This window comes from Perna viridis, chromosome 3, assembly GCF_037379345.1.
Source record: "Perna viridis isolate PV_CMFRI_1.1 ecotype Kerala chromosome 3, ASM3737934v1, whole genome shotgun sequence".
Taxonomy (NCBI): domain Eukaryota; kingdom Metazoa; phylum Mollusca; class Bivalvia; order Mytilida; family Mytilidae; genus Perna; species Perna viridis.
Genome location: NC_142447.1, coordinates 46,939,307 through 47,011,395, shown reverse-complemented (window position 1 = coordinate 47,011,395; position 72,089 = coordinate 46,939,307). Strand labels below are relative to the sequence as shown.

Sequence of the window (72,089 nt, the reverse complement as noted above, 5' to 3'; positions counted from 1 at the left end):
GCGATTCAACATTTTTTTCCATCAGCGTTACACTTTTATTTGTGTTGTTTAATTATTAAAACTTTTGCTTTTTACGAAAAAGCTAATGTCAATCGCTTGGTATTCTTTCCTAAAGATATCTGCGATTTAAACAAAAATTGTGTATAAGATGGGCAAATGAATTGAAAAGTGCCAAAGCACATTCTGCTGCTTATGATATGAACGTTTTCTGAATTATGAAGAAAGAAGGGTTTAATACCACAGAAAGTCGGTAGTCTCAATAAACTATGTAATATCCAATATCTGTACAACAACAACCAATGTTTAATTCGAATGTAAGTGGCTAGAATTATGTATTTGTATATGAGGACTACTACCACTTTCGTCACAAAAGTTGGCGTTACTGTATCAAATATAAAATGTAAGCCATTCGATTGGTCGTTCATGACAAATTAAGTTTAAAAGGGGTAGATCCAATCTAAATCTGAGAAAAAAATATCTAAGCATTATTACATTTCTTGCCTATCATTTTAATCTTCTGCTCGAATGTCGAGGCTGTAGTTTTGGATTTAACCTTTTTTATAGTTAAGAATAAGAGACGTGAAGAGGATGTATCTAAACAAACTAGAATTTACTCTAAATATTGTTTTTATTTGGATGTACCCTCTCTCCTATTACTTTGAGGAATAAGAATTTATTTTCAAGAAACGTTTTACAGGAAATACCATATCTATACTAGTTTGAATGCGTTTTTTTTCCTCTCATTTTGTAAGCGCATTTTCTAAAAACCGTATAAACTTGTTTAACTGTAGAAATGGTTGATTACACAAAGACACAGTACGAAAAGTGGCGTAAGTACAAACGAAAGAAAAATGAAGTCACCTTTGTTAGTATGCTGATATCGATCTACTGTCACATTAAATAAGAATGTTTATCCTACCATAAATAACTTAAATTGAAGAATTTTTTCTGCATGTATATTTCAAGTATCTATTTAGAAGTTGTATAACAACAGAATTATTATCAATGCAATTGATGAATTTATCATCTTGCATTTATTATCTTGCATTTATCATTAGACCCTCAGTTATTCAAGTTTTATCAATATGTCAATATGTTCTAAAACATATTTTTTAAAACCAAATTCCATAGATTGAAAGAATATGTTCCTCATCAATCAGGGTTTGTTTGTCTATTATTATGTACTGTTTTCTTGAAAATGTAGTGTCAAAATGTAAGCTTCTGTAAACAATTTTTAAAAACTTACATTCTTCAAGAAATAAAAAAAAATAAGCACAGAGGTTAGATATTGTCTGATTTAAAATTATTTACGTCTTATTCCGTTTCTTAGGAACAAGTTGTGCATTGTAATAGAATGTGCCATGATACTTTCGCTTCTCATTTATACAAAAGAACAATAACTTTAGGATGGGCCATGATGTAAAGTGAATAAAGAAATTTAGTTATCGAATATGTTACTGTCAAATGTTCATGGTTAATAAAAAAAAACAATACTACAAATTTAAAATGAAAAGTGTTTGAAAATTATTGCTTTGTAAAATTGAAATATCAATTTTTTAAAAGAACGCAGAAATCGAATAGGAGTTGATGTAGCCCAAGGACTAGCATGGTCACATTATATTGGATATCTCCAGTATGTACTGAAAGGTAATGTGAAACATTCTTTTCATAAATGATGAAAATCGCCGTATTGCCCTATTTCGTTTATAACTCCATATCAAATAGTAATTGTATGTTTGTGTAAATCATATCCATTAGTTGACACTGGCTTATGTTCTCTGTGGTTCATATGACATTACTTTCTACGGTAAAAGAAAAACTTCGAAAGAAGTAAATGAAAAAAAAAGTTCTATTGTTTTGAGGTTTTCCCTTTTACTGCATTTGTTTACTTTGTGAACGTCTATCTACATAAACTAAATTAACTACCTCGAGGAAACCCTTAGTTTATATCCAATATTAGATAAATGCACATCTAAACCTACACTTTGAGATTCACATACCTTGTAAATAGATTCTATAGTGTAGCACAACAAAAACTTGGTACTTCCTTTAAGAGATTTGGATGTTTAAACTACCAATCTTCCATAAAATAAATGAAAGGAATTTTTAAACTGTGATCGCTAACCTACAATTCAATGTACTGATTCCCTGTTGTCAATAGATTGATTGATTGATTGTTGGGGTTTAATGCTGAGCAGCAATATTGCAGCTACATTCAGGCGATGAACATGAAATGAATAATAAAATGAACATGAAATGATGAAATGAAAAATGGGATGGTACACAAGGATAATGGGGTCGACAAATTTTGATTGCCACAGGAAATAGGGAGAGGTGGGTAAGGTAGGACAAATTAGCCTACTGTGGCGGAGTCCTGTGATTCCTACTCCGGTAGAATTCCACAGAAGGGTTCTTTAAAGTGCGAGGAACGTGGCATCTTTCCCAACAAGTTGCACCACTATGATTTGCGATCAGGTTTTCTGTATTATGGCCTGACGACCCCAGCATGGAACATGTCAGGGTTACCCCATCCACCACATGGGGCACAGAACCCAGTTGCTCTGTGGGCAGAGCGCCCTAGCGCCTTTAACGACAAGCTTAGTGCTGCTGCGGGCCTATTCTTTTAACACCGGGACCCACACGGGGTGGTGAAACGTAACAAGAACACCAGCGAATACCGGTAACTTAAATACAAAATGGGATCCGTGCAGGTCCGGGTATTAAAAGAATAGGCCTGCAGCAGCGCTAAGCTTGTCGTAAAAGGCGACTAAATAGTGCTCAGAAACCTAGCCGTGGGCTAGGCGCTCTGCCCACAGAGCAACTGGGATGTGTGCCCCAGGCGGTGGAATGGAGTACCCTGGCTTGTTACGTGCTGGGGTTGTCAGGCTATAATACGGAAAATCTGACCGTTAACCACAGTGGTGCACCGTGTTTGGAAAGATGTCACGTTCCTCGCACGTTAAAGAACCTTGCTGTGGTATTCGAAAGGAGTAGGAACCTTTGCGCTCCGCCACAGGAGTCTATATTGCCCGACCTTGCCCATCCCTCCTTTTTTCTAGTGGCAATCCAGTTTTTTAACCCTATTGTCCTTGTGTCCCATCCTTTTTTATCATCATTTCATGTTCATTTTATCATCAATTTCATGTTCATTGTCGGAATATAGCTGAAGTATTGCAGCTCGGACGTTAAAACCCAACAATCAATCAATCAATCATAAATACAAAATGGTACATACTTCCAGACATCACCAAAAGGGCTTCAATAAATGTAAACACACTTTTGAGTAAGCTCTGAAAAGCCCAGGAAACAAAAGTAATAAAATGATGAACATTCTTCAATATCGGTTTTACAAGCCATATAACGATTCAAAGATACATTAATGACCAACATCTTCTAACTGTAGACAGGCGCAAGCAATATTTAGTGTGGTTAAACAAGTTTTATAAAGCCTTAACCACCCCATTTAATGTAAGGTCAAAACTGAACCCAAACAAACAAACAAAAAACACACCATAAATTTCATTCAATGAACATCCATTTCTTCCAATGCAATACATGAACATATTACGTTTAGACAAAATTAGATATCCACTCAAAGAACTCTCACAGTAACTGAAAGCTAGTTCAGAACATATTTAAAAAATGACAATACCACCACAACTACCTGCATTAGAAACAGATATAACACAAATCAAAGTTTTGCAAGCATTTGTTAACTTCTGATTTTTCGTAGATTTAGATGAAGCGATAACAGGCAGTGAATGGTACAGGAAACTATCGAAAGACGAAAAGAAACGTGTACCATTTAAACTGTACCAATTACTGCCACGGAGTGGATTTGTTGATATTCCAATGAAGCCCGTTGATTATATATATTGTAAAAGTGAAATGAGAAACGGAAATATACGTCAAATGAAGATACCTGTGTATGAAATAACTGATGGGGAAAAGGTTTGTGTTACACTATTACCAAACTATTATGCTTTATGTTTGTTTGAACCCTTTAAAACATTTTAAGCTAGCAAATGAAAATCAAGGAAACTAGGATTCGAATTGGAATCAAACAAATTAAAAAGGGGTGAATAAATAAAAACATAACATTTGTTTAAAGAATAATGTTGCATGGAGCAAAAAAAGGCTTTTTAGTGCTCGGAAGTTGGATAAGATATTTTTCATACATAGTTAGTATTTGATTTACCTCTGTAATGGCTCGATGCATTTTTGTCATCAAAGTGAATTTCGTGATTTTTTAAACAGTAGACATTCTTGTTCTATTGTTGTTAGACAAGCTTGAATAATAAATTGCAAATAAACACTTTCTGCTCTTCATTTTATAACAAAGACTCTCATTGATTTTCTATGCTAAATATGCTAATATTTTATTATCGCAATAATTTTACATAAACACAAATATCATCTTGGAAAGTAGGAAATGATTGATTAAAAAGCATAATGGTAGTGGTTGAAACAAAACAAATTATAGTTTGATTCCGGAATACTTTTTTATGTTTTTTGTCAGTTTTCAATCTGGCATTAACTTGGTCATCTTCAAGGTTCAAATTGTTTATATTTTTGTTGAAAAATGAAAAATATTTTGAACGTAGACATTATTCAGGATGTATTAACAAATTTAATCAAAAGTAAGTGTTTACACTATATGTTTCTTTCACTAATTTGCTTATTTGCTCTGAAAAATGGTAGGCTTAGCAAAAAATCTGTCCAACTTGAAGAACACTGCATTGCACCAACAACATATACAAGAAAAAGAAACTTTATGCAAACCATAAAAAGGAGTTGAAAGTTATAACGTGAATACGGAAGCCACGGAAATGAAAACAGACAATACGCAAATCAGTAAACAAGTTCTGCACATCTTGTAGGTATTTGAAGAGTCATGATGATTAGTGTGAACATGCAAGCATTTGTCTTTTAAGTTTTTCATTTCCTTTTAAATAAAAAACAAAGAAGAAACACACTCCTGATGACTTTTGATTCTTTGTATTCAACCTTATATCACACATCAACCAACCTACTTTATATTGATATTTGTTTTCCTTTATTGTAGAAGTATTTTTGTCTATGTGAATGTCCGGCGACTCTCGAAACAATCAAACACATGAAAGACCTTGATGAATCGGGTTTATGTAAGAAGCTAAAAGATGGTTTCACAAGTGATGCAGTACTGGTACAGCTTATGAGATATTACCACGCAATGTATGCAATTCTTAGCAAATTTGGTTTTTCAGAAAAGGCCAAACTATTGCCTTTCAGTGGTAAGTGTATATATTTGAAATTTTAAATAGCTTGTCATGATTTATTTTAGAAATCTTTGAAACCTGAAAAGTAATTCATATAATAAAACACTAAGCTGCTTTATAACAAAAGCACAGCAATATCTAATGTATACACATCTTATATTTGAAGGGAATAAAGAAGATTTACGATCGACATTATTGGAAACAATCAGGGAAGACTTGCATGAGGTAATTAAAAAAAAGTAATAGACATACCGGCTTTAACCGTCCAGGTTACAACTTAAGTAGCTGTATTTGTAAGAATCATGCAAAATCTAAAAAAGTAAATGTGATACAACCCAAAAAAGGCTACATGTTTTATTTTTGTAATTAAGTTGTTTTATGGGTCTACACTATAAAATGTGTAATTATTCATTCAAATCTGCCTGCTCTTAGAGATAATCAATATTGAAAATCTATTAGATTCTGTTGTATTTGAGTGTCATTTACAGAGTTATCTCCCTTAATTTTGAAATCTACAGTGTATTCTATATAATTTTTATTTCCTAAGAACATGGGTTATATGAAAAACTGAATTTTAATTTCTGTTTACTATGGCAATTCAAACAAAATATTGAAAATAAAAATGTGTAGGCTTTTTACCATGAATTACATTTTGCATTTTGGTTTAGATTTTCGTTAAAAAGGCCCCATTTTTTAATTTCAAAAACTGAATATAAGCGTTTGTTGTATCTGAAAATTTGGGTAAATGAAATGTAGATATATATGTGATTATATAACCACTTAATCAAATATTGCTTAATCAATAGGGAATCATCTGCAATTCGAATGTTTGCTCTGAACTCCTTTTGTCTGAGAAATAAAGATATGGAACGTATACTTTTGAATGTCTAATTTCGCATTCACTGTAAGTTTCCATATTCTTATGTGCAATTTACAAAATGGTTCGATCTCCAAAATTTTTTCACAAAAAATGATTCGTTTCATTCAATATTTGTCCTGCTAAATTGCAAAAAGCATTTTCTGATAGAATAACTGTAAGCAAAGCTTACTTACGGATAACTCCACTCTATTCTCTAAAACATATTAGGTCAAAATATGAACATAGTCGGCCACTTTCTCACAAAAAGATGAGGATAAAAATAGAAAGAGATTCTGTTTAGTTACAATAAATTCCATTAAGTGATGGAAAATTGCGGATAAAGTATGGGGTAAATATATTCAGAAAAAACAAACTCCATGTTTTCTCGTAAAAAAAACACCATTTCGCTCTCAAAGCAGTGAGACCAAAATCTAAAATAGGGACACATTGGTAATATGTAATGAAGGATAAGTGGAAGTTTTATTGAATTATATTCGGTGATGTTGGAAGTGGGATGGATACCTAATTTTCAAATAGCTTTGCTATGGTCTCCCTATCACATTAAAATCAAAATATGAAATGGGAGATTCTTACCTGCAATAATATGAATAATCGTTTAAAAGATTATGTGATGTTATTTCATATAGTACTATTCAGTCTTGTTAGAAGAATTGCTGATAAGAGACCGTTCCTTTTTTTCTAAAAAGGCATATCCAATGTTTTCTTTTTGCATCAGCTGGGTACCAAATTGAGTTTTGCAGTTTTCAGATCGATAATTGTGTTATTCTCCATTATTCTATTTACACAGGTAAATATTGTCACAGCAAAGTTCATCTAAATTGAGCTTCGCGTGAACTTTATGTGAAATAAACGTGATTGCACTTAAAATTCACGAATTTAATTCACGACGAGGTTCCGTTCATGTGAATTTTACGTTAACTCTGCCACAAATCAAATTTGCTCAATTCAGGTGAAAACCATGTCAAGTTCATATGTTAAATCATTTTAATTTAGTTTGCATGTGTATTATACACACATATTACCTGCCGTAATACACCGAAGTAACACACGAGGATGACATGTCACCCTAGACATAGTCGAGGGTGATATATTTTCTGAGCTTGTCACACTTTTATCCACATGTGCTTAACTTTTAAGAAACTAAAGTGTAATTCAGATATGGTGAATGTTTAACTGATATGAAATTTACAAGTTTTGCAACATTTAAATAAATCAACAATAGTAAAATAACAAAAATAACCACTTCCACTATTTATTTTTCTAATTAAAGTAATCATAAATGAAAACAATTATACGCACAAGGAAAGGCTTTTCTGTTAAAGAAGAAAATCGCTATAAGGGTTAAATGTCAGGCGGAGTAAGAAAGGAATAGACCAACATAACACATAATGCTTATCCAATAGAAATTTGTAATTTTTGTGTGAAGTACAATATCAAAAATATAAAAAAAGGGTGATAGAGCAGTTTGTAACCCCGAGAAAATTGTTGTCACTCCGAGAAGTAGCCGATGGTGACAACGTATTTTCAAGGGTAACCAACATTCTTTCACCATCTAAGCAATGTGTTGTTAATTTTTTATTACACTGAATGTTCCTTTGTCTTTCTTTTTCAAATAAAATTCTATTTGGCATGTTTCTCTTTTCTTCATATGTATTTGTTTGTATTTACATGTATTTAAGACTTTAAACTCCACTGTAGATATTAACATCCCCTTTTGTGACTTAAATCTAATGAACAACTTAAAAACCAAAAATAAAATATGGATATTTAATAACAATGACATATTTCTCATTTGAACACTTTTTTTTTATTTGACAATATAGTTATAAATATTTGGATATAGATTTATAGTAGCTTTGGCATTATGACTACAAAAAATACACGCCTGCTGCATTTCATTTATTGAACGATGTAATATCAGTTATGTCACCCTCTAAGACATGTGATAGAGCAAAATATTAACCTCATCAAAATTCAGCAAATTAACACGAATTATGATAAGCTATTCTGTAAGATGTCCTGAATCGGAATCATTCAGGACGTTAAGGTTAATGTATCTTGACAAAGGAGTTTTGATTAGATGTCATTTTTTATAATGAGGTTACATGGCATTTTTCTGGCAAGTCTTTGTTTAATTTTGATTAACCAGGCTTTTGGTGCATCAGCCCTTTAAGATAGATATTTGCAAATGTAGAGACAGGTGTTATACATGTAACTCCCTCCGCCCCGTGTGGGTCCGGGTGTCAAAAGAATAGGCCCGCAACAGCGCTAAGTTTGTCGTAAAAGGCGACTAAATAGTGCTCAGAACCCTGGCCGGGGGGGGGGTGGGGGGCTAGGGCACTCTGCCCACAGAGCAATTGGGTTGTGTGCCCCAGGTGTTTGAATGGGGTAACCCTGGCATGTTGAATGCTGGGGTCATCAGGCTAAAATACGGAACACCTGACCGCAAACCATAGTGGTGCTACGTGTTTGGAAATTTCCTCGCACGTTAAAAACCCTTCTGTGGTATTCTCGCGGAGTAGGAACGAAAGGGCTCCGCAACAAAGGCTAAATTGCCCTACCTTACCCACCTCTCCTTATTTCCAGTGGCAATCAAAATTTGTCGATCCCATTATTCTTGTGTCCCATCCTATATTTGATTTCATCATCATTTCATGTTCATTTTCTCATCCATTTCATGTTCATCGCCTGAATGTTGCTGAAATATTGCTGCTCGGGCGTTAAACTCCAACAATCAATCAGTCAGTGTAACTCCCACCATTGATGGGAGTACTGCAACTCTCGTCTAACGTCTGTGTTATGTTCACAAACACGGATATGACGCCATGTGTGACCTTTTGGTGGATTAGTAGTAATATATCTATGTGATTATGGTGAGAAGTGGAATGCATAAAAGAAACATATTTGCTTTATATCTATAGGGTATCTGGCAATCTCGTTCAAACTTGCAAGAGAAATTACTTTATCCCGCCGAAAAAAGAGGTAGTGAATACAGTTACAGTGTGTATGTTACTTTTTCTGATGGGAAACAGAGAAATAAGGATGACATCCAAAAGTGCGAACAAGCCCTCCAAAAGGCAGATATAAGCTGTCTTTCAGAAGAAACATGTCTGGGCTCATCGTGGGAAGAAAGACTTCAGTATGCTGCAACTCAGTGCCGCTTTATCGTTTTTATTCAGCCTGAAAAGGCAAACAAGGATAGACTTATTTCAACAAATGTTGAACCAACTTTGAGCCCAATAATTGCAAACCGGAAAGTCCAATCTATTGTTGTAGTTCGTGACAAGTCTAATGCAAAAGTACATATCCCCGAATCTCTGCGTTGGGTTTCTTGTCTTGCATTTGATGACAAAGAGGAATATGCTAATACCCTAGCAGACCTCATCAATGGTATGTCTATATGATTATTTTTTTAAGTTTAGCCTACCTTATTAATGTGTGCATTTGTTACCAACTTGCGTTCTTCGTTGTCGTTTGTCGTAAAAAAACAAACTATAAACATAAAATTATACATGTAAACTTAATATTTTTCAGCAACTTGGCGGGATTTCTAGAAAAAGCAGCAGACACAGTCCGGGTTGCTCATTTTCTTTTGTTTCTTTTACGTGCTATTATGGTTACTTTATGTATTTGTTGTGTATGTCTATTTTCCCTGTCTAAATTTTATACTTGGAATACATTCTTAGGAGTACTGCTCGATTTTGATTCCCTTGATTTTTCTTTTTAAAAAGTTGAATAAAAAGTATTTGTATTGAGCCAATCTACATTCCTGAATAGTTTCAGCCGGTCGATACCACTTATATGGCATAGCATTTGTGTGTTAATTCCCACTGTCATCAGTATTCAGTTATTTTAAAACTTATCATTCTATTTCACATGAACATTATTTTTATTACGATTGTAGGAAAAGTCAACGATGACAATATATTCAAGACTTACTTCAATATTGATCACTTGTTGTATGGATGGGCTTGGGGTTATACTGCTAATTATTTGAACAAGATATTACCAGGTTTGCCATCGTGTGTGTGTTTTCCTTTATTGACAAAAACATCATAGTGATGTTACTTGAGTTAGACATTGTCCCAAATTAACTAACATTGTGTTTTATTAATTTATTTTACATATCACTTACTTACCAATTTAAGTTTTAGTTTATGGTTCGTGTCTTAGGACTTCAAACATTATTTTCATTTAAAGCTGCATCAGCTGACAAATTTGTTCAGTTTTGATTCTACTGATTGTTGCTGATTCTATGAAATAAGTTTGTAGTAATGCAATTGAAGCAATAAATGTCGATAATACCTACAGAATATTGTGAAAACAACGGTTTTTTTTAATCAGAGAAGATCGATAGCGCTGATCTTATTATTTTTCGCCATTACTTCCGAAGATTGCCGACAGGACATTCACTTGGGTTTAAAATATTTTAACCTTGGTAAAACAACAACAACAATAACAAATACACGTAAGCACGTGTCTTGTTTTCATTTCATTTCATCTATTATGATTAGTTTTCAAATAAATAATGACCATATTTGAGCCACATTATATCACAATATGTAAATTTCAAAAGGATCCTTGCGTTATATTCGAACTTTTTTCTTTTACGGCTTAAGTCCGTCGGTCTTCCTTGCCGTTGAATAACCACTTTCACTTTGCAATCAGAGTTGTTATTAAAGAAGCGACCCTTACAGCACATGCGCGGATTTAGGTCACCAGAAGTCACATGAATACGAATTTATTTGGTCGATTTTTTTGTCTTGCAGGACAATAAATACATAGACACCTATTTCATTTATTTAATGCATTTTATTTGTGAATATCAAATGAAATTATACATGAAAAGTACATTTTAGTAGAAATAATTCAAAGTTAAGGTATATTTCAACAGAAATAAAATTTTGCGAAAATGACAGCTAATGCAGCTTTATCACAATATGATATTTATAATAATTATATCAGTTTGCAACTTAGAACTGTCTGATGCTTTCACAATTTGTAGTAAAACAATACATGATGAATATTGTTCTTGAACTTGTATCATCACATTGACTGATACTTGTTTTTTTTTATTTTAGGTGCTCTAAATGAACTGTCGGTCAATTATCAGCATGCAACTCAGAGTAAACTTGAAGTACTCTACCTTGTTTTTCCATTGAGTGGAAGAACGTTTCCTCGACTAGAGGATGAAAATAAAATTACAGTCAACAAAGAAAAAAGCTCAAATTTCGACCTAAAAGGTCGAAAATACAATTTGACTACCTACCAATTGGAGGTACGGTCTTCATATGACCCTCTTTTCTCAATTCGAGGAAAGGATGTTGTAATAAAAAATGCATACAATCAAAGTCATAGAGTAAAACTTACCAATGGTTACAGAACACGTGCTATAGATATGTTTGCTTTGACACGTGTTTACAATTGTTTGAAGCTTCGTCACATGACTTTCATGCTCACTGACATTTTATATTCCTTTTAATTATCTATGTACTAAGTCCTCATTTTTAAAATTGTATTTTTTTGTATGTTAGCATGCACCTTTTTTATGTGTTTAATGCAAAGCCATAACATGCTGTTTATCAGTAATAAAATTGTGAAACTTTTTCCCTTTTTGTAGAAACCAGTTAAATACTTTGCTGGGCAATATGTTAGTCCCGTATCATATTTGTCGGACTTGAAAGAAGTACTCAATTTAACAGATGAACAAATTCCGTCGAAAGTCCAAGCCCTAAAGATTACTATAGAGCTCATAATGAAAAGTTGTCTTAGAAGTAAAGAAAAGTATTGTCGCTTCATCGAATTTGATGGTAAAATGAATTTGACTGATACATTTTTACATATTTATTTCCTTTAATTTTCAAAGGCAACACTATTTGTCAAATATTCTGATTAACTCGGAAAGAATCAGTAACTAACATTATCATTGTTGTCTTTTTACTGTTTTGTTTTAATATGATAATTCGAAAGCTTGCTCAAATTGTATAAAGATCCTTTGCTTATAATATGAAATATACCTGAAGGCAACAGTTACATTATTTATCATTGTTAGTTTACACGTATTCTATGTATATATTCGTACAACATTTCAATAAGCTGTAAATCATTTCAATTCAATGTATTCATTGACAATATTTATTCTTCAGATTTAAAGACGAATGGAAAGCTGAAGAAATCATTATCGGAGGTCCTACATGAAAAAGTGGAAATTTAAATAGCAGATTCCTGTTCTAAATTTTCAAGTAAACAAAATCAACAAGCTCGAGGAGAACTAGACATTCCACTTTAAGTAACTTACAATGAAGTCAAGCTAATAAAAATGTTTCAGGTGAAAAATGTCAAGTGTAAGAATCGTTAGGAATAGTAGTTACCTTTCTTTGTGTACCATATCTACTGGCCATTAGTAAATAAATATTAATCCATGTGCTTTTGGTCTTTTTAAGCGTGCTATGTGATAATATAACGAGAATGGAAATGGTGAATATGTCGAATATGTCAAAGAGCCAACAATCCCACCAGGATGAACAATGTTAGCCCAAGGCCACCCATACACATTTTCAGACCTTTCTATATATATATATATATATATATATATATAATGTGGTCAATACTACAATATGTATGCACACATAAAAACATTTTGCATAAGGGTCAATAAAAAAATTCTTATGATATTAAGATAATGTCAGCTGAACATAAGGCTGAACTAGTGTTTTCTCCTCGTTATACCACAGAACGATTTCTATATATAAATTTTCAGTCAACAAATGACCTTCATCAGTGCCTTAAATAAACTGACTGACGTGTATGAAAGTAAATGGTCTGTGAACACAACTCACTACTTAAGCAGGTGAATATCTGTGACCTAAACAATTTTATTGACAGTTACCGAAGATCTTGAACATAGTGTTATAGACACATGTCGTGTGTTGATCCTGATCACTGAACTATAAAACTAAAAATATTTACAAACACTGTAATAAGAAACTATAAAATAGAAAGAACTCAATGTTTTTTGTTAATTCCGTGTGGGTGTAAAACACGGAGTTCTTTTATCCAAAATCCCTCCCGCTTCACTCTATGTAGATCGCTCCAGACCGTGTTTTGTTCCACGATGAAGATTTTCATTTTGTTGAAATCATCGAGGCAGTGGTTTGGTAATCTGAAGTGTTGACTCACTGGGAGTAAAGGCTTTTTTGTTAGATTGCTGCTGTATACAATCCTTTAGACATATATTTTTTTTGTTTGTGCTGCATCGTCATGACTCGACGATCCGATACCCATTCAGTTTGCTGGTTGGCAGATTCCTTTAGACTTTATGTGTGTGTGTGTGTGTGTGTGTGTGTGTGTGCATATTGAATATGATCTTCAATTTAAAAAAAAAATATTCAAGAGGTGGCATAGTACATTGGTAACAGAGACTATCTATTGTTGGTAATTCACCAGTTTAATTTCCGAGATGTCTTTGTAAAATTACACAAAAAGCATACGGAAGTTGTAAGCACGGTGTAGCTACATTTTTATGTGACACTAACTACAAAGTTATACACGTGTATTACAAAAATATAATAAAAACAGACATTTTTCTAAAAAGTTATTTGCATACATTTACATAAACAATGAGTTCCTAAGTTGTTATTTATGAATGTAGCTCTGTCTATAAAGGTACCATGCTCATTGCTTCTATTTTCTGATTAGTGCACATATAAAGAAGTTGGATGTATTAATATACTGTTCTCAAACACAAGCTATCAATTCTATGAACCATTTATGACTTGTCATCCAGCAGTGCTAAATTACTTTTGTAAATATCATGACAGTATTTGATATCAGAACAATAAATCCCTAATTGAAGCCATCTTTAGGAGAATGAAATCGAACAATTGACGTCAAGCCTTTGTAATTAGATTCTTACACTCGTATTGTCAGTCCATTGAATCTTTATTGGTTTATAATACTGCTAAATCTTCCAAAGTGTTATAAATGCAGCCATTTGAACAGCATCTTATATCAACATTTGTTTTTATTGATTACAAGTAAAAAATATATTGATTGTATTTAGTTATCTTTGTAAAAAGATAGTGATTTTTGTAAGATACCAAATAATAACTTTTAAATCTTAATAGTGTTAGCTTCTTGGAAAATATACATCATGCCGTTCGTCCACAAGCGTTCTTTACATTACAAAAATATACATCATGCCGTTCGTCCACAAGCGTTCTTTACATTACAAAAATGTCATTATCTTTCAATTCATCAATTTTTGTCTTGCAAAATTGTTACAAGAAATAATCAGAATGTTTTATGACTACGTTTACACCAGCAAAATAGAATTACAATATAGTGTCATTGACCATAGGCTTCATTTGTTCCTTGAACTAAATCGAAAATCTTAATTACAACATAGTATAAGATATTATATCAAATCAAACAGAAAAGTGACCATTTTCTGTTAATATCATTGCAACAACAACCGGTTCCATTTGGAATGGTTCCAACCTACTAGGTTTATAGCTAATTTTGAACTGTTTTTCTTATTAAAACAATATTTATACCTGTTATCAAGGATTCTCGCGTTTCACATTTGACTATTTTTTCAAATTTGACTGATCACCTTTGAAGGTACTATACCAATAAAATGGGTTCATCTGTAACTTAAAGACATACTCTTTGGAAAATACGATTTACAACAAACTGTCGTAAAATCTTATCTCACTTTATTGCAATTTTTGGCAATAAAGTTTTTTTCCTAACGTGCTACAAACGTACTGAAAGTTGGCATGTGGGTGTAATTCATTTATGTTCATAAAATCTTGTAACAGTATCCATGTATCACAATTATTTGTAACAGTTACCCAAAAAGGTTCATGAAATATACAATAAAAACAATCAGAAAATCTAACTCACATTTTTTTAGAATCATTAGTAGGCAATATAACGATTTCACAAAAAGACAAAAAAAAAACATTTATTATGATTAATGAGAGGCCTGTATCACATCCGCCTTATAACGTTAATTCATGCAAAGTAAATAATTGTACATTTATGTAAGAATATTGAAGAGGAAAAGCCAGCGCTCCTGTTCACAATAAATCTGACTTCCAATGAATAACAACTACAGTGCACCATCATTCGAGGTACGAGTGTAGTCATGTTTTTAAAATAAGAAATACATTGTAAAGAAAACACCAGCATTGTGTACAACTTAAACAGCTCAAGAGTTAATCTATGCCCAGAAAGTGCACCTAGACTTCAATTAATACGTTCCATCCCTTTTCCATTTAACTTAAAATCTGGTAACACAGTAAACAAGCTGAGAGATATGCAAAATAAAAGAAGGACCTTACAAATGACATTGAAAGGAGAAGGTACAATTAAGCCTATATTTGTCCCCTGCATTACTGAAAATTGGGCCAAACGCAGGTCCGGGTGTTACAATAATAGGCCTGCAGCAGCGCTAAGCTTGTCGTAAAAGGCGACTAAATAGTGCTCAGAACCCTAGCCAGGGGCTAGGGCGCTCTGCCCACAGAGCAACTGTGTTGTGTGCCCCGATGGTAGAATGGGATACCCCTGGCGTGTTACATGCTGGGGTTATAATACCGAAAACCTGACCGCAAACCACAGTGGTGCACCGTGTTGGGAAAGATGCCACGTTCCTCGCACGTTAAAGAACCCTTCTGTGGTATTCTCCCGGAGTAGGAACCATAGGGCTCCGCCACAGGAGGCTAAATTGCCCGACCCTACCCACCTCTCCCTATTTCCAGTGGCAATCAAAATTTGTCGACCCCATTGTCCTTGTGTCCCATCCCTTTTTCATTTCATCATCATTTCATGTTCATTTTATCATCAATTTCATGTTCATCGTCTGAATATAGCTGCAATATTGCTGCTCGGACGTTAAACCCCAACAATCAATCAATCAATCTGAAAATTGTTTTTTGATATGGAAAACATTTTCCTGTTATTTAGAATGTAAAATGTATTGTTAAGTATATTCATTTATAGACCTATCACCTTTTAATGATTGAAAATATGATATCCCAAATTTGAAAATTTGCGTGTTTCTATCAACTTTGATTACGAATTCAAATCTGTCGAATTTTTCTTGGATCACATTGGTGGATACCTTTGCAAATAACAAAAGTATCATTAAAAATTGGCATTTTTTCTCCATTTGTTTCTTTTTGACAGATTTAGGCTTCCATAAAGCTTACACTTAATGTAGTGCTTAAAACCATTTTAAAATAATTTAATCATCCAGTAAACAGTGCATATTGCATTTTTGTCATTTACTTTAAACTTTTTATCCTTCATTACAATGGAAAAATAACTGAATTATTTTAGTTTTCTACAAATTATTTTTAGACTTACAACGTGCAATACGGTTTTTTATAAAAGAGACGTCTTTCCACTGCCACTGTAAAACAACATGGTTGATTGCAAAATGACACGTTTAAAGGCTATTTTCTCTTAACTTCAGATTTTTAAATAAGTATTCAGTCTTTCAATTACAACGGACAAAAATAGAAATTTCTAAATTGATATTAGGTTAATGTTTCTAGAAGCGAAACTATAATTATGCAAGCAAATGGACCTTATAATTTGAAACATTGATTTTCTCCTAATCTACAATAATGTCTTACTTTTTCTCTTAATCTATTATGATGTTATATCTAAATCAACTTCTGAACAGTTCCACTTGCAGATTCTAAAAGGGCGCATTATGTTTTACACAGTAAATTAAATCTTCTTGTCTTTCTCATTATGAAATTGAAGTAAACGGAGAACATTTCTAAGACATCCGCCACCTTAAATAACAATATTTTATGCCTTTAGCCTCCATTCGATGTCAGGTCGCCCACGGTTTACGGTAATTCTCCGTATAAAAACCCTTGCCGTTACAAGAAATTAAAAGGATATATATTAAAACGGATTCCATCGGATTCTTTACGATTACTTTTCGTGATTTAGCCGTGATCAATACAGGAATAGAGATAGAATTAACAGCTATAAGGATGTCACCATATCGATATCAAATACTTCTCACGCCTTACCATTAGTTAAGGCTACGTCATACATCAGTGAAGAGTCATTATGGAAATCTTGAATGAGAGCAACCGTTCTATGGAAACTGAACGGTTTGATTTGGATAATGACAATCGCAATATGACATCTGAAGTTTCACAAGTGTTGAATACTTTTATCATAGGTTTTGGAATTATCGTCATAGTGACGACTGTCTTCGGTAACAGTCTTGTTATTTTATCAATTATATGCGACAAAAGTTTAAGACGTGTTGGAAATATTTTCATAATAAGTCTTGCTATTAGCGATATTTTAGTAGGATCCTTAGTGACACCTTTTGCATTGTACAACCAAGTTAACGATAATTGGAATCTCGGAAGTATTTTATGTGACTTCTGGATATCAATAGATGTTATATGTTGTACGGCAAGCATACTTAATTTATGTATTATAAGCTACGACCGTTTTAATGCAATAACTAAACCTTTAAAATATGCTAGATACAGAACGGTCAGGAGGGCTTTTGTAGTAATTACATGTGTATGGCTTTATTCCGTATTTATTGCAGTTCCTCCCCTGTTTGGTTGGAGAGTGCCCCATAAAAGACAGGGAAATTGGAAATGTGAAATCACACAGGAACTCGGCTATACGTTTTACTCTACAGTGGGTGCATTTTATTTGCCTCTATGTGTAATGGTATTCTTCTATGTCCGGATATTCTGTATAACATCAAAACAAGGACGCAAATGGAAACGTGGACCTGGATCTAGTCGATTAGCAAATCACGGACAAGGTCCATTCCCAATTGTCGGTCGGGACAGAAAAACATTTTGTAACTTAACGTGTTCCCTTTGCTGCAGTAAACGACAAGAGACAATTGAAATGAATCAACCAATTGAACAACGTGACAACAAATTCCCGTCGAATATTTCGACTTTTCAACACAGTAACGTAGATATATCTTCGTTTTCACCACAGTTACCACGAGGATCAGTTTTTATTTCGCCCCGAGATAGTACGGTTAGTCAAAAAGAGGTTGTTTTGGAAATAACACAAGGTAGGCGAAAACAAACAATACAGAAAAAGTTAATTCGACAAATATCGAATGTCGCAAGCGATACTAGTTACTCCACATCAACAACAACTACTGGAAGCACAACCGATTCAGAGCAACAAGACTGGCGTTCTCAACAACGGATGACAAGTGTTTTGAACAATTTAGTTGCAGCCAACATTGTACAAATCGCCGGGCTCCATGACAGTTTGCGTGGAATAAGGTATATGGCACAAACACGACTACCCAGTCTCCCGAGTGGTGATGGTACCGAAAGCTCGTCAGAACATGCGCGAGATGGGCTTCAAGAAATACCCCTACCACCATCTCCACCGCCGATTAAAAAAACCAAGCAAAGACGACGACAAAAGAATGTAGCTTTACCACAGGAGAGACGTGCTGTAAAAACTTTAGGTATTGTTGTAGGGTGTTTCATTGTTTGTTGGCTTCCTTTCTTCATTGTTGCTATTGCCAAACCCCTGTGCCAATCATGTTACTTTGATTCTGTTATAACCGGTGTTGTGACTTGGCTCGGATATTTCAACTCAGCCTGTAACCCGGTCATTTATACGTTTTTTAATAAGGATTTTCGTAGTGCCTTTAGAAAGATTTTTACGTGTAGATATCCCAATTTACCATCTTATGTATAAAATTACTAACTATATATTTATATATTGTTATTTATCTAAACAAATTGAAATACAAATTTCTATCAACACCGTGTGTGTTGTCAATTTATTCTTCATATTGATTTTAGACTTTGCAAATACAACTTTGCGATTGATAAGAAAAGCAACAATCCAACGCGATCTCTTCAAAACGACAGCTTTCTATTGGTGTTAGAAACAATAAATGAATAGCATAGCACTTGTTTAACACTATAAAATAGAACATTTTTATGATCTGATTATGTTAGTTTAGATCTTATGCAACCGACTAGAATTAATTATACGTCTATAAATGCACAAAGATGTTGATTAGACTTAAGACGTGGAGTGAGTTACCAGCTTAACAACGTTATAACCTTTGAAAAAAGAGTCGATTAAGTGATGCGGTCTGAATAAAACAAAAAAAAAAAAAACGAAACAAAAACACACGTGTGTCCCCTAAACAAAACACAAAACAAAATGAAAACAGGTGTGTGTCCACACAAAAACAAACTAAAAAGACTAATCAACTGATTTTTTTTTCAGAGACTAATCAAATTCTAACTACAAGCCTTGTTTTTGTACATTAAAGAATAAGGCAGTATATTTCGTCTTTACGTTTCTTCTAATTTGAAAATCAGTACTAAGTTTATGAGTGTCCTAGTTCTTTATTTCAAATACTGAACTACTATTCTCAATCAATTACATTTTCACGAGTTTACACTAGCATTTAACTGCTACATTTTTAATGCGACCAATCATATCCTAAGCATCTTTCACTTAATAAAGGAAAATCCACGACTTCAAGAGGTAAAAGAGGAAAAACCCTGAAATACAAAATCTTAGATAGAATATTTTCATATAATCTTTGGACTTTTGAACAGTTTAAGGACGTAAACATGCAACAAGACATTTTCTTTTACAAAAACCTTTTTTTAAATAAGTCTTAATTAAAACTTTCTAAACATGAATTCGAAATAAAATTATGATGCAATCCAGATATTTAGTTCTGATATATAAAGTGAAATATCAGATATATTTCTAGGCTATTTTATAGTGCTATATAAAGCATTTTGAATATCCATTGCATCAAATAGTGCTGTTAGTCAGCCAACTTGACAATATAGACATACACAACAAAGAACATAAAGTAACTAAAATCATACACACAAAGTAACAAAAGCAAATAAGCAACTCGGACTCCACTAAAAACTAGGTGCATGGACCAGGTGCACCGGTAGGGTAAGCGTCCTCTGCTTTTTTTAGAAACACCCGCCGAGTTGCTCATAAAAAGTCAAGTCTTGAGTTGACGATAGCGGAAAGGAAAACACTGACACATTTAACAAATCAGTTTTCATGGTGCAGATGGATACACCGTAACGACCCATGAGTTCATGATGTCTAGGGTAGAATAAAGAGGATAAAATTAATGGGAAAAATCACATATTGTCAATTACCCCCGGACTTACAGCTTTCAAAATGGATGGAAACATTTCACATACCGTCAACTGACCCCGTACTTTTAGCTTTCAAAATGGATGGAAACATTTCACATACCGTCGATTACCCTCGAACTTGCAGCTTTCAAAACTCAGATTCAACGACTGAAATGCAGATATTCCTGATCCTAAATGTATCATGTAAAGCAAGCGGGCATTGAATTGCATAAAATAATAGTCATTTATTCCAAATTTTCATAAATTCAAAACTCTTGCCGCTTCCCCGGCACTAGATGTTTAAGCAACAGAATATCTGCATTTCCAAACAGAAACATGTCCTGGTAAAGCTAAAGTTTTATTTAAAAAATATGTTGACGCTTAGATTGTTTGCAAAATACATATTTTATTAATTTGATTTATTTTACGATGGACTATTCTTATTTGTAGTTTACTGCATTATGAAGCATTTAGCAACATTTTAGGGATTTCTTAAATACATTCCTGAAGTTGCAAAAACAAAAATTAAATTGACAAGTTATGTCTTAAATTTTGACTTTAACGGAATCTTAATTTTATCCAGGGATTGATTTAATTTCATTTTATTAAAACCAGCTATTGCAATCAAGGATAAATCCAGTATACTTATTTGGAAATCGGCGCCAAATAATGCAAGAGTAATCACGCGAACCAATATTCTAGCGGAAATCAAAGTAATGTAATCCAGGGACAAACACCAGACATTGAAAACAGACAAACACCACAAAGGAAATAAAAAACCGAAATACCATATACAAAGTAACAAAAGTAAATGAACAACTTGGACTCCACTACAAACAGGGAGCATGGACCAGGTGCAAAGGTAGGATAAGTGTCCTCTGCTTTTCTAGAAACACCCGCCGAGTTGCTCATAAAAAGTCAAGTCCAGGGTAGATACGTTGAACAAATCAGTTTTTATGGTGCAGTTGGATATACCGTAACGATCCACGAGTTCATGATAACGACCATAAAACTTCTGTCGTGATGACTTCAATCTTGTAGTAACATAAACCTGTTCAAGAAGCCTACTTGTTAGATGTCTAGCCTGGTACAAAAAGTCTGCGTAGTTTCGGCAAGCTCTGGCATAACGTATGAGTTTTTATATGAAAACTCCATATGCAGGTGCTGAAGGAATGTTGCTACAGGTGAAAGTTGACAATACGGAATGAAAAGTCATCGCGTTTGTCGTACAGTTTGGACAATAGTTTTCCTTTACCATCAATCTGTAAGTGTAAAGACATAAAGCTGTATATAAAATCATTGATCTATTCATGAAACCAAAACATAAATCAAATAAATTTCTCGTTTGAAATAACAGAGTTTGGAAATTCACTGAAGATTTCACGGACTCATTCAAACTTTCACAAATTGCAAATATAACATTTTTTCAGAGGGTGTGTACCGGTTGAGCTCCTTTTGTTTGAGCGTTTGCTATGTTATTTCGACAAATGTGGTATTAACAAGTATTTCGTATTGTATACTTTTCATTCATCTACAGTAAAATCATATTCATCGTTTTGTTTTGGCATGTTTGTCACTAACCTATAACCGCCATCATGAAATTGTTGTGTATGAATATATTGTCCTGTCTAAACTAAATGGTGTGTGTGTGTGTGTGTGATACAAAATGACATGGCAAGCAATGTTAAGGACAAGTTAAGAAATTCAGCTAGTCCAAGTTCCTAGGTTGGTTTAGCGTATGGTTTCTAGTGTGTACCATTACGTACAATATATATATATATACATTGTATTTGTAACTGTCTCTGTTTGCTTCCGACATGACCTTTGATTATTGTGTATTTCATTAAATTCTAACTGTTATATCTCTTGTTTTTCATTCTTTCAGCTATTAAACATATTATTTTGTTTTACACAATATTTACTTGCTTATGAATATACAGTGTAGAGAATGATTTTGATTTTTTTCTACAGTATTCTGTATTTAGTAAGTTCCGATCATCCACATCTTATCTTTAAATTTCGGATTCAGACAATAATCCTATCAACCTCCAAACAAAGATTACCTGAGAAGTTAGTATACTTGAAATAATCATTGATACATCAAGTAATGTAATTAACCATGTCTTATACAGACATTGTTTATCTCGTCTTTCCCTAGAAGATTAATCAACACCAAACCTCCCACACATCAAACATCATAACCCGGCAGCAGAAAGTGGTAAGCTACAGTATATATATATTACTTTGAAATGTCATACCCCAGAAATATCGACAAAAGAACCCCGTGGCTCAATTCTGTGAGTAAAATATTTGTTCAAGGCTTCATATATAATAATGTACATGACATTTATAATATTTATTTATTGGTACCTCGTATCAGAAAACAGTCAAATCCGGCAATATCAGGTACAAATGACAGCAACATAATTGATGGAAATAAGCCGGTATTGAAAAACTTAACGTATTTCAGTCGTATTCAAGGAAGAAATTGTAAAGTCAAATACGACTGACGACACATCCTAAACTTTTTAAACTACAGTAACCTTTTTTTAATGTCGTCGAACTTATTTTGATATACGGAGTGCCTACGGGAATTAACTGTGTCAGTCGTACGCTCTAAGTAGATATTTGTTCGCCATTAAAACGCGGCACATCTAATGTCGGACTTTTAATGATATAAAACATCAATATAAGTTTGACAAGTCTTTTTAAGCGCTAAAAATTTCGTGGTTTTCTTTTATTTGACTTCAAAATAAATGTCTTTGGTAAGAAAACTCGATTTCATGAGAATGCTCTTGATTATATCTTACTATAATAAATACAACTTATTTAATAAATAGTGTACGCATTATATATAAATCTCATCCAGTCTCAAGGGGATTACAAGATTTCTCCGCTCGAGACAATTAAATCTAAAATTTAACTATCGAGAGTGAAGAAATCTAGTAATCCTCGAGAGCTTTGGAGGAGAAGTATAATCTTCCGGAATTGCAGTTCGCAGAACTAAATAGAAAAATTATTGCGTTTCTCAGTCGTATTAAAATTCTTTTGTTTAAATGATCAGTATATTCCTCGGGTCGTATTTACTTTCCGTATTCAAAGTGCATTTGCGCAAGCGTGAAAGACGTATCCCGGAGTTATGAAGTTATGACGTTTTATGGCGTTTGAATCATCATGTGCTGAACCTGATTATTTTTCACTTTGTAAGATAGCACATTGTTTACGGTTATCTTTAACAGTAGCAAAGATATTGACGCCAAACAATTCAAATCCTTAATTGATTCACGGCGAACTCTGCGACCGTCGGCAACATAACATTCCGGACTTTCATCTTTTTTGGGTTTTTTTTTTTTTAAAGATTTGGTCTTAATTACAAATATATATATGTAATGTACATTAAAAGAATATATATATATTATAGACAAATTTACCTTTGTATCGTTTCGTTTGTTGACTAGTATACGTATATCATACGTATGTTCCTAATTAATCAGTGCTAAAAAGGGCTAGGATCTGGTTTGTTTGTGAACGACGTTGGTCCTTAAACATAACAGTAACAAGTTGGACAAAACGACCAAGAAATTGTATATACTTCGCTCATTCGGCTCAAAATCGGAAGATTATATTTGTAATTGTTTGAATTTTTATCTTGCAAAGTACCTAAAAATCGTTTTTGGCAATTAAATCTATATTAAGTGAACTTATGCAAACTTGTCATTTGACTTTCTTATTCGAAAACATGCATGTGTCAATATAGACAAACGAAGTATTCTTGGTTTTGGTGTTTTTATGTTGTTTGACTTAATCCGACGGACTCTGTGACATAAAAATTGGCAAACAGAACATTTTAATTGTTATACCCCGACCTTGAAGGAGAGGGGTATGCTGTTTTACCCTTGTCCATGTGTCCGTATTTTTTCCGTCACAGTTTTCCCAGCAACTACTCATCATAGCCGCTTGAAATTTAAACACATTTTCCGTGTAGGTATGTCATATAGTTGGATCCATTTCCGGAAAAATTCGACAACGATTCTTGTTTACCGGGGATTTTTGGTTTTTTTTTTTACTTTGTATTTTTGAAAATTGAAATTTTTGTCACACTTTTTACAGCAATTACATATTATATGTACATGAGATTTTGAAACATTCTTCCTGTATTAATGCCATATCGTAGGATTCATTTTTGAAAAAAAAAATAATAATAACTTCCTGTTTACCGAGGACTTTGTTTATTTTCCATAACAGGGTTTCGTTTTAGTTTCAGTTTCCCTTCCGGAAATTCCGACGTAGAACGTATTGAAATCTGGAGACCGATCTGTATTTTATTGTTTACTTCTGGGAAATCGAAACGCTGCATCACAATGCAAAATCTTGTATTTTATGCTTTTCTTAACATTTTTATCCCGTAGAACTAAGTATTTGTCATTTTTGATCAGTATTTTTACACAATAAGATATTTTGCTTTTAAATATTGAACCCAGTGGTACATGTTAATGACGAATCTCCATGCATTTGAATGGTGAAGGAACACCCATTCTCATGAAACTACGGAGTCACGTGACGAGACTTACATACCCTATATCGTGATTGAAAGCGGGTGTATCTGTAGTGGGTCATCGCTCACAGATTTCTTCTTTGTCAAGAAATTACATAAATATAAATTGATAAAATCTAGAGTAATACAAATTTTGACCTTACCCCTTCACATTGTAATGAAACAGTTGTAATATTGGGATTAAAAAGCAATACCACATATAACTTAAACTCAATGCCGTAGAAATATGTTAAATTTGGGAGCAAATTTATCCCGTTTTAATATACGTGGATATTCGAGTATGATATTTCTACAGCGCTTTATTCCACGATCTCTGCAAAATAACAAATAGATAAAATTGACATTAATTAGTGCAAAAGTACAAACCGAAACCGTTTTAGTACTTATGCAATATTTGCACCTTAAATTAAAGTCTTTTACATTTAATGGTCGTCAACTACACAATTAACCCGAAGATTATATTTTTCTACAGCCTACGCGTTTTGCGAGATGCTTTTATCTGAAGTTGTCTAATTTCCGAGAACCACGATGTTAAGTGGTCTCATAAGTGATTGAATTATCTGACACACTATTGTGGAATCGATGTCAGAACTATTTATTGTGGTCAACGTTTGTTCAACATCTTCTTGTACAAAATATCATTGTTTATACACGGTATATAGACATGATTCAGTATCATTAAAATTGAATTTGTATTTATGTTACAAAGTTGCGAATCATTTAATGTGCGAATGCTTGTTTGGTATTCTTAAGAATCTTTGTTTATAGCATTTAGGAATATGGTGCCGTGTTAACATGTAAACGAACGCATTTTTTGTACATGGAAAAAATGTTGAAACTTGTAGAATGTAAAGATGGCTGGAAGTAAATGTAATTGAAATAAGATTGGTTTGTTTGTTTGTTGGGGTTTAACGTCCGAGCAGCAATATTTCAGCTATATTCAGACTATGAACATGAAACTGATGATAAAATGAACATGAAATGATGAACTGAAAAAAGGGTGGGACACAAGGACAATGGGGTCGACAAATTTTGATTGCCACTGGAAATAGGGAGAGGTAGGTAGGGTCGGCAATTTAGCCGCCTGTGGCGGAGCCCCATGGTTCCTACTCCGGGAGAATACCACAGTAGGGTCCTTTAACGTGCGAGGAACGTGACATCTTTCCCAACACGGTGCACCACTATGGTTTGCGGTCAGGTTTTCCGTATTATAACCTGACAACCCCAGCATGTAACACGCCAGGGGTACCCCATTCCAGTTGTTCTGTGGGCAGAGCGCCCTAGCCCCCGGCTAGGGTTCTGAGCACTATTTAGTCGCCTTTTGCGCTGCTGCAGGCCTATTCTTTTAACACCCGGACCTGCACGGGAGGAAATAAGATTGGAATGGTTAACCTAAACAACATAACACAGAGATAACAACAAGGAAATTGACAAGTACAACAAAGAATATAACCCATAAATAACGAACGGACAAGGAAAATTGACAAACACAACAAAGAATATAACCCAGAGATAACGAACGGACAAGGAAAATAGAAAAACACAACAAAAGAACATAACCCAGAGATAACGAACAGACAAGGAAAATTGACAAACACAACAAAGAACATAAAATAAAACGCATGTAGAACCAAAATTAAGGAAGTCCATGATTAAAAAAATAGTTGTATATAACAAGAAGTCAAACCAAAAATATCGAAATAGGAAGGCAAATCCATCACCGATAAGTTCTACCAATGTATGACAAAGGAGCTACATTACTGTAGGATTGTTGAAGCGTATGGTGCCATAGAATGAAAAGAAGTTGACGATACAAAACGAGAAGTCATTGTATTGTCGAATAAATTATTCAAAAGTTTTCTCTTTCCTTCTTTCCACCGATCTTTAGAGAATAAGAAGCTGCTTTCATAGTGTCTTTAAGGTAGATGCAATCTATAAATTTTTAGCAATTGTTTGCAGTACCGAAACTGTTACTGTTAAAGAGGTCCATGTCAGTGAACAAAAAAAGGACAAAAGGTCGATTGTTTGATTTGTGTTTAACGTCCAAGTGGCTATATTTAAGCTATATCCTGGTGATGAACATGAAATGGATGATAAAACTAATATAAAATGATGATGAAATGAAAAATGGGTTGGAACACAATGATATTAGGGTTGACAAGTTTCTCTTGACATTGGATATTGGTGGGTAGGGTCGGACAATTTATCCTCCTGTAGCGAAGCCGAGCCTCCTTCTCCTGTCGAATTCCACAGCAGGATTCTTTAAAATGCGAGGAACGTGGCAGTTTTCCCAACACGGTGCACCACTATGGTTAGCGGTCAGATTTTCCGTATTACGGCCTACCCCAGCATGTAGGATGACAGGGATATTTCATTCAACTACCTGGGGCATACAACTTAGTTTTTCTGTGAGCAAGGCGCCCTAGCCTCTGGACAGTCTTTTGAGCGCCATTTAGTCGCCTTTTACGACAAGCTTAGAGCTGCTGGAGGCTTATTTTTTTACACATTGACTGCACAGGGCGACAAAAGGTCGAAGCGAAGGTCATAAAATTAAAAAGTACGAAAAGAAACTCGTCAATATAAATTTCAGCATACATGTCACCATACAATAACAATAATACAGTTCAGTAACACGACCTTAGATTTCAAATTTGTATATATTATAGAAATTGAAAGAACAATTTTGCATGGATTTTCAATTAGTATTAACAGATATTCTTTATTGAATAACTGACAGAAGAGCTTAAAACCGCGTGTGCTTTAAACGTGTAGTTAGGCTACATTGCTTTCTATTTCTTTATTTCTTTTAATAACCATTTCAATACAAGCACACACTGTAGTAACAAACGAACGCAAATAACGTTGAAAAAAATCGGTAAAATCGTCTTGTAACCAACTAATTAAGTAAAGAGCTTCACAGCTGCTAATAAGACAAGTTCAATGTTCTGTTGAAGGACACTTAGAAATTCTGTTGAAATTAACTGATCCCGAAAGCAGATTAAAACTCAATCACGGAAAACCGTCATATGGTTTAGACCAAAATTTTAAAATTTGAATTTCAAGTGACGGAGTAAAACAAAGGGTAACTAGATTAGCTAAACTTTTGAACTTTTAGCAGGATATTCATCTTGCTCCATGTAGGGGATGTCAATTCATCTTACAAAGATATTGTCCGCAGTGAAAGATGGACAGCATGCTTATTGCAATACCACCCACTCTCGTAGTGGCATTAATCATATGTGGATACTTGAATATTCTAAAGATTTACTTCAAAACCTTAACTCCCGCAACTCTTGACTTCTATACTCTTTACACTACACTACCACATGATAGATTGAAAGGAATTCTTCATAAATATGTTGCTGTTTCAAAAAATATGTTGTTCTAGGATACAAATCCACATATGTTTCTAAAACATCGCATAAGGGCAAAGTGTGCTACACCACACAGAAAAGCAGGTTTGCGATATGCTTGATTTCCTCATTGATAACATATTTTTCACATTTGGAGGAGCTATTTGTCAACAAATTGGCTTTCCAATGGGCACTAACTGTGCTCTTCACCTAGCCGATTTGTTTTTATATTCATACGAGACTTAATTTCTTCAGAACCTTGTAAGAATAAAAAATTAAAAGATGCTAAATCCTTTAACTTTACATAGAGATATATGGATGATGTATTGTCCTCCAACAACCCTTCTTTTGGTAAATGGTTACAGTCAATATATCCACCAGAGCTCGAGATAAAGGAGACTACAGAAACATCTAAATGCATCCTAAAAGGTCTCTTACCAAATTCTTTTTGAGATTTTTGAGATATCAGTCCTTGGTTGAAAAATACTCAGTTTCTTCTAAAGAAAATGAGTAACGATTGTTTTTTGTAAATAGTTCTTATTGCTGATGTGACTGCTGATTGTGTGATTATGACAATAACATATAAATGTTTTTTTAATAACCACTGGTATAGTCTCACCGCAATGGAAGAGGGAGGTTTAACGGGCTGTAAGTTTGATCCTCTAACTTAGGTAAGATAACAGCTGCAAAATACATGTGTTTTCATTACTTCCTGGTCCTATGCTGCAAACCATCTATTCATCCTTTTTTCAATGATAATTTAGTTTCCCTTGAGCAGTATACACATTTTAATATTTGTTTTACATGTTAATTTTTAAGAAATGAACTCTTACCTATTTAATAATTGTAATGTATATAAATAGAATATACTTATGTCTTCCAACAGTCTCCTATAAATGTTTTAAAATTGGTTTTATTTTATGTTTTATTTTGCTATGTGGATTTTAAACATGCATGATTATATTTGGTGTGAATATAATAAAATACTGAATCTGAATATATTACATAAAATGCGTAAACATATATAATGGCACAATTTAGTTTTCCATTCTGGAATTAAGTCAATTTTAGAAATGCATGTGGGACAAATGACACCTCTAATTATATGTAATTGGCGATTTTTGTCTTTATCCGACCGGGGCAAGAAGTTATGCCACGTTCGGTGATGTAGAAAGCACATTCTTTAACTAACTGCATCTTCAAACTGAAATAAAACGTCAATTTTCTTTTCCACTGGACAATGCATTACTTATCATTATAAGGATCGAATACATTATCGTACTGTTTAGATTTATTGATTGGTTGTTTTTAATACCATTTCGGGGACCAGTGCCGTATTACGACAAGAGCATTTAACAATAAATAAATAACATTTAAAAAATGAGATCGAATTCTCTTAATAAAAGAATGAAATTAAAACAAAAAGCTATTTGCATATATAAAAAGGTATGTAAAAAGACATAAAACAACATAGAAACATTATTTCGATAAAACTTTGAAATATTGAAAAATAAAAAATAGATTATATTGAATAAACCGATGTCTTGCAAGAAAAATAAAAAAAAAATGTTTGATTTATGGAACGGTCTTGAACAAAGTAAGCATATTTCTGCAGTCAAAATAAGTTTGCCTGATGTTGGCAAAATTTACCCAATCTGGAGAACATGTTTAATGGAAAAGGGGCAATCACATGAAATGCACTAACTTAAGGTCGAGGATCACCAACATGCAAATGGCCATGTGTAGATCTAGAATGTCCAGTGCGACATGTAGTTATGATCACGCCCTCTTTGCGATTGTCGGACGGACGCATAGATTTGGTTTTATAGAATGGAACTTGTTATGTTCAAGACCATCCCATCGGTTCTGCCACATTTGCAAAATATATTTCCTTTTACAAGGTTTTAAATCAGTTAATGCCTTCTTGGCAACCCTGTATACAGTTGAATTCCTCTGAATACCTACATATATGGGAACCCAGAGTAAAATAATTTATTTGTCAAATTCCATAAGTCGGTGAATAAAATAAAGTATTTGTAACATAAGGGTGTCTTGCAGTTTGTGACTCTTAATTGCCAAAACACAGCTTAAAGAGTCCGGACAAAAATGAACTGTGAGAGAATAAGTAATCAATTTAAATACTAGCAGGAAACCTCGACCTTCAGCTGTAAAGATAGAAGCATTTAGTGGCAACCGTTCACTTGCAATTCCGTCACCATGGACAGCAACACACGCAACGCTATACTTATCTTTTGAGCCATCAGTATACAATGATGAAAACCTAAATAATCAGCTTTAAGTTCAGAAAAGTTTTGTTGTAAGAGTAAAGGATTGGTATCAGACTTTTTATATTCACGCAAATAAAAAATAAAACAAGGGTGTGGAAGTTCCTGTGGAGGGGATTTCGAAACCACAACAGGAATCACTGCACTGGTTTCAAGGTGAGTTTTTAAACGAATTACAAATGGGGAAATTTTTTTACGTTCTTATTTGTGACCACCCCATCCAGTTAATGCCATCTTGGCAACCCTTTATACAGTTGAATTCCCCTGAATACCAACATATATGGAAATCCAGAGGAAAACAATTTCTTTGTCAAATTCGGTAAGTCAGTGAATAAAAGAGGGAACATGGTTATGTTGCTACAAGAGTGAAGTCATCACTACAGAAGTTTTATGGTTGTCCTCATGAGCTCATGGGTCGTTACGGTGTCTTCCTCTGCACCATGAAAACTGATTTGTTAAACGTGTCATTGTTTCCCTTTCCGCTATCTTCAACCCCTGACTTTTTATGAGCAACTTGGTGGGTGTTTCTTGAAAAGCAGAGCACGCTTACCCTACCGGTGCACCTGGTCCATGCTCCCAGTTTTTAGTGGAGTCCGAGTTGCTCATTTACTTTTGTTACTTTGTATGTAATATTTTAGATACTTTATGTTCTTTGTTGTGTATGTCTGTTTTCCATGTCTGGTCTCCGATAGCTTTGTCGCACTCATCAGTATATCGTGGTTTACTCGGTCGTTTGGGATTTGTCGAGGTTTGGTTTTTGGTATGGTTTATTAGCTATCGATATTAGTTTTTCGTCGAAAAATAAAATTGGATCTTCAGCATACCTCATCGCTTCTAAACATGATTCTTCAAAGACAGTGAGCTTCAAATGAAAGCCAATCTGTTTTTTTTCCAAGTTTTAAACGTGGTTGGCGTTACTCTATTTTAGAGGATTAATGCTCCAAAATAATTGGGAAATGATCATTCCTGCACAAGTCATCATGAACAGTTTTAGTTTTATCTAGAGATAAACGAACAGCCTTGCCTGTAAATCGGATTTTAAAGAAACAGGACTACAATGTATGTATAACTCCGTCCCTAACAAAAAGGATGGATCCACCACCAGCTCCTTCATTAGCTTCAGTAAATGTACTGTACCTTGTTATATCCCTTTAAGCAAAGATTATCCGTTTCTTTTAAATGAGTCTCCGGGAGACATAATGCAACTGAAAAAATAGACTGAACAAGAAGATTTCCAATATATTAGCTTTTAAACCTCGACATTTCCATTGAAAAAAAAATTCAGTCACTACTAAGGGTGACGAATGGAGGATATTTTCCGCGACCTCGACTCGATGACTTGCTTTTGTGAGTGCCGCCAGTTAGAACAATTCGGATGGACTGAGAACGCTGCTCCTTGTATTTTTTTCATGGCGACAGGATGTGTTTGATCAATCTGATCAAGTCCGGACCTAGCTAGTTTTAACCTGGACAAAGCCCATGGTCTATTAATCTAATCTTTCGCCCAGACAAAGATGATGATTGTTGGGATGGTGGAGGAGATGTTTTGAAGACATTTTGGAAATTTTGAGAAGATTGAGTCCGTGAAGATTGTGATTTAGCTTTCCTTAATTGTTCAAGGCACTTTTAAGAGGGTTTTAGAATTTCGGTAGAAACTTCAGTAGGGAATTTTGTCAAATCATGTCTTCTCTCCAAGTCATGATGGTTTGAACCTCAACCGATGATGTTTGGGAGGCACGTTTAGCAAACGAAGTCTTATCTGATGCTAAGGAGTTGTTGGAGATTGATAACTGTTTCCTTGACTCGGTGTACGAGATATTTTTCTCAGTTCTTATTTTCTTTTTCCTTTTATAAAGTGGACAATCTTTAGATGATGATGAGTGTGTTTCATCACTTTTCTGTATTTGGGATCTTTTTGCAGTTTTGGCCTTCATTTCCTTCTTCTGCGCATCGGCCCTTTCAATGACAAAATTTCTGACATTTAAAACTTTTGAAGAGGGTAAGGAATGTACAAGATAACAGATGTCATGAAAGGACCAAGGTAGATATGAGATGGTACAAAGGTTGAGCTAAATGTTAATAAAATTGTTCTCATAGATGTTGTAGCATTTGTTGTTTAGATGTACAGCGTTATACAGTTTTCACACTTCACACAAAAATTGTCGACGTTGCGCCCCCGAAACTTAAGAACATTCTCAGAAACGTTGAGGGATTCGTGGGCGGAAACAACAAGATCAAGAACACCAATTTTTGGAAACATTTTGCTAATTTGTAGACTGTCCTGCTCTAAGGCATTCATGTAGAATTCCTGATCTTATTTTCTTGGTATTATTCACTTCACGTGTTCAGTTTGTTTTTTTTTGTAAAAAGAGGGGCGATAAATCGTTGATAGTTTTGTCTTTGCTTGAGATTACAAATATATCGTGGCCAGATATCATCACTTTAATCAGAAGATTGTACAAATCATTTTTCCTTTTTTTAGTTTTTCGAAACATGTTAGGTTTAATGAAGTCTCATCATCTTTGTTCCCCACCGAGTGCCAATAGGGCGATGTTAGTGTTCTACGGATCTCCAGCAAATAGCATCAGAGATTACAAAGACGATATACTAGAACAGGGCGTATCTATTGAGGGAGCATAGAAACTGAACTACTCGATTGACCCTTGAGCCTTCTTTTTTCCATTTGCCATGTGTAAGCTTTCTAAAATTTGCGATACAATGGATAATAATAAATATCACGAGTAAAGCAAGATGGACAAGATAATTTTGAAAAATATATGTTGAATGGGGTCTCATTTATTCAAGATACTTTTTGGGGACGTTTTGAATGTAAAAGAGTTTATGAAATAGACAATTGTGATGAAAAAAGGACTGGTCGAACTTCTCCTATGGTAGATTTTGGTATATGGGGAAATTCGACACAACACTAACAAAATGAAGCAACAAAACTATAACACACAAAAAACTAAAAATATATATAAAAGTTGACGGCTTTTGAGGTGAGGAAGAACCCTATAGATTTTGAGGTCAGTAGGTCAAATGTCAAGGTCACAACGACTCTGTGAATTCTATGCGGTGTGGACTTCTCTTGTTTAATATAACAGAAATCCAAAATATTAAAAATACCACGATGTTATATATGTGATTGACTGTTTAGGAGAATAAAAACACATGTAATTATATTTTTTTTAAACAAGTGCATGTTTTATTTCATTTTATTCCAGTTTAGGTGGAAATACTTTGCTAACATCCTTCCAACAAATCAAGTTCCGCACATTTCTGAAAACAACAAAATCGTTTGTGCTATTTGTAACAAGTACTTCCCTCCACTTTCATCTGGAACTGTTGAAAATAACGAAATCCTTGTTGTTAAAATGAAGTTTTTTTCTATGCAAATTGATTCTCTTAAAGTTTTTGTTGAAGAGAATAATTTGGAACGTAGATCTGCTAAGTGACAAATTACAGAAGATTTAGACAATTTCCCAAAACTAGACGAGGAAGAATCAAGAAACATAATATGTGGTGTTTACCAGCTAAAACATAGCAGCAGTTACATCCAAGAATATTTGGATGACGAGAGCCAGATTTTATTTTATAAGGAAGATCCTGGACTCATTCTCTGCAACGTTTACTCCAAAGCAGACACACTTCATCCAAGCAATATATTTTATGGATTAAATTCACAGAATCAACAACTTGTGCCTGGTATTGTAAATGCCGTGCAGATGCTCGTGTTGTCGGTGTCTGTTCTCACATAACGTCTGTACTGTGGTCTTTGGGTTTTGCGAGACACAGTGAGAATAGACTGTATGGTGTAAGAAACTGGGGCGAGTTTGTTGAAGATGCACAATTGGTTGACCAGTCTGATTCTGAGAGTGATTACATCACAATAGAGGAATGATTGTTCATGTGACATAGTGAGAGTATACTGAATGGTGTAAGTGACATAGTTAAAACATACTGTTTGGTGTAAGATACTTGGTTGACTGTTACGGATGCACAATTTGTTGACCAATCAGAATTTGAGAGTGATAGTAGCCTAAAAGAATGATTGTACATGTATGGAGTTTTTATGTGTGTTTTGTGTAATCAATGTACTTGTGTAATAGATGTTATTAATGGTTTTATTAAGTCGTGTTTACAAACCTAATTTTAAAGACACAAAATATAATTAGCATGCGATATATATATCACTACATAAGTGCTGTATATATTGTATATTCTCATACAATGAAAAATAAATTTCTGACAAATATTGTCATTTTTACAATCACAACATATACTGTGATTTTTCTTTAAAATGCACTTTATCCGAAAAGTCACTAACTTATATTAGTATAATCGAACAAGCAATTGATATTACAGTTGAAGTGAGTGCTATTTGCTATTGATGACAATCATTATCAAATTGTTTTCACTATTTATAAAGTATTTCCAGATATCTATAAGATGCATTTACCCAAAAGGTCATTAACTTAGTGTGGATATAACCGAAAACACTATTCATGTATTACTATAATGAAAATTGTTATCAGCTACTTCTTGTAATGGTAGGTAGTTGCTCTCATTTTTTATCGGTTATTTCCAGAATTTGGTGATTTTTTCTTTAAACAATGTATTTTTCACCCAAAAATCACTTTCAACATATTAGTATTGCCACAAATATCTACATTAATAGTATAATTACGGTTTATGTCTTTGCCATGTAACTTATTAATAGGAAGTTGGTTTTATCAATTATTTCCAAAAATATGTGATTTTCAATAAAAAAAAATACATTTTTAACCAAAAAAGTTATGCATATAGTGTAAGTATGACCGCAGACATTATTGATATGATAATATATTTGAAATAAACGTTTTTTTGCTATTTATTATAATCATATGAAGCTGTTCTCATTTCGTATTGTTTAATTCAAGAAATCTGTGATTTCTCTTTAAAAATGCATTTCTGACCCAAAAGAGTATCAAACAAGATGTTAGTATTACTAAAAAAGATATTCATATAAAAATCTTTGTTGGAGTACATATTATTTGCTATTTATTGTAATAAGAGGTGGTTGTTCTAATTTTTAATTGGTTATTTCCAGGATTTTGTGATTTTTCTTTAAAAAAAAAATGCATTTTTTACCCTAAAAGCCACAGCAACTTATTCAACTTATTAGTATTTACTAAATTATATATTTATATGAAAACTATTACTGAAATAAACGTTTATTGTCATCTATTACAATCACATGTAGTGGTTTTCAATTTTTATTCATTATTTCCAGAAATCTTGGTTTTTCAATCAATTTTGACATTTTTGACCCCAAAATAAAGAAAAATTGAGAAACATGCACTTTAACACCATATCACACCTTATTTTAGCTAACTTTAGCTAAACATTACCAACAATGATGTTTTACAGATTAGGCAAAATTTGGCCGTTAGTGAACGATGTCCTTTATTATGCAATATATGCCTATTTCGAGGAGTAAGATTTCTCTCATCAGCTGAATTCAACTCTAAATAATTTGAAGGTAGGAAAACCAAATTATAATAAGAGAAGCACACAGACCAAAACTTATTTGAAAAATGATGCCAAATCCATACAATTAAGGACATCGACCCGTACGATGTCAAGTTGTTGAATTGTAACACATTCTTGGACCAATAAAAAGACCACACAAACTTCATAACTTGGTTTTACATGCAGGGGCTGTATATACTCTCTAGACTATGATCCTATCTTTAGTGAAAATTAAACACCCTACAATTAATGGGGTAGCTTGAGAACACAAGGAGAAACAAGAAATCAACTCTGCGTGGCTAAATACGCTACTGGTTAAAGAGTTCAACTTCTTAAAACAGAGAGTACAGGTATATTATACCATTATCGGTCGAATTTACCCTATACCAGGTCAAACTTCCCCATATATGATAAATGCTGATTTCTGCATATTTTTCGAAACATCTTTGACCTCAGAGGCAAAAGTTAGGTAAAACGAAGATCGAGAAGAAATGAACTGATTACCGTGCCATTGCAACTTGTAATGTAATGTGGTAACCAGTAACGACGAAGTCAAGGACCAGTCGAACGATCTCAAATACCGGTCGAACTTCGACCAATTTCCCCTACAGCTATACCCTCGATCAACTAGCCATCGATGAACATGGGAATACGTCACGACTGGAGTCTAGATACAGTCAACCTTCATCCACTAAGACCTTCTTGCCAACCAATAACTCACGGCAAACTAGCAGGTGAACCTACCTAATATATTTGTAACACCGGATCCACGGTCGATGTTCGGATCGCTTTGGTCCGGCCTCTAGCCTTCCACCTGTCCTGCATAGGTGAACCTGATAGGAGCAAAAACTCCCGCTAGCATAGCTTTCGGTGTACATGTAACTGAGACACGAAAAGCTTACACATTCAACTGAGTCACAAGAATCTTGGTTTTTTTATCCAGTGGGGTACAAATATAGACTTATACTGAAAAGGAATCCAAAAATATTCTTTGGCGACAAAATGATTCAGTAATGGGAGGTATAAAGGTACCTTAAAATCACCATGAAGTTGATGAGTGGGAATGCACGGCGGACCCTCCCATGGGCTACATGTACATGGAAAGAATTGGATGTATTATTGAGTGAATTTTATGGTGTGTATGTTTGTTGTTTCAGTTCATTTTTGACCGTACATTAAAAGGGTGTAGTTAATGTCTTATGAAACTAATTTATCATATCAGTCAGGAGGTCATTGGTGTGTCTTTTGTCGTTATTTTAGCTTTGTTTTGTATGCCATCGTTCTGTTTCCGTGGGTTTTATTACTTTTGTTGCCGGAGCATTTCAGAGCTTATTTTAAGATGAGTTCACACTTGTTGAAGCTTTTGGTGATCTCTGAAAGTATGTACTTTTTCGTATCTAGGTAATACGTTGGAGCATTTGTTGCGATTCAGCATATAGTTCCTTTGTTCCAAAAACTAGCCAATTCACTATTGTACATATGATGTATAGTTTTATGATGATGTTTAAGTTTCTCCGTAGTCTATAGTTAGCTACATGTATCGCCTTTAACTGTACAAAATTGGAAATATACAAGGCATAAGCAGATGTTTTTATTCACATACCTGTTAGACAACATCTTCGTAGGCTTTGGCGAAACCGTTTATCGTCATGTTATTGAAAATTCCCATGGGGACCAATTGAGCACCACTTATTGCGGAGCTCTTTCTGTATTGAAACGAATTACAATTTATAGGTACAATGTAGGAAAAAAAACCCTTCCAAACAATATTTGGTTGAAAAAACTAATAACACCTCCAGATATTTGGACATTGTTTTGGCTCCAAACTTCAATATAAATACTTAAGATATATATCTTGTAGAACTATCTTTGAATAGAGCTAATATTGATGATAACGAATGCCCGTTTCTTGATCTTAATATTCATACCGATAATGGTAAAATTAATACCAAAAAATACGATAAAAGAGATTATTTTTCATTCCCTATTGTCAACTATCCGTTTTTAGATAGTGACGTCCCCTGGTCACCATCATACACTGTGTTTTCATATTACAATTGATTCGATTTGCTCGTATTTGTAACAGCGTTTCGGATTTTAATGAAAAGAATATTCATATAACCGAGAAATTACTACATCAAAATTTCCGATATCACAAGCTCGTTAAAATATTCACGAATTTTTTTTAACCGATACAAGGAACTCATTCTAAAATATAGATGTACTTGTGAAGGATTAATACGTGCGGGTATCTCTCACGTTTTGTTTTATAGTAATATTATACACAAAGCACGGAAAGCTCGAAACTCTCCCAATAAGTTAACTTAACCGCTGAATAGGCACATTCGTAAGGGATATATTTATTATATTGTTATCAAATCGTTAAGGACAGCAATTTTTTTTGTATGAATATTGATACGCCCGTAGGATCTTTACATAGAAATTAAAACACTATATTTAAAAGCTGTTTTTGGCATGACATAGGTTGTGTCCTTATTGAATGATTTATGATGATGTATCCCGCATGGGAATAATTGGGATTGATTTTGTATTGATATGATGGGAACATAACTTTTTGTAGGTTTAAACTGTTCTGGGGCTGGCATGTCAGTTATCTACTAATAGTCCTTAGTTTTTACATTTGAGTAACAAGGGATTCAGTCCTTTTTAACTGACTTTAGATGTGTTAATTCTATATTTTTTTCCAAAGTGGCCAGATTTTAAAGGGAGAGGGTTGTGATCACGACAATGTACTTTAACTCCACCCATTCTTTTGCGCCTGTCCCAAGTCAGGAATTTCTGGCCTCTGTATTTCTTGTTTCGTTTTCACCTTTACCTTATTTTTATTTTAGTTGAATATATAGGGGCAACTCTTTCGCTGAACCTGCGTATAATGATGTTCTTGGGCCAGCTGCAGCCCGCCCTATGATTGTGAGGGTTACTCATCGTTCATTGAAGACCAATAGGTAGCCTTGAGCTAACATTTTCATCCTGGTGGGGTTGTTGTCTCTTTGACTTATTCATCATACCTATTCTCGTTATATCAATTAACGCGAAAAAAAAAGTCTAGTTTTCCAGCTATCTGAGGGCAATCAATCCGTTCAACCTGCTCTAATCACAATATTATTAATCTTATTTTTACCCTTATTATTATGCATATCAGTGGCTTAAATTATCTTTTAATTAATTTGCAATTTATCCATCATTATCTAGAGGGGAACTGAGTTTCTGTCTTAAATAATTCAATGTCCCTGTTTTTTGGTTTTTTTTAAGGAAACATATTTTATCCATATCTATACTTATGCAAAGCAAATAGTTGCCATTTTCAAAACAATTTTCTGCTTTTCAGAGTGTGTTAAGAAGATTTCTTATGGCTAGAAAAAATACGAAGCATAAAATGCATCTTTTTTGAGTAAAAGAATGCTTGGAACCTTTGAGTACCAGGGCAGGTCATATATTGATGCTAATTGCAATTTGTTGTCAAAATACACATCCAGGAAGTAATCTCAAACAAAAAGATAAGTCGACATAATGTTGAAAAGAGTTAGAAGGTACAAGTATAATAAAATCAAAGGTAACAGTGTACAAATTCATAAAATTGCGGCTTTTAATGTAGCACTCGTTAAAAATTATAACACACGTTTATTAAAAAGAAACAAATCGGTTATACATAATCTGTGTCAACGAAATTTGCACAGGAAACTAAATAATAAATCTGCCAGTCTTATACGATGGTGATATTTGTAAACAATTTAATGATCGTCAATGTCAACAACTTTACAAAAGAAACAGAAACCTGTTCTTTCGCGATAACATCCATGCAGTATTTCATGAACTAAATATAGCATGAAGGAAGCCATTCAGCACCATAAAAGGAACGGCAATATTTTGCCTGTTGTTAATCTGTCGTACGATGGGATCGCTGATATTATTTTCTATATGACGTCAATACAGATTTAAGGCTTTCAAGAGTCTTGTTAGTAATTACTCGTTCATTTACACAGGACTAGGTTGTTCCACGATTGATAATATTAATTATGGTCCAAAAACGGAACAAACATTTTGGTCATGAGCCTGAAGAATACAAATCTCTTAAAATAAATATATTAATATTCACTGGGTAATACACAACTATCTGCATTATATAAATAACTTCTGTATCAATATTAGATCTGATTGTGACTGAATGGCCGAGTCGTTATTTTTTCGTATTATATATACAACTGCGGGAACTGTCCACTGAAGTGTTTTTACGATTTCATTTGAAACAAAATAATACTGTATAACTACAGTATTACATAGATTGTAAACAAAGGACAACACAATGCAAGTAAAATGATAATAAGTCCGTCCGCCTGTTTTGTTTATGTTCAAAGGTTGGTCATTTGATACCTTTCTTCATTTATTCCTTTTGCTTTCAACAATATCTGATTTAATAATCACGACAAATGTTCAAAACACAAATTTACATGTATATCAAACAAAATCATTTTACTATTACGTTTTAGTCCCATATTCGTAAGTACGAATATCATAAGCAAGTCAGAATGAATTGTAAAATGTATTTCATTAATAGTCAAGTATATTATTTCTGTTATCGCGGGCGTTGTTATGTAACAACCCAACAAAGTGATAAGTCATCGTTTAAAGTAAAATGCCTCTTGTAAATTTTAGCATAAAAATGGCGAATATCCAAGAATTCAGTTGGTGGATAAGCTACTTTCTACCTAATGAATTTTTTTACATATACATGAAACTCAAAATGGAGCCGAAATATTACTTAACATGCCATATTTACTTTTGAGATTAATTTGAAAGTTATTTACAATTAGATTAAAAATCATAGCTAAATACATGAACAAAAACTAAAAATAGAAACATTATTTCAGAGAATGCATTTTTACAATCATTCCACCTTACTCTAGTCACAACTGGAAATTTTGTGAACGAAAATCCATTTAACAGTATAAAGACGATGTAATATGTTTTGGCTAACTTACCATGGATGTGCAGTACTTATAAATACTTAGGGTGATCACATCAGAGAGATTAAATTTAGACTGATAATCGAATTAATCAAAATCCTAAAATTTAGTGCTTCAAAGAATAAACTTCGGTAAACCTTATTTGCTAAAGGTACATGTAACACTGTGGGTTGGAAAAAATATGTGAAAAATTATGAGGCGGACGGACTATGAGTATTGAAGGATCCTTGTCCCTACTTTTAATCCTTTTTGTCCCTCTTGACACGTCCCATCAAATAGAATTCTTGATTTGGTTTCATACTAGTCAGAAACGCCATGCGGTTAGAAAGAGCAAACAGGGCCACCACCGAGCCAATATCCCAAGCGTCATCTGAAGTAAGACCATGTTGGTTTAACTTATCAAACATATCGTCAGTCAACGGCTGACAGTGACACAAGTTGATAGAAAAGCTCAGTATCGCACGTTGTCTATCTGTTAAATCTGCTGTCCTCCAATTCGCCGCAAGCTGCAAGCATATAATTGAAACAGATCTAGGAGACCCAAAAAGCTTTAAACAAATCATAACCTTACAATTTAAGCCGACAGAGTTTTCGTACGTGAATGAACATGTAAGACACCATTGACAATAAAATAAAGGCTGATCATTTTATTTGAATTCGGGATACTGTTACGGAGAATCTCTCATTTTTATTATATAAATTTTAAAAAATTCAATTCTAATAAATACAAAAATAATAAACACGACTTCTTTGGAAAGAGTTTCGTCTTGGAAAATAAGATATCAGAAGTAATGACCTCAAAAACTAATGATATATCGGGTTGAATGGAGATTCAATACACAAACAATGAATATAGAATGGGTATAGATTCTTAACCAAAGGATGATACATTTTTGTCATTGTTCTACGCGAATAAATTCATTACAATCAATAAATGTTTTTCCATATAGACCAATATATGTCTAAGGTCTGTAATAATGGACCAAGGAAGACTGTAATGATCCGAGGCACAGCCAAGGACTATTAGTCTTCAGTCCGAGGGTAATTATATTACTGCTCAAGGACATATATCAGGTCAATTATAAAGAAAAACAAATAAATTATCTTAATACATTCACTAACCAGTTTTAAACAAATGTTGTTTGTCTTATACGCCAAAATGTATATTGACGTTAATAACACATTTTCTAAATGCCGAGTTAAAAACTAATATGGCAATATAATTTTTAGTTTATTTCTGTATCATTTAAACAGGACAGTATAAACCGAAACACAGTTTTTACGTTTCTATTGTTGATCTGACATCGACTATTTTGAGGAAGTAATAATGGACCGGTCCGAAAAGCAATAATAAGTCATAATAGACCAGTTAACCCAATAACGGAATAGCAAGAAAAACAGAACAAAAACAAAGGACGTACATATGTACTTTATTGATATTGACAAGGCAAATGTATTCGTAATGTAATCGCCCCGTGCAGGTCCGGGTGTCAAAAGAATAGGCCTGCAGCAGCGCTAAGCTTGTCGTAAAAGGCGACTAAATAGTGCTCAGAACCCTAGCCGGGGGCTAGGGCGTTCTGCCCACAGAGCAACTGGGATGTGTGCCCCAGTTGGTGGTGGAATGGGGTACCCCTGGCGTGTTACATGCTGGGGTTGTCAGGCTATAATACGGAAAACCTGACCGCAAACAATAGTGGTGCACCGTGTTGGGAAACATGCCACGTTCCTCGCACTTTAAAGAACCCTACTGTGGTATTCTCCCGGAGTAGGAACCATAGGGTTCCGCCACAGGAGGCTAAATTGCCCGACCCAACCCATCTCTCCCTATTTCCAGTGGCAATCAAAATTATTTTGATTTTCATTTCATTTCATCATCATTTAATGTTCATTTTATCATTAATTTCATGTTCATCGTCTGAATATAGCTGACATATTGCTGCTCGGACGTTAAACCCCAACAAACAAACAAACAAACAACAAACGTAATGTAATCAACTGGTTAATAAATATTCGTATTGGTATTTGGAAGTAAACAATATTTAATAAAAAGTCTATATTTACAAATGGCATCAAGAACAAGCATGAAGACGATATAGTTGAACTAAAGCATCAAATATGGTAATATTACTGCATTTACCTCAACATTTCTATACTGGTTCTTTCAAAAACTCAGAATGAATATAAAATGCATTGATGCCACACGTTAATTAAACTCAATATCAGTTTGCACAAGAAAAACAGAATGATGAATATTAAATTGTTATTATATTATATTTGTATTTCAAGCCTTTAACAATGCGTAAGACAGATAGTTTTAAAACGGAAAGATGTGCCTGTATGTGTACTTAATTTTCAATCCATAGCTGTTTTCATAGCCAATGTAATTAAGGCGGAAACCGAACGCGTTGCTTCCTTAAAGTATGTCACAGCTTCGTTTGTATAATGAAGTCAAGAAATTAGATAATCTTCTTTAAATTGAATGCACCTTATCCAATCGATATAATGCTAGAACTCCATCTTAAATGTTAACCAAATACTAATTGAGTTTTTCTCGTTAGAATTTCAATGGTATCTTGCATGCAACAACGAAATAGGTCGAGTGCCTCACTAAGAACTAAGTTTCAACAGTATCTAGAGCCTTACTTTAACAAACATTCGGAATTCTTTGGTACAGTCGAACTTATGACAATGCAAGAAGTTTGAATTCACTTCACGATGACGTACGTCAATACGAGTAATGACAAAACTAGTCTTTAAAACAAACAGAACACTTTTCTCTATAAAATTGGGTAATTCTTTGTACTGCGTATACTTGTTTAAAATAAGAGTAATAGGTTTATTGTACATAAAATAAGTGGCTTTAATGGACTTTCATTTTGTAAAAATTATTTGACTCTGACAATTGTTATGTATTTCGCATTCATTCCTTATCCACTGGTAGCTAAATGTTATCATTGTACAAATTACCAGCCAAACTATATATATCATGGAGACCGATTTTACTTCTTCCAATATGACTTTTGACGTCATGAATGTGACCACAAAACAGAGATTTGAATAAATTATTTTAAAAGATTACGATATTGTCTGATATCAAGAATTTTAATTTAAACTTTAAATGTTTTTTACTATCATACTGAAACCAATTTTAGAAAGGTAATAAGTATTTTGTTTACCAAAATGGTTTGTTACTATTCTGGAAATTAAATTCTTTGATTAATTTGAATACAAATAACTTTAACCACACACAAGTCGTTTTTATATCAAATACCGCAGATACATAAAAGGAAATATCGAAGCCTGCTAATTCCCCATTTTTCTAACTGCTTTAATTCTAAAATGCACCTGCAGTGGGTAGATATGTTGGATTCACCCTATTATCTTCTTTTGCTGTTAAGAAGTGTTTTATTTCATACCACAGCAAATTTTACTGAAATAAGCCATTTCTTAGATTCCTTGTACAAATATGTAATTTCTAATAACTTCTTACGTATTTGGAAGTTTGTGGGTGGTTTCCGCTCTGAACGTATTGGCAACATGCTTCGAGAAACTAATTATTTTGTCAAACATTGTCTTGATACAATAGGTTTCATAGTTGAAATATTGAAATTGTCGACACATGTGGCCAATATTTTCTGCAAATTTAAGTGTTATAAAATCAAGTGTGTTTAGCCGATTTCACAGATTTTTGTTCCATTTTGCACTACTGTTTCTTTTTTTTTGCATTCATGAATGAACAATCTAAAAAGAAAGTTTTGTAGGCGAGGCATGCACACAATCATTTACTTGCATTGCAAGATCCATAATGACTTGACCAAGTTTAATATCAAGGTTAATTTTGTTATTAAAGCAGCAGCCTGGGTATTTAGGTTACAGACCACCAATTCAACCAATGGGCATTTGGAACGTACGCAAAAATAGCCTACGCAGAAATTACCCCTGTTCTGTGAAAAAAGTTCTCTTCTTAATTAAAAAATTTGAACAGTTTCTGAAAGGAAAAACATTTCTGTACATTTTATAGGTGCATTATGCTTCTTGTGATGTGAAGCCTAATCTCCATAATGATTTCTAAATATACCCGTATCTTGTAAAAACACTGGGATTTCCCATGCTATTTATAGACACTTCACTCCCAGTGACCAGTACTGCACTGTAAGTCTGCTAACCCCACATATGTAGAATCATGCTGATATATAGTCCTCTGCAGGTTAAAGTTAAGGTAAAGTCCAGGGAAGCCATTGAATATTGTGAAATTTGCATAGAAGCCTATGGGAAGTGGAATTAGTGGTTTCTAGCCTATAAGGGTTGCATCCCTTGCTTTTCAAAAATCTTATTGTAACTGGCAGGTTAAGATCAGAGAATATAATTTTAGAATATCATGAGCTAGAAGCAGATTTTATTGACAATCTTTGTCTCAAATGTTTCTACCTTAACAATAAACAAATTGTGAAAACATATCTCCTATTTGATCAATATTCCTAGAGAAATTATATTTGAAAAATCTGAAGTGAACACAATTTTGTACAGATTTTGAACTTAGTGGGAGGAGTTTGGTATCAGCTGTTTTTGTTTGTAAACAAATGCACATGCAAGTTAGTGGTTACAGGCATGCTTGACATACCTTGTTAGCAGTACATGTAATTTTCGCCTTATTCCAACAAATTAATACTGATATCAAAATCCATTAACACATATCCAAAGAATAGAATATGTCAGCAAATAAGTTGTTACACAAAAATCAATCTATTCTAATATACTGCAAGTGAAAAGTCGATCTAAATAAGAGTTTCATATTTAACACTTTAGCAATTTTCAATACCATCTGTGCCCCATGTATGGCTTTGACTTCGGATTTGGATAAAGTTCTCTCACAAGATTTAAAACACAGATAGGCATAACCTCTCTCCTCACAACCACTACTGAGTCATCTACTCTATCTCTATTAAGAAGACAACTATTTTTCTGAGGTACTGCTCATGACTCCAGGCTCCCCTATTCTGCATCATTCTCCAAAATAGCTTGTATTTGGTTTTCCTAATAGCACTATTTCTAATGTGAGCCCTTTGCCCTTCAACTAGCCAACTTTGCCTTTTTATAGTTACACATGGAGTACAAAAACATTCCAAACACATATCCCAATCTACTTCATGCTGAATGTCTTTCTGATGGTTTGGCCCACTTTCAAAAGTTTGCAGGTCAACTTGTTGTTCTTCGGACTCATTTCTGTTGGTGTTTTCAGCTGGTTCTTCGATACAGCAATTTGTCATCTGATTAACTTCATTAAAATCCCAATTATTGTGATTGAAAAAAAGCTTGTATAGCTAATCCTTGTTCTTCAGTAACAGCCAAAGAAAGCACACTTGCATTCTGCAGATTTTCCATTTTCACTGACTTACAAAGTTTATGTGTCATCATTTACTGAAGTGGGTCAGAATAAACTTTATGGGCATTTTGGAGTTATTCTGTGGGTAACAGTGTCTGTAAAATTTACTATGAATTACTTGTTGACCAAAGATTACCACATGTCAATGCTGGAAATTTATTTATCATTGTTGGTAAAACTTTATTTTCTCGGCAGATTATTTTTTTTATTCTTAGGCGATTTAATTAAAACCTATCATTCCCTCTAATGAAACAAAAATGCATGACCTTTGACAACGAGGTTATAGAAGGATAGAGATTTTTAATCATTATCCCACTCCTCAAAACATGTCAACAATCAATCAAATGGGAGAATATGCCTGTCAAAAATAAAATGTTTCAAAATGTAATGATGATACTGACAAAATACATCAATTAATATAAATAAAATGCATTACTATAAAGAGTCACTTTCTGTCTTAGAAAAAATAAATAACTCTACAAGTATCTTCTTATACACATACTGAATGCATTTGCAAAGTTTCAGTGAAATGTGACAAGCACTTTTTTAAATATTTGATTTTTAAATATAGGGTAACCAAGTTGGGCGAGCAAAGTGACAATATTCTACCATACTTAAATGCATTAAATATTTGCAAAGAACTTTTTCTGACTTTTCAAATAAAAAAAATCAATCACGACTTGTTTTTTAACAATATTAATACAGAGATAGCCTTTAAAAGTAATCATTTTCTGAAAAATTGGTCTATTTTTAAAAATTTATGTCTGACATGCATCCCCCTTTTTCTTGATCACAGGTGATATCTTTGGCTTTAAATTTGTAAATACAGTGTTTTCACAATAAAACATGACCAGTAAAGGGCACCTAAAGCAAAAAAAGTACTCAAAAATGGATTTTCCATGTTGCCATAGGGAAATGCTTATATGTCCTTAACCGCAGTAATGAAAGTGAGTTTTTCCTCATTTCTAACCAAATTTTTGCTCAAATTTACACAAAACTTGATTTCAAGTGCTGATTACCACCATATTTAGGTAAACATAGCCCTCAAAGTTTAATATTTGATATTTTTACTAAATTTTCTACACTTTTCACAAGATAGGACATAAAAATCAGCCAAAAAGACCAAGTTTCCATAATTTGGACCTATAACTTAAAAAAATGCATATTATGAAGGATTTTTGTAGGGTATTCCTCTCATAGCAAAGTTTACAAGATCCTCAAGTAGTTTAAAGCTATTCCAAGAAACTTTTCATTTTGCCATGGCTTCAGCTTAAATTCTTTGATGGCCCCATGTTTTAGTGGGAAATTTGTAATTGTCACAGTTTGGAGGGAAATTTTGAATAAATGAAAATAAATGTATCATCATGGAAGCACTACCTCTTCAGAGTATTAATATAAATAATGAAAATAATCAACGACCAGAAAAAAAGGAAATACGCAAAAGATAATTTTGAAAGTGTCAAGAAGAGAAATATTGCCAGAAAAGATAAACCAAAACCTATTGATGGAAAAGTTAATTTTACATGTGAATTCATTGATGAAAAAGACCATATATATAAAATGGCCAATGACATTAAGTGTGCCATGGGTGGTGGAAATCCTAATAGAACAACAAATAAAGACATGCTTTTCGAAGTATTTTCTTTTTATATGAGAAATAAACTAACACAAAAGTTGGATCCTGAGAACCAAAATAATGAGGAGGATGTTCCATTTTTAGACTGTTCGTTTACAGATTGTGATACTGATGCATCCCAACAACAGCTTTTTATAACTGGTGAAAAGTCTATAGAAAACGTCATTTAGAGAGTAACACGGGAAAATCTGCAAGAGCAATTTAATTGTCAAATCAACTGATATAAAAGGACATGTTGGAGTTTGTAAACTTAGATGTGAAGATAAACAACATGATCTACTTTGGTCTCCTTCATCCTACCTTGGTGACAAATTTCTTTGTAACCTCCGGATGGCCCATGGATTTTATGTCTCTGTGTCTCTGGTATTTTACCAAAACAGTATTCAAGATTCTGTCAGGCCTCAAATATTGGTTGTATTGGCGAAATTACCCTAAATGGAATATTTCAAAAATATTCACCAGTGGTAGAAGGTTTAGTAAATGAGTCATGTAAAACAGCACTTCTCGAAGAAATTGCTTCCTATGAAAAACTTCAAGACGGCATTGACATTGTTACTGATGCTAGGCATGGAACTAGGAAGAATCATGTTTACTGATGTTGTATGTCTTGGTTCTAGAACTCACAAAGTGTTACATGTCGAAACTATTTCTAAAGTTGATTGACCAAGTGCACAGAAACACGAACTGATTGGAACAGAAAGAATATACGAGTATTTTAACAATTTACATGATGAGTATGATTGTCATGACAGAAATACAAGTGTGAACAAATTCATAAGGAGCAATGGAATGGATACTAAATCTACCAATGATACATGCAACAAAAACATTGCAAAGGAAATTAAACCAATTTGTACAGGGCCAAAGTACTAAGAGGGGCAACTTGGCATCCCGAGTTAGCAGATAAAAGTGCCAGTATCAAGACTCACATTTACTGGGCAATGAAAAGTTTTAATCAAGATCCTACAAAACTTAAATTAAGTATACTGAATATTGTAGAACATTATAAGAATAATCATGAACACTGCAGTGAATTATTAAGATGTAAAACAGAACTGAAGTATGAGCCATCAAAAGATGTGATTTCTGATCCAAAGGCAGAACTGTTACTTGGACGAGCGTTAATGAACACTCAAGTGTATAAATCACATGTAGATTATATTCACAGCATGGACAGTTATTATGTTGAAAGCTTCAACAATACTATATCGCAGTATCATGACAAAAGGATAAACTTTTCCAAGCAAGTTTATATACTACGGACTAATCTAGCTATCTTAGATTGGAATGAACACGTGAATAGGGAAGCAACATCACCGAAAACTGTGCAAGATACTAAAAATCCAAGGCGACAAGTAGATATAAAAGTGCTAAAAAGAAAGGCATATAACATGTGGTCAGAAATATGGTGTAAACTAGTAAAAGCATATCTAGATTAATAAAATTGGAAAGGCATAATTCATTTTTCAATCGAAAAGGTGATTAAGAACTATTTCTTTATGTAGCAAACAATAATTAACTCTAAAAGTCGTGTGCATATATTTACCTAGATAACAACATCTGCATTTGTTTTTATTTTACACACAGCTGTTTGTTTAAGTACCGCCCATATGTCCTTATCTAATAAAACTTAATTGCGCATTTTCCCCGATCAGGCTGATCGGATGTTGCTGGTTTAACAGAACATACACCTTTGCAACTTTCCGCTATGACGGCAATGTTTTGATTCAAACAATACCATTGACACAATATTTTAAGTAGACACCAGGACGATACTGATGACCAAATTTAATTACAATCCACAGAGAGTTTCAAAGAAAAATATTTGGTGAATGATGACCAATACGACAACAACGACGAACGCAACGTGAGAGCATATTAAGCTCACAATGGCCTTTGGTACAGGACGGTCATTCTAGGACAAACTCAATAGTAACTTTCAACGAATGTAGAGATTTTTCTTTTAACTTGGTTGTTCCCGGTATTACCTATTTCGTCTCTGTCTGTCTGTGGAATTTTGAATATCGAACAAACTGAAAGTCGACCTTGGTGTCACTTTCTAAAGACATGAAGAGGAAAACAGCCGCGCAATCTTTATATTTACCAATAGTACTACTGTAAAAAATCCAACATTTTACGACCTCGTATACTTCGCTGTTATTGCTTTGTATGATCCCATATGAGTATAAACTTCAAGAGCAAGACACTAGAGTAAATGAGCTGTCAGATAATAGTTCAGTGTAAGTTCAGGGAGTTTGACGGAAGAAAAACAAGCCATCGTTACTGCTTGGTTGAACGATGAAAACCATATTATAAGTAATTGAGGTTCTCTAAGTAAATGACTGCGGCCATCATTAATTATTTCGTCTGTCAGTTACTCATTTCTGTGTTAACACCTTTCTATCAGAGTATCAAACGAAATCAATTTCACACACAACAGAAAGTGCAAAAGTTCTTTAAAGAATGATATACCAGGAGACAAGGAAGACTCGAAGCATAACTGGATTAATTTGCCAATATAAGGACGTTGTTTGTCGTATTTTCTAACATGAATATGTGTTTTATTAGTAAAGTGGTCCTACATGTTAGTTTCATTTAAATTTACACAATGGATGAGAAACACTGTCATGATTTTTATATTTTGTTTTAAGATGTTCAATTCATCCAACAATTTCGTCGCACTTTTCCATTTTTAAAGTTAACATGGAGTAAACATCTTTGAAAATCTTAACCTTTATGCTTCGTGTCAAGAAATCTGTATACAATAGCAAGGGAAGACTGGTGATATAAAAAGTCATAGTAAAAGCAGTATTACGTAGGTTCAAAGTCATACAAAAAATACTTGTCAGGAGGTAAATAACTGAGTGGTTTTATTGTGAAACATTGTATTAAAAAACAACTGCTACAGGAAATAATCGTACTATTTGTTTCAGTAAAGGTATCATTTCATAGTGATTTCCAGTTAAACCGTATTCTAGGTGATGGGTCAGTAATGATCAGGCGCGTAGCTGAGGCCAAATTGAAGTGTAGGCAAAATTACGGCAGGGGGTCTGGAGGCCGCTTAAGGCCCCCCACCCCACCCCCCAAAGCTCCGCGGAGATAGCGTTTTAGAGCATCATTTATGCCTCTCCTGGATATATTTTATCTAAAAAAAAAACCTTTTTTGCCTACGGCAGGTACGCGCCTGATGATATTATGTCTCGGGCTAACGCCACGACCTATGGACCTTACATTAAGACAGTATGAAAATCAATACAAAGCATACCTACATGTATTATCATTAATGCAACTAGGACATTGGAAATCGTAGCATCCCACACCATGTAAAAATTTGAACACGCTATTAACCACTATACTTGAAAATAGGAAATTCATAACATATAAGTACTTGTCAAATTTGGTAAAAACTGGTAACTGATTGTTATTCTGAAGAGTCCAAAGAGATGTTGTGGAAGAACTAAGGGAAGAATTATTTCATCCACCGGAGTACATTTTTGTATAAGTTAAACCCTTCAATATTGCATTTATCCTGTATACTGACGACTTATATTATGCACGCAATTTATAATGTGTGTGTTTATTTCAACACTATAATAATGTACTCAAATGGCCCATTCACATTTCCTTCGACACAGGGGTTATACGTTGTTTGTGAGCTAACGACCAAGAAAAAAGGAAAATGTTCAAATAGCAATAAACATTGTCAAATGACAGTATATACCTGGTCTGCAAGGTATGGATCTTTTGCGTATATCCGGTGTAGGGCACCATGCGCTACGATGCAATATAAGCAGCTGTTTTCAGCTGACGTCGCAACTATTATCATCTCCTTGTCAGCTTTCGTCAAATTTCCTGAAATAAAAAATAACATTAAAGGACTGTGCAAATATGATTTTATATGCCTTACAAGATAATTGTTCATGTGGCAACTACTACATTTATATACAAACAAAATTTAACTAGAAATAATGCGAGCAAGCTTGAGAAGAATCCCTGCTTTTCTTAAATCTTTGGTTTTAATTACGTTATCTCCCTTTGAAAGTAATCAGCCATAACCTTCCAACAATCATTTTATCCTTTCATGCACTTCTAAAATAATACCAAAGTATATCTTTCATCAGAAATTCTTTCAGCAAAAAAGGAAAATTTGAAGTCACTTAAAATCCTTAAGATTAAGTATCTCCCTAAAATGCTTGCATGTGACGTTAATTATATTTATTGATGTATATCTACCAAGTCAATAAAATGTGTAATCCTCTTATAAAATTGCATCACATCAAAATCATATTAGCGACTTGAGAGCAGATACGTTTGCAAGACCCATAAATATCACTAGGAATAAATAACAGGAGCTTTTTTCAAGAATAGTGGCGCAAAGCGAGGTGCTACGAAAAAAAGTAATGGTGAAAAATTCAACCAGTTCGAATCGGATCGGTCAAATTATCCGAGGTTTTTCTTTTGTTTAACGAGAAAGTCTAGGCTAAAAACCACTAATTCCACTTCCCATAGGCTTCTATGCTAATTTCACAATATTCAATGGCTTCTCTGGACTTTACCTTAACTTTAACCTGCAGAGGACTATATATCAGCATGATTCTACATATGTCAGCTCACAATCCTCAGAATGGCATGTGGGGTTAGCAGACTTGCAGTGCAGTACTGGTCACCGGAAGTGAAGGGTCTATAAATAGCATGGGAAATCCCAGTGTTTTCACAAGATAGGGGTATATTTAAAAATCATTATGGAGATTAGGCTTCACATCACAAGAAGCAAAATGCACCTATAAAATGTACAGAAATGTTTTTCCTTTCAGAAACTGTTAAAATTTTTAAAATAAGATGAGAACTTTTTTCACAGCACTATGAGGAACAGGGGTAATTTCTGCGTAGGACTAATTTTGCGTACGTTCCAAATGCTCATTGGTTGAATTGGTGGTCTGTAACCTAAAGAGTCACTTTTTGTCTTAGAAAAAATAAATAACTATACAGGTATCTTCCTTCACACATACTGAATGCATTTGCAAAGTTTCAGTGAAATGTGACAAGCACTTTTTTAAATATTTGATTTTTAAATATAGGGTAGCCAAGTTGTGCGAGCAAAAAAGTGACAATATTCTACCATACTTAAATGCATTAAATATTTGCAAAGAACTTTTTCTGACTTTTCAAATAAAAAAAATCAATCACAACTTGTTTTTTAACAATATTAGTGAAGAGATAGTTTTAAAAGTAATCATTTTCTAAGAAATTGGTCTATTTTTAAAAATTTATTTCTGACATGCCTCCCCCTTTTTCTTGATCACATGTCAAAAATCCTAAATCTTTAAATTCTCACAAAAGGTGATATCTTTGGCTTTAATTTTGTAAATACAGTGTTTTCACATTAAAACATGACCAGTAAAGGGCACCTTAAGCAAAAAAAGTACTCAATAATGGATTTTCCATGTTGCCATAGGGGAATGCTTATATGGCCTTAACCGCAGTAATGAAAGTGAGTTTTTCCTCATTTCTAACCTAATTTTTGCTCAAATCTACACAAAACTTGATTTCAAGTGCTGATTACCACCATATTTAGGTAAATATAGCCCTCAAAGTTTAATATTTGATATTTTTACTAAATTTTCTACACTTTTTTCAAGATAGGACATAAAAATCAGCCAAAAAGACCAATTTTCCATAATTTGGACCTATAACTTAAAAAAATGCATATTTTGAAGGATTTTTGTAGTGTATTCCTCTCATGGCAAAGTTAACAAGATCTTCAAGTAGTTTAAAGCTATTTCAAAAAACTTTTCATTTTGCCATGGCTTCAGCTAAAGAGTCACTTTTTGTCTTAGAAAAAATAAATAACTATACAGGTATCTTCCTTCACACATACTGAATGCATTTGCAAAGTTTCAGTGAAATGTGACAAGCACTTTTTTAAATATTTGATTTTTAAATATAGGGTAGCCAAGTTGTGCGAGCAAAAAAGTGACAATATTCTACCATACTTAAATGCATTAAATATTTGCAAAGAACTTTTTCTGACTTTTCAAATAAAAAAAATCAATCACAACTTGTTTTTTAACAATATTAGTGAAGAGATAGTTTTAAAAGTAATCATTTTCTGAGAAATTGGTCTATTTTTAAAAATTTATTTCTGACATGCCTCCCCCTTTTTCTTGATCACATGTCAAAAATCCTAAATCTTTAAATTCTCACAAAAGGTGATATCTTTGGCTTTAATTTTGTAAATACAGTGTTTTCACATTAAAACATGACCAGTAAAGGGCACCTTAAGCAAAAAAAGTACTCAATAATGGATTTTCCATGTTGCCATAGGGGAATGCTTATATGGCCTTAACCGCAGTAATGAAAGTGAGTTTTTCCTCATTTCTAACCTAATTTTTGCTCAAATCTACACAAAACTTGATTTCAAGTGCTGATTACCACCATATTTAGGTAAATATAGCCCTCAAAGTTTAATATTTGATATTTTTACTAAATTTTCTACACTTTTTTCAAGATAGGACATAAAAATCAGCCAAAAAGACCAATTTTCCATAATTTGGACCTATAACTTAAAAAAATGCATATTTTGAAGGATTTTTGTAGTGTATTCCTCTCATGGCAAAGTTAACAAGATCTTCAAGTAGTTTAAAGCTATTTCAAAAAACTTTTCATTTTGCCATGGCTTCAGCTTAAGGCTAAAAACCACTAATTCCACTTCCCATAGGCTTCTATGCTAATTTCACAATATTCAATGGCTTCTCTGGACTTTACCTTAACTTTAACCTGCAGAGGACTATATATCAGCATGATTCTACATATGTCAGCTCACAATCCTCAGAATGGCATGTGGGGTTAGCAGACTTGCAGTGCAGTACTGGTCACCGGAAGTGAAGGGTCTATAAATAGCATGGGAAATCCCAGTGTTTTCACAAGATAGGGGTATATTTAAAAATCATTATGGAGATTAGGCTTCACATCACAAGAAGCAAAATGCACCTATAAAATGTACAGAAATGTTTTTCCTTTCAGAAACTGTTAAAATTTTTAAAATAAGATGAGAACTTTTTTCACAGCACTATGAGGAACAGGGGTAATTTCTGCGTAGGACTATTTTTGCGTACGTTCCAAATGCTCATTGGTTGAATTGGTGGTCTGTAACCTAAAGAGTCACTTTTTGTCTTAGAAAAAATAAATAACTATACAGGTATCTTCCTTCACACATACTGAATGCATTTGCAAAGTTTCAGTGAAATGTGACAAGCACTTTTTTAAATATTTGATTTTTAAATATAGGGTAGCCAAGTTGTGCGAGCAAAAAAGTGACAATATTCTACCATACTTAAATGCATTAAATATTTGCAAAGAACTTTTTCTGACTTTTCAAATAAAAAAAATCAATCACAACTTGTTTTTTAACAATATTAGTGAAGAGATAGTTTTAAAAGTAATCATTTTCTGAGAAATTGGTCTATTTTTAAAAATTTATTTCTGACATGCCTCCCCCTTTTTCTTGATCACATGTCAAAAATCCTAAATCTTTAAATTCTCACAAAAGGTGATATCTTTGGCTTTAATTTTGTAAATACAGTGTTTTCACATTAAAACATGACCAGTAAAGGGCACCTTAAGCAAAAAAAGTACTCAATAATGGATTTTCCATGTTGCCATAGGGGAATGCTTATATGGCCTTAACCGCAGTAATGAAAGTGAGTTTTTCCTCATTTCTAACCTAATTTTTGCTCAAATCTACACAAAACTTGATTTCAAGTGCTGATTACCACCATATTTAGGTAAATATAGCCCTCAAAGTTTAATATTTGATATTTTTACTAAATTTTCTACACTTTTTTCAAGATAGGACATAAAAATCAGCCAAAAAGACCAATTTTCCATAATTTGGACCTATAACTTAAAAAAATGCATATTTTGAAGGATTTTTGTAGTGTATTCCTCTCATGGCAAAGTTAACAAGATCTTCAAGTAGTTTAAAGCTATTTCAAAAAACTTTTCATTTTGCCATGGCTTCAGCTAAAGAGTCACTTTTTGTCTTAGAAAAAATAAATAACTATACAGGTATCTTCCTTCACACATACTGAATGCATTTGCAAAGTTTCAGTGAAATGTGACAAGCACTTTTTTAAATATTTGATTTTTAAATATAGGGTAGCCAAGTTGTGCGAGCAAAAAAGTGACAATATTCTACCATACTTAAATGCATTAAATATTTGCAAAGAACTTTTTCTGACTTTTCAAATAAAAAAAATCAATCACAACTTGTTTTTTAACAATATTAGTGAAGAGATAGTTTTAAAAGTAATCATTTTCTGAGAAATTGGTCTATTTTTAAAAATTTATTTCTGACATGCCTCCCCCTTTTTCTTGATCACATGTCAAAAATCCTAAATCTTTAAATTCTCACAAAAGGTGATATCTTTGGCTTTAATTTTGTAAATACAGTGTTTTCACATTAAAACATGACCAGTAAAGGGCACCTTAAGCAAAAAAAGTACTCAATAATGGATTTTCCATGTTGCCATAGGGGAATGCTTATATGGCCTTAACCGCAGTAATGAAAGTGAGTTTTTCCTCATTTCTAACCTAATTTTTGCTCAAATCTACACAAAACTTGATTTCAAGTGCTGATTACCACCATATTTAGGTAAATATAGCCCTCAAAGTTTAATATTTGATATTTTTACTAAATTTTCTACACTTTTTTCAAGATAGGACATAAAAATCAGCCAAAAAGACCAATTTTCCATAATTTGGACCTATAACTTAAAAAAATGCATATTTTGAAGGATTTTTGTAGTGTATTCCTCTCATGGCAAAGTTAACAAGATCTTCAAGTAGTTTAAAGCTATTTCAAAAAACTTTTCATTTTGCCATGGCTTCAGCTTAAGGCTAAAAACCACTAATTCCACTTCCCATAGGCTTCTATGCTAATTTCACAATATTCAATGGCTTCTCTGGACTTTACCTTAACTTTAACCTGCAGAGGACTATATATCAGCATGATTCTACATATGTCAGCTCACAATCCTCAGAATGGCATGTGGGGTTAGCAGACTTGCAGTGCAGTACTGGTCACCGGAAGTGAAGGGTCTATAAATAGCATGGGAAATCCCAGTGTTTTCACAAGATAGGGGTATATTTAAAAATCATTATGGAGATTAGGCTTCACATCACAAGAAGCAAAATGCACCTATAAAATGTACAGAAATGTTTTTCCTTTCAGAAACTGTTAAAATTTTTAAAATAAGATGAGAACTTTTTTCACAGCACTATGAGGAACAGGGGTAATTTCTGCGTAGGACTATTTTTGCGTACGTTCCAAATGCTCATTGGTTGAATTGGTGGTCTGTAACCTAAAGAGTCACTTTTTGTCTTAGAAAAAATAAATAACTATACAGGTATCTTCCTTCACACATACTGAATGCATTTGCAAAGTTTCAGTGAAATGTGACAAGCACTTTTTTAAATATTTGATTTTTAAATATAGGGTAGCCAAGTTGTGCGAGCAAAAAAGTGACAATATTCTACCATACTTAAATGCATTAAATATTTGCAAAGAACTTTTTCTGACTTTTCAAATAAAAAAAATCAATCACAACTTGTTTTTTAACAATATTAGTGAAGAGATAGTTTTAAAAGTAATCATTTTCTGAGAAATTGGTCTATTTTTAAAAATTTATTTCTGACATGCCTCCCCCTTTTTCTTGATCACATGTCAAAAATCCTAAATCTTTAAATTCTCACAAAAGGTGTTCCGATTGTAACAAATGAACAAATGACACAGTATCGCCTCCTCCACCAGAATACCACCAGCTCAAGTCTGACTAGCGATAAGAAGACAGCCTTAGTCGGCATCTGATAAAAAGATTTAAAGGTATTAAAAAACAACTATTTTCAGTCAATATGAAACAATTTGAAAAATCAATTTAAAAATGGGAAGTTCATTTCATCTTTCAGTATAGGAGCGTTCGCCAATCTCATTAGTGATGTCATATTTACTAATTCGCATATCATTAAGTGTATATTGATTGGCAAATAAACAACTAAATAAACAATTGACAATTTCATGATTAGAATGCCAATTTTCACAAATTTATAACTTTGTTATTTTATATCAAATTTTGGGTCTGTAAAATGTTTCATTTAGATAAAATAATTCATATTTTGTATGCGAATTTATAAATCTTTTACATGAAAAATAAATTTGTAGTGATATTTATATCTAAACCTCCATTTTCTTATAAAATTATAATTAAAATCGTATACACACAGTCTAATTATTGAATATTTATTTAAAAATTCCATGGATTAAAAGAATTTTATTAGCAATTTTGGGAACCAAAATAATTTTTCAATTATCTTTAAACATGAAAAGGTTATGATGATTGAAAGTTGATGCCCCATACCAATCAGTGGTTTTTTTGCCAACCAAAACCAAATCAAAGGTAAGTGATGACATCACGAAGAAATCTATTTAAAAAAAGTTCTATCAAATAGATATTTGTCATCACTTTTGTATGATAAGGCTCATACGTTGTACCATTATACTTCTCGGAGGAGCGAAGGGGGGAGCTGGGAATTCAGCATGCAGCAGCCGGAAATCGTCATTTTTTTTCAGTCCATGTCTGAATGTAATAAAATTTTTGGCTCAAATTTGAAATAATTTTAACTTTTTTTTTCAAATTAATTCCCCCAACCCATACAAGCGGAAAATCATATTACTTTATCATCACTTACTAAAAAATGTACTTTTTCTTTTTCAAATTCCCATTTACCATACAAAATATCCCCCAAGGGCATCCAATCCCACCTCAAAATACTATTCCTCAAATCCATTAAAGAACTGTAACTGGCAATAGTATCAGTTCATCTCTTTTTTACTTTTTGTTCCGTAGTAACTTAGTTAATTCTGGTACCTTTTGAGTCACTTAAAGTAATGTTCTGGTACCAGTAGCCTGAGACTGTACATATGGAACCAAACGGAGACTAGCATACAGAAGAGTTCAAAACAAGTTTTTGTCCTAACATTTCAATAACAACATGAACAGCAAACAAACACACCTGCAAATATTTTCAGTCGTAATTAATAAAATCCTTTAAAGTGCACGAAAAAAGACATGCATTTGCACTTAAAGGTTTACATCAATCAACAACACTCCTTAGAAATATAGGAAGAAAAATGAACTCAAAAATTAAAAGAAAAATACTTTCAAAGATTTTTACATCGACTTAACACTAAGCACGATATTAATATATCAATTATTGAAAACTGCTGACAAAAGCTTAGAACTCTAAGACATGGGTAACTAAGTGTACTGCTAACTGATGTGACCTGGTCATAAAGTCTCATTAATTTCTCTGACAGAAAAGTGATATCGATTTACAGTTAGTAGCCCACACAGATCTGATACATTGATATAAACTTGGGACTAAAATCCACTTGGTTGACTAGTGTAATTATTTATCATTATAATGGATATTGACTAATGTACTTTTGATACATATGCTAATTCCAGAGCAAGTATTCTTCATAAAACAATAATATAAAGTACCAATAAATGTGAATATCGCAGATGCATAGTTATATCTATACTACTTAAATAACGAAAGAATTAATATGACTTGACATGACAGCTGACGTGAGGTTTGAGAAGTCCATATTTCAAGGCCGTGGTATAAATTGAAACTTTTCTTACCCCGTTTCCTTCTGTTTTTCTCTTTTAAACAACTGCCACTGATTAAGAAATTCTTATTCATTTTATTCGGTTAGAGTTATTATAATGTAAATTGTACATGTTTGTTAACATGCTTGTGCATCATAGCAGATGTTAAGTGGCTACAATATCGAAGACCAACTATTTCGGCTAAGCTTTTTTAATCATACGCGTAAAGATTTACCTCGATCTGCCATCACCACGTCATAGTATTGCAAAAATGCTTTAAGTTCATCAGGTCTGTAAGACAGCGTCCTGAACACATTCGGGACAAACCCGGCCTACAAGTTAAACTTCACATATAATTTCCTAACAAATAGGTATACCTATGAGTTACTAACCGAGGCAACATGTACATGTATAATGAGTGCGTATCATAGTGAATGATTTGAGAAAAGTATAACATTTTAGTTGATTCGAAAAAAAAGATAATTCTTTAAGGTATTTCCAAATATACCACGAGTATATCATACTATATTTAAAAAAAAAATACCGTTTATCCCCTCTTCATTACGGCGTTTTTGATATTATTTTCGTAAATACGGGATTTTTTTTTCTTTTTAAGGATGACCACTGCTCAAGTTCAGTCATATTTGTCAAATTTTCGGACTCCTCTGGTTTTATCCATATCAGAGCATTAATATGTCCATTGACCCCAACATTTATTTTCATAAATTCATTAAACACCCCTTAAAATGTTATTTGGGAAGTTTTTATTCAATCTTAGTTGTTTCTTCAGTGTTTTAATAGATAAAACCTACTAAGACAAAACCTATGGAAAATCTAGAGAAATCCTTTTCCTGCCAAAATTTTAACGGATTATATCTAAAAATAAAATGGGCACACTGACCCATTTTTTTTCTTCTTATTTTGTTCTAGCATCGAAGATCTTATACTTATATATTTTACAAACCTTTGAAATCCTTGTTCTTCTTAAATAAAGCAGCGAACCTCATTAAATTTAAATCTACTAACCAAAATAAAATTATTACGTATGATGTACCTTCTCCTCTGTCGACTTGAATGTCTGTTGTATATCATCAGGAAGGCTGTCAGTAGGTGGTATCGGGAACCGACTGAACGGTTCTAGTGTGTAAGATTTCTGCCGGGTTGTTGTGCATGTACTGGGAAGACAACTCTTCATTGACTGGCGGGAAATACAGCTCAACTGCAGAAATAATATAACCGGTGGTAGTAATTAATCTTTTGCATTTAAGGAATGTTTTTAATTTTTTACCAGATTATGCGAAATAACAAACTTTAAGGTAGTTAATGCTTCATGAACCACGAAGCGAATCATTACGTAATTATGTAGTGTTTGTTCGTTTTATATGTTGCGTAATCATGCATGGTACACAGGCGCGTAGCTGAGGCCAAATTGAAGTGAAGGCAAAATTACGGCAGGGGGTCTGGGGGCAGGGGTCCAAGGGGGCGAAGCCCCCCCCCCCCCCCCCGAAGCTCAGTGCAGGCAAAAGCTTTATGGTTTTTTTTACTTTCTGGAAATGGTAAACAGAATGACACAATGTCATACAGATATTGGTACGAAACATTTTAGGATTTTAAATAATGTTGTAACATGGTAAATATAGTTTCACTTGTACAAATGTAACAGCCAAACAAAAACTACATCGGATATTGCCCTCTTTGTTTCGTTGTGGCTAGTTATAGTTCGAGTTCTGGTCAACGCAAGGTGTATTTTTTCGTACATCATCGAGTCAAAAGTCGAGTTTGAGTTGAAGTCTGACTCGAAGAATGACCCGACCCAAGAAATAACATTCCGAGTTGAAATGAAACTCAAACGCACCCAAACTGTTGACTTGACCGTAACTTGATGTGTAATCACATCCTTTTTGTTTATGTAACCATCGATCAGTTATTAAAATTGAAATATATTAATGTGGTTTGTAAAAATGATACTACCGACCGTGTATGGTTTTTACCGAAAATTATACTTGAGATGGCCCCTTTATTCAGTTACCATAGGCTTTAATGGTATTTTGAAGTAATGCATGCGTGCATTTTAAATAAACATACTGAACATATAATTGTAACACAATTTTACATCCTGGTCAGTGCTTAATAGTAATATAGGGTCTTTATGAATTCATCTCTTATTTGTCTCAGTGGCAGATTAAGGGGGGAAATACCTCCTTTTGTGAAAACATTAATACTTGGCAAAAGCCAGAACCCTCTTTTCTCAGGACCCCCACTTCAGTAGCGGACCCAGATTATACACACATGAGTACGGCAAGCCAAAGTGGACACAAATGAGCATTTTCTAATATTGAAAAATGATTTTTTGATATTTTTAATATTACAAATTCATTTTCTAATATTACAAATTAGATTTCTTATATCATAAAACACTTTTTTAATATTAAAAAAATCATTTTTTAATATTAAAAATTCAAATAAATTTCTAATACTAAAAAAATATCTGAATATTAGAAAATGGATTTGTCGTATTCAATGACGATTTTTTTAATATTAGAAAGTCATTTTCTAATATTAAAAAATGTGACTGATTTTTAAATATTACAAATTCATTTTCTAATATTAAAAATTCAATTTACAATTACAAAATGTGTGATATTTTATAATATTGCTAAATCAGGAATTTGTAATATTAGAAAATGAATTTCTAATATTACAAAATGAATTTCTAATATTGAAAATTTTTTTCTAATATTAAAAAAATGATCTTCTAATATTAAAAGGTCAACTGTTACAGAACAATTGAAAGGTCTTTCCCACCAATTCTCTCCTGATAATTATCATGTTCACGAGAAATGACCTTTGCCTCACGGCTAATGGCTTATTGTGTTCTAGCCTGTAGAGACAGCTCGATCGACAGTATTTATTTCTTGTATATATTTTAAAAGGCGAGGTTTTTGACAATTATTAAATTTGCAAAATAGTTCTGATTCTTATAAGAAAGATGAATTCTGTAGTAACTGTGTTGTAATAAACTATTTTTTCCTGTCAATTTCATCAATACAATCAGTTGAGAACAAAATGAACTTGTGATTTTCATGAAAATAGATAAATTCAAAGGAAGATACATGTAATTATAAAGTATTGCAAAGCAAAAGGTCTCAATTGTCACTTCCAGGTCAAATGGCCACCCCTCTATGAAGTACTAAAACACACTTAACCTAGAATTATGCATTGAAAAGGTATTATTTGAATGTGTATTCAACAAATGTGGTCAAAATTAAACTCAGATTGTAAACTCTTATTCCGTACTTTTAAATCTCTACAAAAGTATGAGTATTGTATATAAGTGTGAATAATGTGCCTCCATTGTGTAAGTTGGAACAACAATGTCGGAACAAAGTGACTTTACAAAATTACTGTACAACAACTGTTTAAATATTTTGATAACCAAGAAGTCGGTCTCTGTTCTTGCTATTTTAAGGCAACTAAAAGAGTAAATGTAAATTGATTCAGTACATGAGTACTTTGATTTTTCTATTTTAATGACAATTGAAAATTATTAATACATGTTTATTTATCGTGATATTCTCGCTATGCTGTTGTTTAAATGTTAGGCATACATGGGCTTGTTTTGCATTTAAAGATCGTAAATAGTGGTTTTTACTGATAAAAAGCTGGACATCCCCGATTTAGGTGCCCATAATAGGTCTAAGGCCACTTTTTAAAAAAAATGTATTGGAAGTATACTTTTAAAGAAACTTAACATTCACGAATGTATTAACATTATTTACTTATGTCTTATAATATAAGGTTATTGCATGAATACTGGTGAATATCGTCTGGAGCAGAATATTATATTGCACGAGCTTGCGAGTTTTTTCTAAAAAAAAAAGTGCATTAATTACGGTAAGAACTGTTGTTTTCAATGTGTGCACCAATTTTCAAAGAGAGAGGTGATTTTCAATAACCAAAACCGACAAAGACATCAGTAATGGAATTCGTTGTATTCGAATATAGTTCTAAATGTCGGTGGAGAGTTTTTCTACATAGATACATATTTAGACGGTAAATACCGCATTCCAGTAGTTATAACTCATACTATAAAGACTTAAACAAAAAAAGCTACAGCAAAAAAGTGCCTAATAGAGATTCAGAAATGACCATACAAATGAGGTAAATTATCCTGTCAAAGTTTGACAAATAACCAAGAAATCCAAAAACATACTGCAAATCATTTAAGATCAACAGTGAAGGTCCCAAGTCATTACGACTTGCGGTTTAAAAGTTTAGTGACCAACCGAACAATTTCATTTTAGGTCGCGAAATCGCGTAACCAAGGAAACCTCAAATCTTTCCGAAACTTTGTCAAATAGTACTGCCCCGGGTTTCTAAAAAAATATGGAGCTTTCGGTTTGTGTGTATCTAAAACGGTTTAAGAAATTTTAGCAAAATTAGTTTTTCCGCTACGGGGCAGATAACTCTGGACCGACAAATGATCACGTCTCACAGGGTGAATTCCAAAGTCCCCTGTCAGATTGCAAAAGATTGTCAAAATATTGTCGTGATACGTTCAGCCAAAACTTTGGCAAAATGCCTGGCGGAAAAAAAAATAATAATCAGAAGAAATACAAGAAGGTCTTCCCATTGAAATGGGAAAGACCTTAATTAAGAATTCATTTTCTAATATTACAAAATATTGATTTTTGTCCACTTTGGCTTGCCATACATGAGATTGTTGAATTATTTCATTTACAATAGGGTATGGTTAATATTTATAGTAAAATACAGTTAGTGCTACTGTATATAGTAGTCCGGTCGCTCCAGATTGTCAGGCAGATCAGCCGTATCTCGGGTTATGAATAGAGGCGTAGCATCTAAATCTGGGTTTCTGGGATATTAATCATTTTTATCATTTCTTTTAAAAGAATTTTAGGCACGCAAAGTTCACATAGAATTACAGATAAACACACATTTACCTGTTTAAATATTCCGCACGATCTTACTAAAGCCATGTTTGCATGTCCTAGTAATGGTGGTGACTATACATGTATAAACAAAGTGCTAATTATAGAACAGTGGGTCACATGATTTGGTTTATAAATCAAAACGCCGAATCACTGAGTTAAAGACTTATACTTCTTGTTTATTTGTGTTTGTATTGTCGATTGTCCCTGTCTGATGATGTGTAAGTTTTATTGTCAATTCTTTTTTTACTTTTTAAACTTCCGTTTTCATTCTTTTCTATCCAAATTACAAATTGCATTAACGTATTTAACAATTGTGGCTACTGACTATAGTAGATATATGAAAATTAAAGTGACTGATCGATATTTAAAAAAAAACGGCTTAGAACAAGAACAGTTGATCAACTACAAATCCCATGGTCAAGAGCGAATACAATGTGAGCTCAACATAAACATGTGTGTGTGTTAAAAAATAACATTCCTGAGATGGTCCGCAGTGATAGTTATCAATCAAACCGGAAAGGGCTGGGTATAACGCACAAATAGCCGTTAAAGGAGAGTGCTGCAGCTAGTAAATAAAAAAATAACGCAATTAATGGAAATGGAAATATATAAGCGTTAATTTTTACCATTGTAAACATACTATACTCGTTTTCATTCCATTCTTTTCTCTTTATTCATGGAAGAATTAGGGGAAAGTTGCATGGTATATATAGTTTACCCGTATGTCTCCGCTTTTCCACTTGCTGTTCAAGAACCAAATCCGACTTGGAAGAAAAATAGATCCGTATTTATTGAATGTATTATTCAAATCGACGCGTATTTTTTTCTAAGATAGGAAAAGCAATAATTTTTTTTTAATTTCGAAAAAGCTGTCAGTCACTTCAGATTGATGTGCATTTGTTTGAAAATGCAGGTTGTGTGTAGAATATTCCTGCCATCCGTGTTATATTTCCGGACTTTGTTCATATTCTGTATCAGAGCCGCTAAAACTTAAAAAAAAAAGATAAAGCTTATTAGATGCTCGTAAGGTTAAAAAGAAGTGCATGTACTATCTTTAAAAAAAAAGGATGGCCGATGCATTTTTTAACTTTATCAGGCTATTATTAAAATACCAAATCCAGTTAAGATTTTATTTGGTGAACAATATGACCACTGCTGCTTCGTATTTCAATTGATTGTTTAAGTGATTAGACAAGTAAAACAATGTATGAAAGTCAAAAACGGTATTTGATTAAACATATTCCGGACATATAAGCCCCAATTAAAGCCTCCAATTTCGAGGTTGTAAGCTCCATCGGTTAGGATGCTATAGTATAGTTAAGCATCATCAGTGTCACGTGATGTCAAAGCGAACTTAATACCGACTGCATCGGATCTAGAATTTTAATATTCAGGTTACAGATGTTTGAGATACAAATAATTCATGATAATTACAAAATAGTTTTCAAGCCATATTTACAATAAGGCTATGCATTTCACTCAACCTATTTTTTATTCATTTATTTTTTTCCAAAAACAGGTCTTCACATAATCCGCATCACCTGCCACTGTAATTTGTTGTCTCTGTTTTCTTTAGTGCATTGTCTTAAGATGTCTATTTCATTAAAGGAAGCTTTTTTAAAAGTAATTCACAGTAAGTGTTGTTTTGAATAGCAGCAAGGAATACTGAAGGATCAAAATTGAATAACAATTTAGAGACATCGGAAAGTTTAGACATGACCAAAACGTAGAAACAGGAAATTGGGACGATCCATATAATTAAGTGCTTGTATTCTCAATATACTTCTCATTTTTTTTCAGAATTAAATATATCAGTTTTTCAATTTCAAATATATGCCTCATCAGATTTAGCCAACTTATTTACATCTATACAAAAGTGCAGAAAAAACAAGAATTCATAAAATGTTAGTATAGATTAAGAGACGTTGACATATACTGCTGTTTCATACAGTACATACACGTACATTATATTATGTTCATTTCATGATTTTGGTTAGTCTTAAACAGTACCATGGCTTGCCTACACTTTAGTTTTCTTATAACCCCTTCTTATGGAACCTCTTTCTTTGTGATGACCCCTTAGTCTGTTTAATCAAGAAAAGTATCATAAGCGTCCTGTATGCATAAACAGAACAGTTTTTTTCTCAAGATATTAGCTAATAATGCAGAAAAGTTACTTTTCGCAATAGCTATATAAATAAAGTAAGAACCTTGCCTTAGTTATGTAACTTTGACCAAATGGAGACTATTGTAGAGCTGCAATAGATCTTAAAGCCGACCATCATAATAGTTTACACTCGAACATTCTAAAGCAGGAGATCTTTCTCTCAAAACGTTCTTCGAACTTAAATCCAATTTTACTACGATAAAATTTCGTGACCTCTCCCCTTCCCTGACAGATAACGCGCAATGTTTCCCTATATTAAAATGATAGTATTGGTCTCCTTATCGCAGGTTTGAGATCTATTTGTTTTGACAAGAAGTGAAATAATGTATTACTCGGTGACGCGGAGGGTTAGAACAACACGTGATAAGCATACTTCATATCTTGTGAACAAGTTGAGTATTAACAGTTCATCTCAGTCCTGGTGGAAAATATGTAACAAGTTACATATAAAAATGTATCTGGAATATACCCTGTCATTGTTGAATTCTAATCATTACTGATTGAAAAGGAACTGATTTCAAATGACCAGGATAGGACAAATCATTTTAATAACTTCTTTGCCCTACAGTAATTTCTGGGTACAGCGGATGCTGCACTCCCTTACCCCACCCCTTGTATTTGTTTATGAAGAACAACAAAGTGAAGTTGTTCTTCATGACAGTGAGATAGATATACTTAGAATTTTGGATACAAGTAAAGCATCAGGTCCTGATGTGAAGAACTCCCGCTTGTTAAAGAAAGCAGTTATTGTAAAAGACATCATTGTGTCGACTTTTAAAGTTATCAATGTCATCTTCTTTCTTCCCTAATGGAAGAAAGCAAATATAACGCTTATTTTGAAGAACAATAGCCGTTTTGAAGTAAAAAAATATAGACAAATTTAACTGTTATGTATTCCTTTCATATACTTAGAGAGATGTTTCAATCAACATGTTAATATTTTTTGTAGCAAAAACAACCTGAAGTTACCACTCAAAATTTGTTCTATGGTTACAAAGGGTAGTTCAACTGTTAATCAGTTGGTCAGTTTCTCAGATAATATTGGTCGAGCTATTGATAGTGGTAAAGAAATGAGTGGTATTTTGTCGTCGATCGTATTTTGCATGCTGAATTCTTATTCAAACTATATAAAAATGGAATTTCGAGGACTATATTGCTATCTTGTTTTAAAAATATTAATTTGGAAGGGTACAAAGGGTCTTATATAAGGACGTTAGTCAGCTTTTGGAAACTCATCAAAGCGGCGGGTGTTTGACAAGGCTCCATTTTAGGACCTTTATGGGTCATAATATTTATCAACGATATAGAATCTGATATAAGAGCGTGTATAAGATTTTTGCAGATGACACTAGAATATACGTAACTGATACTCCTGAAAATGCCGCAGTGACCTTGAACAGTAACGTAGAAAAGAAACACCACTTGATTGTCTCACTTGATTTGTTAAAGCCATAACACCTACCAATTTGTTCTAGATTTGTTTAATACCTGTGTTCTTTCAATAAAATCAGCATAATCTACTCAAGTTTCAAAGCAAATACATGAAAGATGGCGTGGCCAAATTTGAAGATAATCTGCTTAGTAGTGGTTACAGACGAAAAGATGTTTGAGAAAAAAAATTTATAACGACGGGGCCATTCAATGATACTAGCTCACACGGACCTTCGGTTCAGATGACCTAAAACTAAAAAAGTGCTGCAGATACCCAACAGTTCGATGATGTATAATTAAGGGCTATACTGCTTAACTATATGATTGTATGTATGTATAACTTGAACAGGATAACTTAATATTATACTGTTCAAATGGTTTTGACAGTCATTCAGTCCAAGCCAGTCCTTTAAAGAATAAGAACTCGCGGTGATGCGATCTATTTTTGGCGCTTGTGACGTTAATCGTAGCTATTCTGCTTGGAAGAGCTTTTGTAAATCATCGGTTTGATAACTTGATTATGTAACTCTTGAATGATATTTTCTGAAAGGTTTCTCCAAATTAACCACGAATGAAAACTGTCTCGATTGCCTATCCCTATAAATTGTATTGCTCATTTTCGATATCAATTTTCTTCTGCCTAAAGAAAAACCTCAACAATCTTTTTATAGTCATAATGGTCACAGAGTACATTTTAATCATACATTTCTTTAAATATTTCATACAGATCTAGAGAATATCACAAAATGTAATAGATTTTATGTTCACACCTTAAGTATCATGCTGCAAGACTTTTGACTGCCTTACTTTGTAATGTGATCTATCGATTTGCGTTTTTTTTGCTTCAAAGCCCCTGTTGTAATTTTTTAAAATCAATGATGTTGCTTAAAAACGGGTCGATACGTCGTGATGGCTCTCGTGCCACCCCATCCATTGAATATAAGTAACTTTTTTCGAACTCCTAAAACTACAGTATCATTGAGTAGCTTTAATACTTCAAATCAATTGAGTAATCTATCATTTCATGTCTTCCGTCATCGGCCTGAGGTATAAATCTCTATAAGAAATGTAAACATTGTCAACACGCGTTGACTTTTTTCACACATTAGGGTTATCATGGTATCTGATAAACCGATTTAATGCAAGCAGTCAGTGTTCACGGAAACTAGTATGGTTCATTTCACGACTAACCGATGTTGTCGTTACTAGAAAATTTTACGTTGTAAAGTTATCTGAGTTTTTGTGTTAAAAAAGTAATCGTTAATCTTCGAAATATAAAGGAATCCAAACATAAAACCACCAAAAAGGGAAAGAAATACAATAAAGAAAGCAAGGTCGACCAAAAGCATATTGAAAGGGGAGCTTCAGTTTCAATACAAGGCCAAAAGGGATGCAATTTGGAACACAGAAACCCCACAATATGGCACTAAGAGTGGGCCGATCATTAATTCATTAATATCTAGGCAATCCAAACAAAAGCATACATAAAGACTTCTCGCAGTTATATTTTCCAACACTTGATTTAACAGAAACCACCAAGACCCATGCATAAAGCAATACAAAGTGAGACAATCCACGCACTAGTTGAACATATCTCCAATTGTCAAACCAGCCCTGACAAAAGATGTACCCGGTCCTGCTACTTCATATTCACTTTCAGTTAGATATAATAACCTTTTTTCTCGTTTACAACAACCTTTATGTGTTCATTACTTAAGAACCAATACTTTTTCACTACCAGATATCCTTCTGAAAGATCTAAGAGATTTCGCACTCGATGAAGGAAGTGTCGACCCTTTTTCGATGAAATATATATTGTCTATCATTATATCTGACGTGGCTCAGTTCCATCTTTTTAAACCTGTTAAATCTGAGTCTCCTCACGATGAGAATCGGGCGTTTTTTTTCCATATACCATATTCTGTATCATAAAAAGATAGTTTCCAAAATTCCACCAAATTAAAAAAAAAACTAACCTATTGTCTCCTACAGCTGTACTAAGACAATAAGTCGTAGAATTTTAACCATTGAAAGACACTGCAGAATCTAAACATTGATGAATACTTGAAGCCCCTCTGACTTAAGACTGCGTTTTTTCTCTCTTGAATTTAAGTCAATCTGGTCATGTCATCACTGGTAATTTGTATATCATTGCGAATGAACCCCTACGTAAGGTAGTTTCTCATGGTCCAAAATTCAGAGATCCACTCGCCTCAATTGGAAATACAAGGAAATACAATTTCAAAACCATAACCGATGCTGTTGAAGATTATGCAAGATCATGAATAAAAAGAGAAAAGGACCGAGCACTAGTAATTGAATCCGAGTCTATGTCAGAATAGATACGTACCATCCGATCGTTAGTACAGAATCGTATTGAAAATCTCAAGATTGATTGATTGATTGATTGTTGGCGTTGAATGCCCGAGCAGCAATATTTCAGCTATATTCAGGCAAATAAACATGAAATGGATAATAAAATAAACATGAAATGATGAAATGAAAAATGGGATGAGACATAAGGATAATAGGGTCAACACATTTTGATTGCCACTGGAAATAGGAACAGTGGGTAGGGTCGGGCAATTGAGCCTCCTGTAGCGGAGCAAAATGGTTCCTTCTCCGGGAGAATACCACAGAAGGGTTCTTCAACGTGCGAGGAACGTGGCAACTTTCCAATCACGCCCTAGCCCCCGGCCAGAGTTCTGAGTACTATTTAGTCGCCTCTTACAAGCTTAGCTCTGCTTTGGGACTGTTCTTTCGACACCCGCACCCGCCCGGGTGAAAATTCTCAAGAGGTGTGTCAGTAAACGACCTTAGTCCGTTGACCTATTTGTGTTCCTGGTGTGTTTGTGGTTCGTGCATATTGTCCTATTTGTGTTCTTAGTGTGTTAGTACTATTTGTGCTACTGCTATTCTTTTGTCCAACGATTCATCCTTAGCAGCATAGTCATTTCTTTCTCCTTCTCAAGCTGATGCATTCAAAAGTTATTGTATGGGCAAAATATTTTCTAATTTTTAATTTTAATCTTGAATTTCGACAGAATTTAGTGAACATTGTTTGTTAGGGTTTAACGCCCGAGCAGCAATATTTCAGCTATATTCAGGCGATGAACATGAAGTGGATGATAAAATGAACATGGATGATGATGAAATGAAAAATGGGATGGGACACAAGGACAATGGGGTCGACAAATTTTGATTGCCACTGGAAATAGGGAGAGGTGGGTAAGGTCGGGCAATTTAGCCTCCTGTGGCGGAGCGCAAAGGTTCCTACTCCGGGAGAATACCACAGTAGGGTTTTTTTTTTAACGTGCGAGGAACGTGGCATCTTTCCCAACAAGGTGCACCACTATGGTTTGCGGTCAGGTTTTCCGTATTATAGCCTGACAACCCCATTCCACCATCTGGGGCACACAACCCAGTTGCGCCAGAGCGCCCTAGCCCCGGCTAAAACATTTAGTGAACAAATTACGAGACAGTTTTGTATTGATGAAACCTTTACGACTACCTCACACAAATATCATGTTTAAATCTTATGAATCCGAATTACATGTAATCTATTTTGCCTATGTACAATCAAGTATGAAAGAGTTTAAAAATTTGTTGCTGATCAAAGTAAAATGGTAGACAACGATTACCAACCATTCTGTTCAATCTTGATATTAAAATTTCAAATAGTATTTTCCCTGAACTGATTAAATATTAAATATGTCTATTTTCTTCTAAATTGGATGTTACGTCATCTGACATTTAGCTCTCTTTCTATATTATTGTTAGTTCGAAGATGTTAGAGGAATCACTTGTTGACATACAAGGAATTTTCCTGAGTCAACTCCTACCACAATTTAAAAAA

The 72,089-nt window shown here is 33.5% G+C and overlaps 3 protein-coding genes and 1 pseudogene across 10 annotated transcripts in view; 3 read left to right on the top strand and 1 right to left on the bottom strand.

Moving 5' to 3' along the window:
* The window catches only part of LOC148622617 (uncharacterized), a 19,424-nt gene extending 6,862 nt beyond the window's left edge, over positions 1-12,562 (top strand). For 4 of the 5 annotated variants that reach the window (XM_088572554.1, XM_088572555.1, XM_088572556.1 and 1 more), the window contains 10 exons: positions 792-830; positions 1,564-1,647; positions 3,734-3,951; positions 5,066-5,273; positions 5,425-5,483; positions 9,060-9,528; positions 10,043-10,162; positions 11,220-11,416; positions 11,759-11,948; positions 12,285-12,562. In XM_088572554.1, coding sequence (XP_088428680.1) covers positions 792-830; positions 1,564-1,647; positions 3,734-3,951; positions 5,066-5,273; positions 5,425-5,483; positions 9,060-9,528; positions 10,043-10,162; positions 11,220-11,416; positions 11,759-11,948; positions 12,285-12,352 — 1,652 coding nt within the window. In that variant the 3' untranslated portion in view covers positions 12,353-12,562. The remainder of the gene's footprint in view (positions 1-791; positions 831-1,563; positions 1,648-3,733; positions 3,952-5,065; positions 5,274-5,424; positions 5,484-9,059; positions 9,529-10,042; positions 10,163-11,219; positions 11,417-11,758; positions 11,949-12,284) is intronic. The other variant, XM_088572557.1, reaches the window with a different exon arrangement.
* A 4,366-nt stretch (positions 12,563-16,928) lies between these two features.
* On the top strand, positions 16,929-19,044 carry LOC148622616 (5-hydroxytryptamine receptor 1A-like). The gene has a single exon (XM_088572560.1). The coding sequence runs from the start codon at positions 17,233-17,235 to the stop codon at positions 18,865-18,867; it is 1,635 nt and encodes a 544-aa protein (XP_088428686.1). The 5' UTR covers positions 16,929-17,232; the 3' UTR covers positions 18,868-19,044.
* Positions 19,045-33,867: 14,823 nt separating this feature from the next.
* LOC148622615 (uncharacterized) lies at positions 33,868-34,394 on the top strand (annotated as a pseudogene).
* A 5,232-nt stretch (positions 34,395-39,626) lies between these two features.
* LOC148622614 (uncharacterized) lies at positions 39,627-67,031 on the bottom strand. Of its 4 annotated transcripts, none has more exons than XM_088572551.1 (7): positions 66,851-67,024; positions 65,262-65,624; positions 64,645-64,707; positions 60,735-60,899; positions 59,916-60,012; positions 51,730-51,860; positions 39,627-41,495 (listed from the first exon to the last, which is right to left on the bottom strand). In XM_088572551.1, the coding sequence occupies exons 2-7, from the start codon at positions 65,271-65,273 to the stop codon at positions 41,229-41,231; spliced, it is 735 nt and encodes a 244-aa protein (XP_088428677.1). In that variant the 5' UTR covers positions 65,274-65,624; positions 66,851-67,024; the 3' UTR covers positions 39,627-41,228. The 4 variants fall into 4 exon arrangements, with proteins under 4 accessions (XP_088428677.1, XP_088428678.1, XP_088428676.1 ...); XM_088572553.1 differs by lacking the exon at positions 39,627-41,495 and adding an exon at positions 41,502-46,467 and having other exon boundaries at positions 65,276-65,624; positions 66,851-67,031; XM_088572552.1 differs by lacking the exon at positions 65,262-65,624 and having other exon boundaries at positions 64,645-65,200.
* Between the last annotated feature and the right edge of the window lie 5,058 nt (positions 67,032-72,089).

What these genes read in the sequence shown, in the direction of transcription:
- LOC148622616 (XM_088572560.1), top strand. Translation starts at nt 17,233, where the DNA reads ATGGAAATCTTGAATGAGAGCAACCGTTCTATGGAAACTGAACGGTTT.
- LOC148622614 (XM_088572551.1), bottom strand. An exon ending in TCAAGTCGACAGAGGAGAAG is followed by an intron (nt 60,013 to 60,734) that starts GTACATCATACG and finishes TTTAACTTGTAG; the next exon opens with GCCGGGTTTGTCCCGAATGT. An exon ending in CGTGGTGATGGCAGATCGAG is followed by an intron (nt 51,861 to 59,915) that starts GTAAATCTTTAC and finishes TTTTTATTTCAG; the next exon opens with GAAATTTGACGAAAGCTGAC.